Source organism: Gopherus evgoodei, unplaced genomic scaffold (genome assembly GCF_007399415.2).
Source record: "Gopherus evgoodei ecotype Sinaloan lineage unplaced genomic scaffold, rGopEvg1_v1.p scaffold_43_arrow_ctg1, whole genome shotgun sequence".
Lineage (NCBI taxonomy): Eukaryota > Metazoa > Chordata > Testudines > Testudinidae > Gopherus > Gopherus evgoodei.
This window is the reverse complement of record NW_022060064.1, coordinates 596,938-664,704: the sequence shown is the minus strand read 5'-3', so window position 1 is coordinate 664,704 and position 67,767 is coordinate 596,938. Positions and strand designations below refer to the sequence as shown.

The following is a 67,767-nucleotide window of genomic DNA, read 5'->3' as shown; positions in this document are numbered from 1 at the left end:
CTGGTGGACAAATGTCTGTGTGTGTGTGCGCACGCGCCCTAAATGACATACACTAAACCAAAAGGGGTGGGAGATATTTATCCCCATTGCTATAACCAGATTTGGCTACATTCCCGCTGGCCGTTATCCGAGACTGCTTTCCCATGTAGACAAGGCCTCGGCGTCCACACAGCAGCTTGCACCGGTTTAACGAAACTGGTTTCAAAGAGGATTTAAGTCAAATGGCTGCATCTTGCCTGGGTATGTTTAAAATGTGGGCTGATTTAAGTACGCTGGAAAATTTCCTCCAGTTATACCGGGATGAAAGTGCTTATACTGGTGTAGGGATTCGCGCACTGGAAATGCTTTGCTTTGGGCCCCATAACTACAGCCACTCTGTACTGGACTGGTTCTATCAGGAAAAGATCCCACCCTTATTGAAGAACGGCAGAGGCTTCGCAGGAGAGATTAGCAAACATGGTTTAGAGAGGGAGAGTTTAGCAAAGAGAGGATTTGATCCCAGTCTGTAAGTGGAATCAGAGAAGATCAGGGTTGGAAGGGACCTCAGGAGGGATCTAGTCCAACCCCCCCTGCTCAAAGCAGGACCAATCCCCAACTAAATCACCCCAGCCAGGGCTTTGTCAAGCCTGACCTTAAAAACCTCCAAGGATGGAGATTCCACCACCTCCCTAGGGAACCCATTCCAGTGCTTCACCACCCTCCTAGTGAAATAGTGTTTCCTAATATCCAACCTAGACCTCCTCCACTGCAACTTGAGACCATCGCTCCTTGTTCTGTCATCTGCTACCACCGAGAACAGCCGAACTCCATTCTCTTTGGACCCCCCTTCAGGTAGTTGAAACCAGCTATCAAATCCCCCCCTCACTCTTCTCTTCTGCAGACTAAACAATCCCAGTTCCCTCAGCCTCTCCTCATAAGTCATGTGCTCCAGCCCCCTAATAATTTTTGTTGCCCTCTGCTGGACTTTCTCCAATTTGTCCACATCCCTTCTGTAGAGTGGGGCCCAAAACTGGACACAATACTCCAGGTGTGGCCTCACCAATGTTGAATAGAGGGGAATGATCACGTCCCCCGATCTGCTGGCAATGCCCCTACTTATACAGCCCAAAATGCCGTTAGCCTTCTTGGCAACAAGGACACTGTGGACTCGTATCCAACTTCTCGTCCACTGTAACCCCAGATCCTTTTCTGCAGAACTGCTGCCCAGCAATTCAGACCCTAGTCTGTAACAGTGAATGGGATTCTTCTATCCGAAGTGCAGGACTCTGCACTTGTCCTTGTTGAACCTCATCAGATTTCTTTTGGCCCGATCCGCTAATTTGTCTAGGTCACTCTGGACCCAAACCCTGCCCTCCAGCGTATCTACCTCTGCCCCCAGCTTAGTGTCATCTGCCAACTTGCTGAGGGGGCAATCCATCCCATCATCCAGATCATTAATAAGGGGGGTTAAGGGGGTATTTGATCCCAGTCTATAAGTACACACATAGGGAGCAAATAGTTAATAACAGCCTCTTTGATCCAGCAGACAAAGGTCTACCAAGATCCACCGGGCTGAAAGCTGAACCAGTTCAGGCTGGAGACACATAACTAGCTTCCCAAGGCCCTGGTGGGTTCTCTCCCCATCAGGGGAATTTTCCAATCAAGACAGGAGGGGGTGGAGAGCCACAACACCAAATGATCACGGGGGTCACCCGCTGGCCTTTGACTCTAGGAATCCAGGAATCTAACCAACAACCGTGTTCCTGAGCCGTTTTGCTTGGGTGTGTTTGCAATTTTTTCGTAGTTCAATCAGTAAAACTCCTAGTGAGGGGGCAGGAGACCTGCGAAGCATCTTCATGCCTGTGTAACTGGGTCTGCATTAGGGCCGGTCGTGTTGTGAAAATTAGCAAGACTGTTGGTTTGTGTGTGAGGTTAAACTGGTCTGGTTTTGCAAACGGCCCTCGGGGTTATGGAGATAAACGCCAGCCCAAAAGCGGCCCAGTTGGGCGGCTGCAGCCTTGGCTAGAGCGAGAGGTGCCTGCTGGCTGCTCAGCCTCAGCAAGGGGTTTCCAGCGACTGGAATACGTGGGGCTGCGCACGGGTCTGTCTTTTGTGCACCTCATGCTAAGGGTCTCCCCACCTTCATCGCTGGCATATAATAAAGGTCTTATGCAATAGCCAGTGCACTTAGGGTATTAAATCCATCTATCTGTGTGTCACACAGATCTACCTGTCCATGTCACCCAGATCTACCCATCACCCAGCTCTGCCTGTACCTGTCACCCGGCTCGGCCTGTCCCTCTCACCCAGCTCTACTAATCTATTCCACTCACTTCTGCCTCTGTCACTCAGATCTACCTGTCCATGTCCCCTAGCTCTGCCTGTCCCTGTCATCCAGCTCTACCTGTCCCTGTTACCCAGATGTACCTGTGCATCTCACCCAGCTCTGCCTCTCCCTGTCACCCAGATCTACCTGCTCACGTTACCTGGCTCTGCTTGTCCCTGTTCCCATAACCCAGATCTACCTTTCCTGTCACCCAGTTCCACCTGTCCATTCCACACACCTCTGCCTGTCCCTGTCCCCCAGATATACCTGTCCCTGTCCCCCAGATCTGTCTGTTCCCTGTGCCTGTCCCTGTCCCCCAGCTCTGCCTGTCCTCTGTGCCTGTCCCCCAGCTCTGCCTGTCCCCTGTGCCTGTCCCTGTCCCCCAGCTCTGCCTGTCCTCTGTGACTGTCCCCCAGCTCTGTCTGTCCCCTGTGATTGTGCCTGTCCCCCAGCTCTGCCTGTCCCTGTCCCCCAGCTCTGCCTGTCCCCTCTGGCTGTCCCTGTCCCCCAGCTCTGCCTGTCCCTGTCCCCCAGATATACCTGTCCCTGTCCCCCAGCTCTGTCTGTCCCCTGTGCCTGTCCCTGTCCCCCAGCTCTGCCTGTCCCCTGTGATTGTGCCTGTCCCCCAGCTCTGCCTGTCCCTGTCCCCCAAATATACCTGTCTCTGTCCCTCAGCTCTGCCTGTCCCTTCTGCCTGTCCCTGTCCCCCAGCTCTGCCTGTCCTCTGTGCCTGTCCCACAGCTCTGCCTGTCCCTGTCCCCCAGATACACCTGTTCATGTCCCCCAGCTCTGCCTGTCCCCTCTGCCTGTCCCTGTCCCTCAGCTCTGCCTGTCCCCTGTGATTGTGCCTGTCCCCCAGCTCTGCCTGTCCCTGTCCCCCAAATATACCTGTCTCTGTCCCTCAGCTCTGCCTGTCCCTTCTGCCTGTCCCTGTCCCCCAGCTCTGCCTGTCCTCTGTGCCTGTCCCCCAGCTCTGCCTGTCCCTGTCCCCTAGATATACCTATCCATGTCCCCCAGCTCTGCCTGTCCCTGTCCCCCAGATATACTGTCCATGACCCCCAGCTCTGCCTGTCCCTTCTGCCTGTCCCTGTCCCCCAGATACACCTATCCATGTCCCCTGGCTCTGCCTGTCCCCTCTGCCTGTCCCTGTCCCTCAGCTCTGCCTGTCCCTGTCCCCTAGATATACCTATCCATGTCCCCCAGCTCTGCCTGTCCCTGTCCCCCAGATATACTGTCCATGACCCCCAGCTCTACCTGTCCCTTCTGCCTGTCCCTGTCTCCCAGATACACCTATCCATGTCCCCCAGCTCTGCCTGTCCCTGTCCCCCAGATATACTCCCCATGTCCCCCAGCTCTGCCTGTCCCCTCTGCCTGTCCCTGTCCCCCAGATACCCCTATCCATGTCCCCCAGCTCTGCCTGTCCCCTCTGCCTGTCCCTGTCCCCCAGCTCTGCCTGTCCCTGCCCCCAGATACACCTGTCCCTGTCCCCCAGATACCCCTATCCCTGCCCCCCAGCTCTGCCTGTCCCTGTCCCCCAGATACACCTATCCATGTCCCCCAGCTCTGCCTGTCCCTGTCCCCCAGATATACTCCCCATGTCCCCCAGCTCTGCCTGTCCCTTCTGCCTGTCCCTGTCCCCCAGATACACCTATCCATGTCCCCCAGGTCTGCCTGTCCCTGTCCCCCAGATATACTCCCCATGTCCCCCAGCTCTGCCTGTCCCCTCTGCCTGTCCCTGTCCCCCAGATATCTCTATCCATGTCCCCCAGCTCTGCCTGTCCCTGTCCCCCAGCTCTGCCTGTCCCTGCCCCCCAGATACACCTGTCCATGTCCTCCAGATATACTCCCCATGTCCCCCAGCTCTGCCTGTCCCCTCTGCCTGTCCCTGTCTCCCAGATACCCCTATCCATGTCCCCCAGCTCTGCCTGTCCGCTCTGCCTGTCCCTGCCCCCCAGCTCTGCCTATCCCTGCCCCCCAGCTCCGCCGGTAGCAGTCTCTGCGCTCAGCCCCAGGGCTGCGCTGCCCCCCGCCGCGCCGCACGCGTTTGAAGTGCGGAGGGCGGCGCGGGGCGCTGTGATGTGGGGCCGGGCGCGGGCCCAGGTGCCAGGGCGCGTGGGGAGCCGGAGGGGGGCCCGGGGCCCGGCTCCCACCACGGGGCGCGGCGCTGGGCCGGGATCAAGGGCGGCCGCGTTCCCACGGGCGGAACCTGCGGCGCCGGCGGCCTCCCAAGTGCCCAGGGGAACCGCTGGGGGCCGGGTCCCTGCGCCAATCGCCCCCACCCCGGGTCCCCAAACACCCCCTGGGTACCCCGCTAAACCTCTCCTAGATCCCCCGGATCCCCTGAGTCCTAGATCCCCCGTTACACTCCTAATCCCCTCCTAGATCCCCCTTACACCCCGGACCCCCTCCTAGATCCCCCCTCCGCACCCCAGATCCCCTCCTAGATCCCCCCTTACACCCCGGATCCTCCTAGATCCCCCCTTACACCCCGGATCCCCTGAGTCCTAGATCCCCCTTACACCCCGGACCCCCTCCTAGATCCCCCCTCCGCACCCCAGATCCCCTCCTAGATCCCCCCTCCGCACCCCGGACTCCCTCCTAGATCATCCTCCGCACCCCAGATCCCCTCCTAGATCCCCCGTTACACCCCAGATACCCTGAGTCCTAGATCCCCCCTTACACCCCAGATCCCCTCCTAGATCCCTCCTGACACCCCAGATCCACCCTCTGCACCCCGGATCCTCTCCTAGATCCCCCTCCACACCCTGGTTCCCCTCCTAGATCCACAGTTACACCCCAGATCCCCTCCTAGATCCCCCTCTGCACCTGAGATCCCCTCCTAGATCCTCTGCTGCACCGAGATCCCCTCCTAGATCCCCCATTACACCCTGGATCCCCTCCTAGATGCCCCCTTACACCCCAGATCCTCTCCTAGATCCCCCCTTACACCCTGGATCCCCTCCTAGATCCTCTGCTGCACCCTGGATCCCTTCCTAGATCCCCCACTGCACCCCAGAGCCCTGTGTTAAACACCCCTCCTTGATCCCCAAACATCCCTTCTAGGTTCCCTGCTGCACCCTGGGTGCCTGCATTAACCCCCTCTCCTAGAACCCCAAACACTGAGTCCTAGATCCCCCATTGCACCCCAGGTCCCTGCATGAATTCCCCCCCCGGTCCCCAAACACCCCCCAGGTCCCCTGCTACACCCTGGATCCCCTCCTAGATCCCCCTCTGCAACTGGGGTCCCTGCATTAAAGACCCCTCCTAGATCCCCAAACACCCCTCCTAGGTCTCCTGCTGCACCCCAGATCCCTGGCTAGTCCTTCCCCAGCCCCATCCATTTTATCAGATGGGGCTAGTGGTCCATGAAAGGAAGGGTTGAGGGTTGGGACTGGCCTGGGGGAGTGTTGTGGACCCTTCTGGTCAAGTGGCTGAGAGAGAGGATTTGTTCCCTTCTGGGCAGGGCCCATTCACACTGCCCGGGCCTTGGCCTTGCCTGCAGGGAGGGGGGGTTGCTAGGACAAAGCCAGGCAGGGCAGCCTAACTGCAGAGAGGGCCAAGGGCGGGACTCGGCTCCCAGCAGCCTGGAGTCGGGTCCTGGAGCTCTCTGGGGTCGGTCTGTATTGAGCACTGGGAGGCCGTATAGGTCAGTCCCTTCTCCAGAGCAGGGCTCCCACCCCCGCGAATGGGCTCTCTGAATACCTCCCAGCAGGGCTTCCTACTCTTGGATTTCAAGGCTAGAAGGGGGCTCGTGGGCATCCTGGATAACACAGACCTTTGCCACTACAGAGGTACCCAGGTGATGGCACGGCAGCTGCCCCCCCAAGTCAGGAGCTGTCCTGAAATGAGTATGGAACTGTTCTGGTCTACTAGCCCCCACTCCCCTCCCAGAGCCGGGGAGAGAACCCAGGAGTCCTGGCTCCCAGACCCCCCTGCTCTAACCCACCAGCCCTCACTGCCTTCCCAGAGCCGGGGAAAGAACCCAGGAGTCCTGGCTCCCAGCCCCCCCCTGCTCTGACCCACCGCCCTTGCTCCCCAGAGTCAGGGAAAGAACCCAGGAGTCCTGGCTCCCAGCCCCCCTGCTGTAATCCACCACCCCCACTCCCCTCCCAGAGGCAGGGGAAGAGAACCCAGGAGTCCTGGCTCCCAGCCCCCCTTGCTATGACCACGAGGCCCCACTCCTCTCCCATAGCTGGGGAGAGAACCCAGGAGTCCTGGCTCCCAGCCGCCCCTGCTATGACCACTAGGCACCACTCCCCTCCCAGAGCTGGGAGAGAACCCAGGAGTCCTGGCTCCCAGCCCCCCCTGCTATGACCACTAGGCACCACTCCCCTCCCAGAGCTGGGAGAGAACCCAGAAGTCCTGGCTCTAATTCTTGGCTTTACTCACTACCCCACCAACAGGCCGGCTCCCCCTTCTCCAGCAGCACCGAGAAGCAGGGTTGGGTGTGTGGGGGGGGGGCGGTATCTCTAGGGTGGAGGCGGGTGGGGGTCCGAGGAGAGGGGCGGGGTGGGGGGCAGGGGGCTGTGAAGGCCAGGCCCCCCCGGAACCAGAGCTTAGGGGATTTGGGAAAGGCAATCCCCTAAGCCCCATTGTTCCCTTACTGCCTCCCCCGGATGCGGGTGGGGGGAAGCCAGGCGGGGGATTAGCCACGTCCATCCCACTGCCCCTGTATCCCGGCTACAAGCACGGCCCTGGGGGGGATTGGCCAGAGGGAGTGGGTTGCATGGGAGGGGAAACACGCCAAAAGGAACCCGAAGGAGCCCAGGAAGAAGGTGCATCACCCTCACCAGGCAGCTTTTGTGTGTGAACTTCCCCCCAAAGGAACCCCCCAAACACACCCCACAGCTCAGGGGCCCGCTGGCCCCTCTGCTCTACACTCTTAGGGCAGCTGGTAGCGATTGCAGGGTGGCTTTGGTGGTTAGAGCAGGGGGGGCTGGGAGCCAGGACTCCTGGGTTCTCTTCGCGGCTCTGGGAGGGGAGTGGGGGCTAGTGGGTCAGAGCAGGGGGGAGGGTGGGAGCCAGGACTCCTGGGTTCTCTCTCCAGCTCTGGGAGGGGAGTGGGGGCTGGTGGGTCAGAGCAGGGGGGGCTGGGAGCCAGGACTCCTGGGTTCTCTCTCCGGCTCTGGGAGGGGAGTGGGGGCTGGTGGGTTAGAGCAGGGGGGGCTGGAAGCCAGGACTCCTGAATTCTCTCCCCGGCTCTGGGAGGGGACTGGGGGCTGGTGGGTCAGAGCAGGGGGGGGCAGGGAGCCAGGACTCCTGGGTTCTCTCCCCAGCTCTGGGAGGAGAGTGGGGGCTGGTGGGTCAGAGCAGTGGGGCTGGGAGCCAGGACTCCTGGGTTCACAACCCCTTTTACTGTTGTCAATAGGAACAGCAGCACACAGTCAGCTGCCCCGAAATCTAGGCAAAGCCCTTCTCGGTGCGGGGTGCCTGCCCCCCACCAGCCCTCTGTCGGGATCAGGGCAGTTACCTGTGCTATGGTATCACCTACAGGTCTTAAGAGAGATCAGGGCCCCATAGCACCAGGTGCTGCCCAGACCCACAGGGCTAGGCGGCCCATCCCCTAGAGAGCGTAGCCAGAGGGTGGGAAGGGAAACAGAGGCACATCACAGGTCTGAGACCCCTCGGCAGGCCCTAGCTCTCCCCTAGTCTCCAGCCCTGGATCCAGCCCTTGGCAGCATCCGTTCCCCTGGGTGAGCGGCCCGGGGGCCGGCTGTGCAGCCTCTTGGCCTGAGCCCCCCACCCCCACCCCATTTGTCCCCGGCCCCCTGGGATTCCCGGCAGCAGAAGGCTCATAAAAGGGGATCACAGCTCCGTCCCAAGAGGGGAGGTGAGGAAGGAGACGCCCGGGGCGGGGAAGGGCCTGGCCTTTCCCACAGCCGGACCCCAGGCCCGGTTCCCAGGCCCACACCTTCCTGCAGCCAAGCGCCAGCCACCAGGGCCTGCCCACGGGGCCATAATGTGCCCTGCAGACCCCGGGGCCCTGGGGGAGTCGGGGAGAACAGCAGCTGCTTGGAAGGCAGAGATAGATAGATAGATAGATAGATAGATAGATAGATAGATAGATAGATAGATAGGGTGTATGGGGATAGATGGGGTGTACGGGGTTATACTGACAGATGGATGATGGGTGTGAACGGGGACAGGTATATAGGGTGTATGGGGATAGATGGGGGTGAACAGGGTTATACTGATGGACGAGGGGGATGAACGGGGACAGGTAGATGGGGTGTATGGGGTAGATTGGGGTGAACAGGGTTATACTGACAGATGGACGAGGGGGGTGAACGGGGACAGGTAGATGGGGTGTATGGGGTAGATGGGGTGAACAGAGTTACACTGACAGATGGACAATGGAGGTGAATGGGGACAGGTAGATGGGGTGTCTGGGGATAGATGGGGGTGTATGGGGTTATACTGACAGATGGACGATGGGGGTGAACGGGGACAGGTAGATGGGGTGTATGGGGATAGATGGGGGTGTTGGGGATTATACTGACAGATGGACAATGGGGGTGAATGGGGACAGGTAGATGGGGTGTATGGGAATAGCTGGGGGTGTCGGGGATTATACAGACAGATGGACGATGGGGGTGAACGGGGACAGGTAGATGGGGTGTATGGGGTAGATGGGGTGAACAGAGTTACACTGACAGATGGACAATGGAGGTGAATGGGGACAGGCAGATGGGGTGTATGGGGATAGATGGGTGTGTTGGGGATTATACTGACAGATGGACAATGGGGGTGAATGGGGACAGGTAGATGGAGTGTATGGGAATAGCTGGGGATGTCGGGCATTATACAGACAGATGGACGATGGGTGTGAATGGGGACAGGTAGATGTGGTGTATGGGGATAGATGGGAGTGTAGGGGATTGTATTGACAGATGGATGATGGGTGTGAATGGGGACAGGTAGATGGGGTGTATGGGGATAGATGGGGGTGTATGGGGTTATATTGACAGATAGACGATGGGTGTGAATGGGGACAGGTAGATGGGGTGTATGGGGATAGATGGAGATGTACGGGGTTATACTGGCAGATGGACGATAGGGGTGAATGGGGACAGGTAGATGGGTTGTATGGTGATAGATGGGGGTGTACAGGGTTATACTAACAGATGGACAATAGGGGTGAACGGGGACAGGTAGATGGGTTGTATGGGGATAGATGGGGTGTATGGGGATAGTTGGGGGTGTACAGGGTTATATTGACAGATGGACAATAGGAGTGAATGGGGACAGGTAGATGGGGTGTATGGGGATAGATGGGGTGTACGGGGTTATACTAACAGATGGACAATGGGGGTGAACGGGGACAGGTAGATGGGGTGTATGGGGATAGATGGGGTGTATGGGGATAGTTGGGGGTGTACAGGGTTATATTGACAGATGGACAATAGGAGTGAATGGGGACAGGTAGATGGGGTGTATGGGGATAGATGGGGTGTACGGGGTTATACTAACAGATGGACAATGGGGGTGAACGGGGACAGGTAGATGGGGTGTATGGGGATAGATGGGGTGTATGGGGATAGTTGGGGGTGTACAGGGTTATATTGACAGATGGACAATAGGAGTGAATGGGGACAGGTAGATGGGGTGTATGGGGATAGATGGGGTGTACGGGGTTACACTGACGGATGATGGGGGTGAACAGGGACAGGTAGATGGGGTGTATGGGGATGGATATCTAGAGGGGGCTGTTGTGGGGGGGGGTCCATTTCAGTAATGCCCAGTGGGAATTGCTGTAACTGTCCAGTCCACTTGTGAATCTGGCTGAATTCTTTGTCTCGGTGAGTTCCAGTGGCAAAGAGTCCCGCAGGTTCGCTGGTCCAGGGGGCAAAGATCAGCTTTCAACGTGGCACCTTCCTGCGACCCTGAACATCCCTGAGCTCTGGCGAACAAACGGTGGGAAGGAAGCAACTTGTAAGACACAGCAAGATCTCATAGATCAAACAGAGACGAAGGCCAGTTGGGCTCAGGATAGGCCAGAGAACAGCTCCGAAGCAATTCCTGGCTGAACCAGAGCAGATCTTTCAGGAAACGCCCCCATCCCATCTTGATAGAAAAGTTGTCAGTGATGGAGAATCCACCCAGCCCTTGGGATGTTGTCCCTTAATTCCCTGCACGTTTAAAAACGTGTCCAGTTTGAATTTGTCTGGCGCCAGCGTCCAGCCACTGGAGGGTGTTACACGTTGGTCTGCCCGGCTGACGAGCCCCCTGTCAAATTTCTGTACCCTAGGCGGGTCACAAAGTCCTGCCTCCCAGCCATCCCTACTCTAAGCACAACGTCCCAGCTCTAACCACTAGACCCTACTGCACAGCAAGGGAGAGAACCCAGGAGTCCTGGGTCTTATCTTCCCCGCTCTAACCACTAGACCCCAGTTCCCTCCCAGAGCTGGGGCCAGAATCCGGAAGTCCCATGCTGTCTCTCCATAGGCTTGCTTAGCTATGAATCCCTGACCTATGAACGAGGGGGACAGCTAGGAGAACAGGCTACCAGGCTTCCCAACAGGTTACAAGTCTCAGCAGCTGGCCTGACGGATTCAAGCCAGCTTGGCGGATCAGGGGAACATCAGGAATTTTGAAGGCACGGGCCAGCTGGACTGGTCGTGGGAGGTGGGCAAACTGCTTCATGCATGGTGTCGCATTCCTGCCCACCTTGGCTAATAGCCACTGATGGACCTGTCCTCCAGGAACTTCTCAGGTCTTTTCTGAACCCTGTTCTAGCCTCAATCTTTGCAACATCCCCTGGCAAGGGGTTCCCCAGGGTGACTGTGCGTTGTGTGAAGAAATATTTCCTTTTGTTCCTTCCAAACCTGCTGCCTGTTCATTTCATTGGGTGACCCCTAGTGCTTGTGTTATGAGAAGGGGTAAATAACACTTCCTTATCTACTTTCTCCACACCAGCCATGATTTTATCGACTTCTATCATATCCACCCTTTGTCGTCTCTTTTCCAGGCTGAAAAGTCCCAGTCTTTTTAATCTCTCCTCATACGGAAGCCGTTCCAGACCCCCGAATCATTTTTGTGGCCCTTTTCTGAACCTTTTCCAATTCCAATATCTCTTTTTTTGACATGGGGCGACCACCCCTGCTCGCAGTGTTCAAGGTGTGGGCGCACCATGGGTTTATATCGAGGCAATAGGATATTTTCTGTCTCATCTATCCCTTTCTTAATGGTTTCTAATATTGTTCAGGTTTTTTTTGACTGCCGCTGCACCCTGAGCGGATGATTTCAGAGAACTATCCACAGTGACTCCAAGATCTCTTTCCTGGGTGGTAACCGCTAATTCAGACTCCATCATTTTATAGGGATAGCTGGGATTATGTTTTCCAATGTGCATTATTTTGCATTGCTGAACAGTGAATTTAATCGGCCATTCATTTGCCCAGTCCCCCAGTTTGGGGAGATCCCTTTGGTCTGCTTTGGACTTGACCTGTGAGCCATTTACGCCTTGTCGGGGAACAAAGCTCTCCAAGGCAGTGGCTGGAAGAATTTATTCAGTGGTTGAATGCCGGGGTTCAGGCCTGGTTAGCTACTAGTCCGGGTATGTACTCGTGTATCTGTGAATGGGGGGATATGGCAGTGCACGACGCGCCGGGCTTTCCTCCCGGCCGGGCCCCCATGAGAAACTTCTCGTCTTGCTAGTCTTTGAGCTGGGGGCCCTCCCCCACCGGGCCTCACACCTCGGTTTTACGACACTGGGAAGTCCAGCCCGCGGCAGGTTCCCACGAGACACAAGCCGCCCTGGGCTGCAACAAAGGGTAATAAATAGCTCAGACCTGCCGACAACCCTCTCCACACACACACTCGAGTCAGCGGGGGGCATTGCTCTGACCCCACAGCAAAGAGGCCCCATTGGCCGGAGTTGCTCCTGATTTTCACTGGGGTGAGTGAGGGGGAATTGGCCCCCTTGACCCCAAAGGACCACGGTGACTCTTAATGTGATGGGATAAGATATTGGCCATACCATGGGCAACACATACCAGCCCGACCTACAATCCAGCAGGGCCAGATCCCAGCTGGTGTCAATGGGCGTCTCTCCATTGGAGTCAATGGGGCCAGATTCCAGCTACAGTCAATGGGCATCTCTCCATTGGAATCAGTGGGGCCAGATCCCAGCTGGTGTCAATGGGCGTCTCTCCATTGGAGTCAATGGGGCCAGAGCCCAGCTAGAGTCAATGGGCTTCTCTCTATTGGAGTCAATGGGGCCAGATCCCAGCTAGAGTCAATGAGTGTCTCTACATTGGAGTCAATGGGGCCAGAAACCAGCTGGTGTCAATGGGCATCTCTCCATTGGAGTCAATGGGGCCAGATCCCGGCTGGTGTCAATGGGCGTCTCTCCATTGGAGTCAATGGGGCCAGATCCCAGCTAGAGTCAATGAGTGTCTCTACATTGGAGTCAATGGGGCCAGAAACCAGCTGGTGTCAATGGGCATCTCGCCATTGGAGTCAATGGGGCCAGATCCCAGCTAGAGTCAATGAGTGTCTCTGCATTGGAGTCAATGGGGCCAGATCCCAGCTGGTGTCAATGGGCATCTCGCCATTGGAGTCAATGGGGCCAGATCCCGGCTGGTGTCAATGGGCGTCTCTCCATTGGAGTCAATGGGGCCAGATCCCAGCTAGAGCCAATGAGTGTCTCTACATTGGAGTAAATGGGGCCAGAAACCAGCTGGTGTCAACGGGCATCTCTCCATTGGAGTCAGTGGGGCCAGATCCCGGCTGGTGTCAATGGGCATCTCTCCATTGGAATCAATGGGGCCAGATCCCGGCTGGTGTCAATGGGCATCTCTCTATTGGAGTCAGCGGGGCCAGATCCCAGCCAATGTCAATGGGCATCTCGCCATTGGAGTCAATGGGGCCAGATCCCAGCGAGTGTCAATCAGCCATAGCTCCAGTGAGGCCAGATTTACACCAGCCACGGGGTTGCCCCAAGCTTTCCAAGGTTAATTCCAGCCTCCCCGTGGAGACTTCCTGACCCATTAGCTTGACAATGGCCTCCCCACCCCCCTCCCCTGCACCACCCTCTTGCATATTCGCTGCATCTTCTGTCATGCGTGAGAGGCCCCTGGCACCTCGTCTAATGCCCACAGCTGGTGCTCAGGGCCACAACATATCCCAGGCAGGGAATTTTCCCTCCATTGCGAAGTGGGGCCCTGGGGATAGGTTGGGGCTCAGAGGACCAGGGTGGGGGGATTTGGACCAACAAAGAGCTTTCCCACAGTAGCCAGTTCGCGTGCTTGATTTCAACCCCCTAGTGTGGTAAAATCCAGCTTAGTTTTAAAAAAAAATCTACTGTCCAGTGAAAGCAGCTGCAAGGTTTGTATGTGATCTGTGTCTACACTCCTGCGCTCCTGGTGTGAATCAGGAGTCACTCCACTGGAATTGCTCGGGCCGTTTCACTCCCCGCTCACCCCTGGTGTAAATCAGGAGTCACATCACTGGGGCCGTTTCACCCCTCGCTCACCCCTGGTGTAAATCAGGAGTCACATCACTGGGGCCGTTTCACCCCTCGCTCACCCCTGGTGTAAATCAGGAGTCACATCACTGGGGCCGTTTCACCGCTCGCTCACCCCTGGTGTAAATCAGGAGTCACTCCACTGGAATCGCTGGGGCCGTTTCACTCCCCGCTCACCCCTGGTGTAAATCAGGAGTCACATCACTGGGGCCGTTTCACCGCTCGCTCACCCCTGGTGTAAATCAGGAGTCACATCACTGGGGCCGTTTCACTGCTTGCTCACCCCTGGTGTAAATCAGGAGTCACATCATTGGGGCCCTTTCACCCCTCGCTCACCCCTGGTGTAAATCAGGAGTCACATCACTGGGACCATTTCACCCCTCGCTCACCCCTGGTGTAAATCAGGAGTCACTCCACTGGAATCGCTGGGGCTGTTTCACTCCCCGCTCACCCCTGGTGTAAATCAGGAGTCACATCACTGGGGCCGTTTCACTCCCCGCTCACCCCTGGTGTAAATCAGGAGTCACATCACTGGGGCCATTTCACCGCTCGCTCACCCCTGGTGTAAATCAGGAGTCACATCACTGGGGCTGTTTCACCCCGCGCTCACCCCTGGTGTAAATCAGGAGTCACATCACTGGGGCTGTTTCACCCCGCGCTCACCCCTGGTGTAAATCAGGAGTCACATCACTGGGGCCGTTTCACCCCTCGCTCACCGCTGGTGTAAATCAGGAGTCACTCCACTGGAATCGCTGGGGCTGTTTCACTCCCCGCTCACCCCTGGTGTAAATCAGGAGTCACATCACTGGGGCCATTTCACCCCTCGCTCACCCCTGGTGTAAATCAGGAGTCACATCACTGGGGCCGTTTCACCCCTCGCTCACCGCTGGTGTAAATCAGGAGTCACATCACTGGGGCCGTTTCACCCCTCGCTCACCGCTGGTGTAAATCAGGAGTCACTCCACTGGAATCGCTGGGGCCGTTTCACTTCTCGGTCACCCCTGGTGTAAATCAGGAGTCACATCACTGGGGCCATTTCACCCCTCACTCACCCCTGGTGTAAATCAGGAGTCACTCCACTGGAATCGCTGGGGCTGTTTCACTCCCCGCTCACCCCTGGTGTAAATCAGGAGTCACATCATTGGGGCCCTTTCACCCCTCGCTCACCCCTGGTGTAAATCAGGAGTCATTCCACTGGAATCGCTGGGGTTGTTTCACTCCCCGCTCACCCCTGGTGTAAATCAGGAGTCACATCACTGGGGCCATTTCATCCCTCGCTCACCCCTGGTGTAAATCAGGAGTCACTCCACTGGAATCGCTGGGGCCGTTTCACTTCTCGGTCACCCCTGGTGTAAATCAGGAGTCACATCACTGGGGCCATTTCACCCCTCACTCACCCCTGGTGTAAATCAGGAGTCACTCCACTGGAATCGCTGGGGCCGTTTCACCCCTCACTCACCCCTGGTGTAAATCAGGAGTCACATCATTGAGGCCGTTTCACCCCTGATGTAAATCAGGAGTCACTCCACTGGAATCACTGGGGCCGTTTAAACCCCGCTCACCCCTGGTGTGAATCAGGAGTCACTCCACTGGGGCCGTTTTAACCCTCGCTCACCCCTGGTGTCACTCTAGTGGGGGCAAATTCACCCCTCACTCCTGCTGGTGTAAATCAGGAGTGACACTTTGTCAGTGGTTTGCAGGCCTGTTCATGAGAGTCACCCCACTGGTTTCGGGGGGAGGATACCCAGGAGGGATGGCTGCCTGGATGGGGAGGAGAGGCTGGGCTGTGGGGTGGCCGTGGAAGTTGGGCAGTGGAGTCCGGGGTGACAGGAATTTGGGGCTGGGAACTGCTGGGTTGTAGGGATGGATGGGGTGAGGGAGATGGGCATAGGTGTGGGGCAACAGGGGGCTGAGGAGAGATGAACATGGGGTGGGGCAATGGGGGGGTTGAGGAGAAGTGGGGGTCGGGGCAAGGACGGGTCTGGATTGGGGGTCAGGGTTGTAGCAACGTTCTTGGGGAAGGCTTTATGGAAGTTGGGGGTCAGGACTGTAGGGAAGTGGGGGGAGGGGTATGAAAGTTGGGGGTCAGAGCTATATGGATTGGGAGAGGGGTTGGAAAGTTGGGGTCAGGGCTATAAAGAAGTGGGGGAGGGAAGTTGGGGGCCAGGGCTGCGGGGAAGCGGGTGCAGGGACAGGCTGGGGGTCAGGGCTGTGGAGAAGGGGAGGGGGAGGGAAGTTGGGGGTCAGGGCTATGGGGAAGGGGTGCAGGGGCAGGTTGGGGGTCAGGGATGTGGGGAAGGGGAGGGAAATTGGGGGCCAGGGCTGCGGGGAAGGGGGATCAGGGGCAGGTTGGGGGTCAGGGCTGTGGGGAAGGGGAGGGAAGTTGGGGCCAGGGCTGTGGGGAACGGGTGCAGGAGCAGACTGGGGGTCAGGGCTGTGGGGAAGGGGAGGGGGAGGGAAGTTGGGGGTCAGGGTTGTGGGGAAGGGGAGGGAAGTTGGGGGTCAGAACTGCGGGGAAGGGGGATCTGGGGCAGGTTGGGGGTCAGGGCTGTGGCGAAGGGGAGGGAAGTTGGGGGTCAGGGCTGCGGGAAGGGGGATCAGGGGCAGGTTGGGAGCCAGGGCTGTGGGGAAGGGGAGGGAAGTTGGGGGTCAGGGCTGCAGGAAGGGGAGGCGGGGACAGGTTGGGGGTCAGGGCTGTGGGGAAGGGGGATCAGGGGCAGGTTGGGGGTCAGGGTTGTGGGGAAGGGGATCAGGGGCAGGTTGGGGGTCAGGGCTGTGGGGAAGGGGGATCAGGGACAGGTTGGGGACCAGGGCTGTAGGGAAGGGGAGATGGGGGCAGGTTGGGGGCCAGGGCTGTGGGGAAGGGGAGGGAAGTTGGGGGTCAGGGCTGTGGGGAAGGGGGATCAGGGGCAGGTTGGGGGTCAGGGTTGTGGGGAAGGGGATCAGGGGCAGGTTGGGGGCCAGGGCTGTGGGGAAGGGGAGGGAAGTTGGGGGTCAGGGCTGCGGGAAGGGGGATCAGAGGCAGGTTGGGGGTCAGGGCTGTGGGGAAAGGGAGGGAAGTTGGGGGGTCAGGGCTGCGGGAAGGGGAGGGGGAGGGAAGCTGGGGGTCAGGGCTGCGGGGAAGGGGAGGCAGGGGCGGGTTGGGGGTCAGGGCCGCGGGAAGGGGAGGGGGAGGAAAGTTGGGGTCAGGGCTGTGCGGAAGGGGAGGCACGGGCAGGTCGGGGGTCAGGGCTGCGGGAAGGGGTGCAGGGGCAGGTTGGGGGTCAGGGCTGCGGGGAAGGGGTGCGAGGGCACGTTGGGGGGCAGGGATGCGGGAAGGGGTGCAGGGGCATGTTGGGGGTCAGGGCTGCGGGGAAGGGGTGCGAGGGCACGTTGGGGGTCAGGGCTGCGGGAAGGGGTGCAGGGGCAGGTTGGGGGTCAGGGCCGCGGGAAGGGGAGGGGGAGGGAAGTTGGGGTCAGGGCTGCGGGGAAGGGGAGGCAGGGGAAGGTTGGGGGTCAGGGCCGCGGGAAGGGGTGCAAGGGCAGGTTGAGGGTCAGGGCTGCAGGGAAGGGGTGCGAGGGCACGTTGGGGGGCAGGGATGCGGGAAGGGGTGCAGGGGCAGATTGGGGGTCAGGGCTATGGGGAAGGAGAGGGAAGTTGGGGGTCAGGGCTGCGGGAAGGGGTGCAGGGGCAGGTTGAGGGTCAGGGCTGCAGGGAAGGGGTGCAGGGGCAGGTTGGGGGTCAGGGCTGCGGGAAGGGGTGCAGGGGCAGGTTGGGGGTCAGGCCTAAGGGGAAGGGGTGCGAGGGCAGGTTGAGGGTCAGGGCTATGGGGAAGGAGAGGGAAGTTGGGGGTCAGGGCTGTGGAAAAGGGGGATCAGGGGCAGGTTAGGGGTCAGGGCTGCGGGGAAGGGGTCCAGGGGCAGGTTGGGGGTCAGGGCTGCGGGAAGGGGTGCAAGGGCACGTTGGGGGTCAGGGCTGCGGGGAAGGGGTGCGAGGGCAGGTTGGGGGTCAGGGCTGTGGGAAAGGGGGATCAGGGGCAGGTTAGGGGTCAGGGCTGCGGGAAGGGGTGCAGGGGCAGGTTGGGGGTCAGGCCTAAGGGGAAGAGGGACCGGGGCGGGGGGCCGCTCTCCCCCCGCGGGCCTGCCCCACTCGTGTGCCGCGCCGCGGGGGGGCCGGGGGCCCGCCACGCTCCGGCGGCGGATCAAAGGCCGGGGGGCGGCGCTGGTGGGGCCGGGCCTGGGGCGGGGGCCGGCTCATAAAGGGGCCGCCGGGGCCCAGCCGCCCCCCCAGCCCGGCCGCCGCCACCATGAGCAGCAGCGCCCAGTGGGACAGCAAACAGGACAGGAAGGTAAGTCCGGAGTCCGCTCGCTTCGGGTCTCACTCCGGATCCGGGGGCTCCCTCCCCGGAGCTCCCCGCTCTTCCGGGGTGTCTCGTTCAAAAAGCTGCCCCCCTCCCTTCCCTGTCCCCATCCAGCTCCTGAAACCTTTGCTGGAGAAGCGGCGCCGGGACCGTATGAACCGGAGCCTGGAGCGACTCCGGCTCCTGCTGTTAGAAGCCACCCAGGACGAGGTAAGCCAATTCGGATTTCCTCCTCCCAGCCCCCCGCCGCTGCCCCAAACCGAATGATCCAACGCATATTTCTCTTTCTCTCTTTCCCTCCTTCCCCCCCGCTTTCTCCTTCCCTCCCTCTCTCTTCCGTATTGGTGTTTTTCTTGCAGAGACTTAAAAACCCCAAAGTAGAAAAAGCCGAAATTTTACAAAAAACAGTTCACTTTGTGAGGACCCAGCCTCCTGCAGGTATCCCCTTCGGCGCGGCCGGCTACTCCTCTTCCTTGCCTCTAGCCCGGGGGGGCCCGTTGGCCAACCCAAGTTGGGCCCGGACCAGATACGACTACGGTGACCGGCCAGCAAGTGTGAAAACCGGGGTCCCTTTTCCGGGGCGGGCGGGGGGAACAGCTGCGGATACAAGGCCGAGGCCTGAGGTGGGGATGTTTGGTCACCCTAGACTTCCCTTGACCCCGGGGCGGCGGGTTTCCTGAGCCGGGACCCGGCCTGGGGCTCCCGTGTCCTCGCACCTCTTTGGATGGAGCTCCGGGGCGGCCTGGACCTGGCAGATGCTCAGCTGGGGCAAGTTGGCGTCGCTCCGCTGGGGTCCTCACTGGCTTTGGTGTAAATCTGGAGCTTGTCCGTTGGGCATGTGGGTTTGTACACCCGGGCGAGCGAGGGGGGAGTCAGACCCATGGGCGCCCGTGGCATTACTCCGGATTTACACTGGGTCTAGAGGAGAGAGCCTCATTGGAATCCAGGGGGCTCATTCTGCTTGGCCTTAATCCGGATTTGCACCGGTTGGAGGTTCTCCTCTCTCTCTGGTGTAAATCGGGAGCACCCAGTGTTTAGATGCTGTGGGGACTGGCTCACTTGGGAAGGGAAGGGGGGTTTGGCCCAAGAGTTTTGCCATGGACTCCTTAGGGGGTAGGTGTGTGTGTGTCCCTGCTGCCCCCTACTGGGCAGGATGAGTGCTGGTGTGTGCGTGTGTGTGTGTGTGTGTACACACAACTCCATCCCACAGCACCCATCACTCACCCCGCTCAGGCTTTTAAAGTCTCACACTCCTGTGTGGAGTCGGCCCGGCCGCAGGGCCAGATCCTGATCTCAGGCCTGGTCCTGCACTCGGAAATCAGGTGGGTAGAACTACGTTGCTCAGCGGTGTAAACAGTCCACCCCGTGACTCCCGCAGTGACGCTGGTACCCTGGGTGTAGACAGAGCTACAGATTTCTCCCCTCCACCTAGTTGCCATCCTTAAGGGTAGACCTGCCTCAGTTTCTCTGCAGGAAATTAAGTCCCCCGCTCTGGACTCAGCTCCCACTCCACCAGGCCCAGCACTCTTCCAGCAGGAGCTTTCACTTCCCCCAGCCCCAACCAGCCAGATCCACCTTATGCGATTTCTGGCTTTCGAATCCCGCCTCCAGGGTTTTGCACGGGGGGCCAGGGAGAGGGTCAGCGGCTCCGAGCAGAAATACATTGCTTGGCCACAAGACCTGCTTCAGCGTTGGCATCCAGGGCAGTTTTGCTGTTGATTTTCAGCTGGGTCACACCCAGCTGGTGGGGCCTGGTTCTGATTTTAATCACACACGCAGTTAGTCCACTTGAATCGTGGAGGGATTCCCCTCTTGCTTACCCTGGTGTAAATCTGGAGTCAGTCCGCTTTAGTCATGGGGGCTGATTCCCCTCTCGCTTACCCCGGTAAATCTGGAGTCAGTCCACTTAAATCACAGGAGCTGATTCTTGTTTCGCTTACTCCGGTGTAAATCTGGAGTCAGTCCACTTGAGTCACGGGGGCTGGTTTCCCTTTCGCTTACCCCGGTAAATCTGGAGTCAATTTGCTCAGATCACAGGGGCTGATTCTCCTCTCGCTTAACCCAGTAAATCGGGAGTCAGTCCACTTAAATCACAGGGGCTGATTCTTGTTTCGCTTACTCCTGTGTAAATCTGGAGTCAGTCCACTTGAGTCACGGGGGCTGGTTTCCCTCTCACTTACCCTAGTGTAAATCTGGAGTCAGTCCACTTGACTCATGGGGGCTGGAATCAATTTGCTCAAATCACAGGGGCTGATTCTCCTCTTGCTTAACCTGGTGTAAATCTGGAGTCAGTCCACTTAAATCACAGGGGGCGATTCCCCTCTCACTTACCCCGGTAAATCTGGAGTCAGTCCACTTAAATCACAGGAGTTGATTCTTGTTTCGCTTACTCCGGTGTAAATCTGGAGTCAGTCCACTTGAGTCACAGGGGCTGGTTCCCCTTTCACTTACTCCGGTGTAAATCTGGAGTCAGTCTGCTTGAGTCATGGGGGCTGGAGTCAATTTGCTCAAATCACAGGGGCTGATTCTCCTCTTGCTTAACCTGGTGTAAATCTGGAGTCAGTCCACTTAAATCACAGGGGGCGATTCCCCTCTCACTTACCCCGGTAAATCTGGAGTCAGTCCACTTAAATCACAGGAGTTGATTCTTGTTTCGCTTACTCCGGTGTAAATCTGGAGTCAGTCCACTTGAGTCACAGGGGCTGGTTCCCCTTTCACTTACTCCGGTGTAAATCTGGAGTCAGTCTGCTTGAGTCATGGGGGCTGGCTCCCCTCTCACTCACCCACTGGGGCCGGCTGGTTTCCATGAGTCGAAAACCGTCATAAGCAAGATCGCAGTGAGTGTATTTCCCTGAGGCCAGTTCGCCGGGAGGTGCAACTCATCCAAGCTTTGCTGAGAAATTGGCATCTCCAGTGTTCCCATGTGACATTAACGTCGGGGAGTCTGTAGAGCAGGCGGACCCAATTTACACCAGCTGAGGATCTGGCCCTGTGCACGTTCCCCATTTCAAACTGGCTTCGGCCCAGGGCGTCAAACGCCACTTATTTCTGGGCCACGCCCCTGCAAAGCCCCCGCCTTAGCAGACCCGGAGGTGTGGGGTTCTCAGTCTGCAGGGCCTTGGGTGTCCCGTCCCCAGTGGTTTGGGGATCAGAGGCCGCTCCGGGGCACGTGCCCCGCTGCCCCCCTTTGCATGATCCCTTGCTAATCAGCCCCCCTTTGTCGTTGGCGGTTTTTGCAACGCCCCACAGAGCCGGCGAGGCGAGAGGACACCTTTCTGCAGAGGTACCACAGCGGCTATCGGGAATGCCTGAGCCAGGCCACGCGTTTCCTCCACTCCAGCCCGGGCATCTGCGCGGGCAAGAAGGCCTACCTGATGGAGCGCATCTGCCACTGCATGGAAAAAATCACCGCCCGGGAGCCGCCGACGGGCAGCCCCTTCCCCAACCCGGCCTACGGCAGGTACGCCCGCGACGCCTGGCCCAGCTGCAGCCCGCCGCTCGGGGACCCCGCCTGCGTCCTGCACCCGGCTCCGGCCTTCCCCACCGGCCACAGACTGCAAAGCCTCGCGGCCGGCCGGGCCCAGCCGGGGAACTCCGCCAAAGGCACTCGGGGCAAGCTGAGCGGTTCACAGAACTCTGCTGGCCAGCCCCCGGAGCTCAATGTCTGGAGACCATGGCCCTAGGGGCCAGGGACCCCCTTGTAAATCCATAGAGTGTATATTAAATTCTCTATATATTGTATATTAGGAGGTTTATGGGGGGTGGGGTGTTTGGGGAGGGTTTTTTTGGGGGAGGGGGAAGGGGGGGTGCGTGGTTACTGCAACTTGTTTTCCTTAAAGACCCAGCTAGGACGGGTTTTCCTTTCAAAGAGAAAAATCGCTTGCTCCCGGCATGGGAAGAAACGCCGGGGGAATCCCAAAGCCGCCGGCAAATCGAGATGCTGATTTTCTTCCCGTCCCACCGTGATTTTTTGTTAAAATTCTGTTATGGGCCGGTTGATTTAGTTGGGGATTGGGCCTGCTTTGAGCAGGGGGTTTAGGGTGACCAGATGTCCTGATTTTATAGGGACAGTCCCGATTTTTGGAGTTTTTTCCTGTTATCCCCCACCCTCGTCCCGATTTTTCACACTTATCTGGTCACCCTAAGGGGGTTGGACTAGATCCCTCCTGAGGTCCCTTCCAACCCTGAGATTCTGGGATTCTATGAAACGGGGGGAGGGGGTCACGTCCCTTTTTTGTCCACCGCAGGACAAACCCTTAGTGTCCAGCAGCTTAGCCAGCTAACCCTAGACATTAAATAATATTCAGGAACAAGATAATAGCTCGAGTGCCAAAGCTGGGGGGCAGGGCTACCCGGGGGGGGGGGACAAGTAGGGCAATTTGCCCCAGGCCCCATAGGGGCCCCCATGAGAATATAGTATTCTATAGTAGCGCAACTTTTTTTATGGAAGGGGCCCCCAAAATTGCTTTGCCCCAGGCCCCCTGAATCCTCTGGGTGGCCCTGCTGGGGGGGAGGGGGGAAGGGGAGAGGAGGGGGGGTATTTTTCCCCCTTCTTGTATATATAGATTTCCCGTCCCCCCCGCTCCCCGCCCTCTTCCCCATCTGTGTATTTCTGAAAAATAAAAATTCGAATATGGACTGACAGATCTCGGCTCTGCGTGTGAGTTTGGTGTCAAAACTGGGTGTGGGGGCATGGAAGGGCGGCAAAAAGGGGGGTTGTGTTGCCCACTGAGTGGGCGTGGTGGCTCTTTGTGTGGGTCACGCATGGAATACTCTGCCCCCCAAGTTCCTGGCATGGAATCTACTCCCCCCACCCCACTGCCGGGTTTACAATGGTGCCAGTGGAGCCAGGCCCATGCTCAGAAGGGGCCCCAGCCTGCCCCGAGACCCCCTGCCCCCCCCCGCTCCTGCTCGTCTCAGCCCCTGGCCCCACTCCGTTGCTCCTCTCTGCCCCCTGGCCAGACCCCAGTGCACCTCCGGCTCTGGACAGTCTCTGCTTCCCACCAGCTGGGGGGCCCCATCTGTCTCCCCGGAGCTGAGCCCCCTGGGACTGATGCAGAAGCCTGTCCGGTCTCAGCCAGTGGGGGTGGACAGGACAGCGTGGGGGGCTTGGCTGGGCCCCTCCAGGCAAGGGGGTCTCTTGGGAGGTCTGTGGTGGGTGCTGGGCTGCGAGGGGTGGGGAAGATCTGTGTGTTGGGCCACTAGGGAGTGGGGGTTCTGTGTGGGGTGCCGGGCAATTGTGGTGGGGCTGTGGGCAGGGGTGGTGTTGTGCAAGGCGCTGGGCATTTGTATGGGGGGGGTCTGGGCATGGCCAGTCATGCAGTTCGAATGCAGTAGCTTGTTGAGGGGATGGGGAGGGATCTCTCTAGCAGAGGGCTGGTGAATTCAGCACCATGAGGCGAAACCAGCTGCAGTCTCTGGACGCTGAAGGGCGACAAATGCCCTAATAATATTGATCCCGGGCTCTTTTCCACCCAGTGATCTCCAAGTCCTTCACGAAAGAGCCGGAGGATCGTTGCCTCCCCTGTCACAAATGGGGAAACTGAGGCGCGGGAGACGTGAAATACTTTCCCCGCTTGAAATGTCAGGCTTTCAACCCAGATCACGTGAGTTTATGGGACCGTGCGCTGCCTGCCAAGCCACACTCGCCGGGTCATTTTTGGCAGCCAAGGAGACCCTCCCGCCAGTGAGCCGAAGGGGTGAATTTTCTGCCTCTCCGCCCATTCCATTTTACACACACATCCGTGTATCCCGGCCTTTCTACCACCTCCCCCTACACCATATGGATTTAAAAACTCCTTGCAACGGAGAAGCCTCCCCAGTCCTTGCTAAATTGTTCCACTCATTACTGACGCTCCCTGTTCAAAACACCCGTCTCATTTCCATCCTCCATTTCTCTAGCTTCAGCTTCTAGCCCATGTTCTTTGCTAGATATTAAATATTTGCTCCCTGGGTACTTACATTTCCGTTCTCTGTGTGACGGCAATGCAAGAAAAGCTAGCTCGATTTTTTCAGCGGGCAAAGGGGACATTGGAGAGGCAACCGCAAGAAATCAGGGAGGTGTGAGAGACAGCACTGGATGGCAGCCGTGAATTCTGCTGCAGCTGGCTATCCCAGGCCGTGTTAACTCCGGCCCTTCGTTTTCAGTTTAAACTGATCTTGACCGGAAAAAATCCTGGGTTTTACCAGAACTATTATTCAGGATTTTCCCCATTTTCACCCTACTTTTGTACCATTCAAATCTATCCCCCCCAAAAAAGTAACTTGCTTTGCTAGGAAAATGCAACACACGGCATGAGACAGGTGTGGTTACGGTAACACATCTCTGGCCACGTCTACACTACAGCATAAAATCGAAATTATTAAAACCGGTTTTATAAAACTGGTTTTATAAAATTGATTTTACACGTCCACACTAGGGCACATTGGTCCATGGTCCTGGGCTACCATCGATTTCCGGAGCGGTGCACTCTGGGTAGCTCAGTAAAAGAATGAGACCAATAACTTCGATTTCCGTCCACACTAACCCTAAATCGATATAGCAATATTGATTTTAGGGTTACTCCTCTCGCTGGGGACGAGTACAGAAATCGATTTTAAGAGCCCTTAAAATCGATTTAAAGTGCCTTGTAGTGTGGACGGGTACAGCGTTAAATCGATTTAACGCTGTTTAAATCGATTTAACGCCGTAGTGTGGACCAGGCCTCTGTGTGTAGATGAAACGCTGCCTGCTGTAGCAAGCAAGCCTGGATATTAGTCACAGAATCACAGCCGATCAGGGTTGGAAAGGGTCTCTGGAAGTTTAGATTTGAAATTAGACGAAGGTTTCTAACCATCAGAGGAGTGAAGTTCTGGAACAGCCTTCCAAGGGGAGCACTGGGGGCAAAAGACATATCTGGCTTTAAGACTAAGCTTGATAAGTTTATGGAAGGGATGGTATGATGGGATAGCCTAATTTTGGCAATTAATTCGTCTTTGATTACCAGCTGGTAAGTATGCCCAGTGGTCTGTGATTTGATGTTAGATGTGGTGGGATCTGAATTCTTTCCTGAGTGCTGGCTGGTGAGTCTTGCCCACATGCTCAGGGTTTAGCCGATCGCCATATTTGCGGTTGGGAAGGAATTTTCCTCCAGGGCAGATTGGCAGAGGCCCTGGAGGGTTTTCACCTTCCTCTGCAGCGTGGGGCATGGGTCACTTGCTGGAGGATTCTCTGCAGTTTGAGGTCTTCAAACCACGATGTGAGGACTTCAATAATTCAGACATAGGTTAGGGGTTTGTTACAGGAGTGGGTGGGTGAGGCTCTGTGGCCTGCGTTGTGCAGGGGGTCAGACTAGATGATCATAATGGTCCCTTCTGACCTTAAAGTCTCTGAATCTATGAGGTCATCTAGTGATCCAACCCCCTGCTCAAAGCAGGACCAACCCCAACTAAATCATCGCATCCAGGGCTTTCATAGAATCAGAGAAGATCAGGGTTGGAAGGGACCTCAGGAGGGATCTAGTCCAACCCCCTGCTCAAAGCAGGACCAATCCCCAACTAAATCATCCCAGCCAGGGCTTTGTCAAGCCTGACCTTAAAAACCTCCGCGTCTAGGAGGTACACACAGTAAGCAAAAGGGCGGGGACAGGCTCTGAGGTGGCATTGTGTTTTGAGTTCTGGTTTAGTTCGGCAGGAAACCTCAATGAGCTCCCATCATCGAAGTATTAATCTACTGGAGGCTCTTCAACCACCCAAAACCATCATTTTTAGCACTGATTTTTTTGGCCAGGAGGCTTAATGAACCCTGATAAATCCCTGGAAAAAAGTAAATACAATAAAACCCGAAAACGAAGGGCCCTAATCGTATCACTGCAGCTCAGCTGCGTGCACAGAAGATCTCTTCTTCCTGATGAGGCCACCAGCACGGCCTACAGGAATTCCCGCTACAGCTTGGCAAGCCCAGGGATCCAGGCACCAGAGAAAGGATCTGGGAGGCCCAGTGGATTGGGGAGCATGGTGTTACTCGTGCGTGGTGCATGAACCCTGCAGTTTGGGAAAGCGAGCCCCTGGCCCCGCTTTCCACCGGAGGCCCCTCCCGTCCCTCACCCCTTCCATACACCTCCTCATCTGCCAGATCCCTGAGCGCCCCTCCGCCCCAATGCATCTGGAAGAGCCCCAAGCACCAGCCTGCTGGCTTTGGGGGAGAGAGGCAGCGTGGGTGGGGCCACGGGCTGGGTTTGGGGAGGCCTAGCCTCCCCTCCCCTATAATACCTGCTGCCCACGGGGGTTACTGGGGTTGACTGGGCTGGTATTAGGGCCACCTGGGGAATGAGCAAAGAACAATCCGCTCACACTCCCGCCTGCTTCTGCTAACCGTGTAGGTTAGCGATTTCATCCCTGCTCGAGCTATAGGCGATCCTCTCACCCTCTAAGCGATCGCAGGGTCTGAGCAAGGGTCCCCCTAACACGGAGAAAGAGACAAGGCCCGTGGAACAAAGTGGGAGTCAATTTCAGACCCTTTAACAGGGAGGCAGGGTGAGAGACATGCGGCCCACCAGGCCACATCTAGTGCCAGGACAGCAGGTCCAGCTCCTAGGCGGAGGGGAGATGGGGGCTCCGTGCGCTGCCCCCACCCTGAGCGCCGGCTCTCCCCTACCATTGGCCGGGAGCCGTGGCCAATGGGAGCTGGTGGAGCAGTGCCTGTGGGTGAGTGCAATGCACAGAGCCTCCTGGTGCCCCCGCCTAGGAGCCGGACCTGCTGGCTGCTTCCGGGGGGCAATGTGGACTCAGGACAGGCAGGGAACCTGCCTTAGCCCTGCTGTGCCAGTGACCGGGAGCCACCCAAAGTAAGCCCACCATCCATCCTTGAGCCCCCCCGAACCCAGACCCCCCCCTACATCCCTCATCCTTGGCCCCATCCCAGAGCCTGCACCCCCAGCCAGATCCCTCACCCCCTCCCACACCCTGACTCCCTGCCCCAGCTTGGAGCCCCCTCCCACACCGTGAACCCCTCTGCCTCACCCCCCAGCCTGGAACCCCCTCCTGCACCCCAAACCCTTCATCCTCAGCCCCACCCCAGAGCCTGCATCCCCAGATGGAGCCCTCACCCCCTCCCACATCCCAACTCCCTGCCCCAGGTTGGAGCCCCCTCCCACACCCTGAACCCCTCTGCCTCACCCCCCAGCCTGGAGACCCCTCCTGCACCCCAAACCCCTCATCCTCAGCCCCACCCCAGAGCCTGCATCCCCAGATGGAGCCCTCACCCCCTCCCACATCCCAAATCCCTGCCCCAGGTTGGAGCCCCCTCCCACACCCTGAACCCCTCTGCCCCATCTCCCAGCCTGGAGTCCCCTCCTGCACCCCAAACCCCTCATCCTCAGCCCCTCCCCAGAGCCTGCATCCCCAGATGGAGCCCTCACCCCCTCCCACATCCCAACTCCCTGCCCCAGGTTGGAGCCCCCTCCCACACCCTGAACCCCTCTGCCCCACCCCTCAGCCTGGAGTCTCCTCCTGCACCCCAAACTGCTCATCCCCAGCTCCACCCCAGATCCTGCACCCCCAGCCAGGTCCCTCACCCCCGCCCACATTCCAACTCCCTGCCCCAGCCTGGAGCCCCCTCCCACACCCTGAACCCCTCTGCCCCATCCCCCAGCCTGGAGTCCCCTCCTGCACCCCAAACCCCTCATCCCAGGCCCATCCCAGAGCCTGCACTCCCAGATGGAGCCCTCACTCCATCCTGGACCCCACTCCCCTGCCTCAACCCACAGCCCCCTCCCACACCCTGAACCCCTCTGCCCCACCCCTCAGCCTGGAGTCTCCTCCTGCACCCCAAACTGCTCATCCCCAGCTCCACCCCAGATCCTGCACCCCCAGCCAGGTCCCTCACCCCCTCCCACATTCCAACTCCCTGCCCCAGCCTGGAGCCCCCTCCCACACCCTGAACCCCTCTGCCCCATCCCCCAGCCTGGAGTCCCCTCCTGCACCCCAAACCCCTCATCCCAGGCCCATCCCAGAGCCTGCATCCCCAGCCAGATCCCTCACCCCCTCCCACATCCCAACTCCCTGCCCCAGCCTGGAGCCCCCCTCCCACACCCTGAACCCCTCTGCCCCATCCCCCAGCCTGGAGCCCCCCCTGCACCCCAAACCCCTCATCCGAGGCCCATCCCAGAGCCTGCACCCCCAGCCAGGTCCCTCACCCCCTCCCACATTCCAACTCCCTGCCCCAGCCTGGAGCCCCCTCCCACACCCTGAACCCCTCTGCCCCACCCCCCAGCCTGGAGCCCCCTCCTGCACCATTCCCGGCCCCACCCCAGAGCCTGCACTCCCAGATGGAGCCCTCACTCCATCCTGGACCCCACTCCCCTGCCTCAACCCACAGCCCCCTCCCGCACTCTGAATCCCCCATCCCCACTTCCTAGCCTGGGCCTCCCCCCCGCACTCCAAACCCATCATCCCTGGCACCACCCCAGAGCCTGCACCCCCAGCCAGAGCCTTACCCCCCCCACACATCCCAACTGCCTGCTCCAGTCTGGAGCCCCCCTCCCACACTCTGAACCCCTCATTTCTGGCCCACCCGGGAGCCCGCACCCCTAGTTAGAGCCCACGCCCCCTCCCACACCCCAACCCCCTGCCCCAGCCTGGTGATAGTGAGTGAGTGTGGGGGAGAGAGAGCCACTGAGGGAGGGGGGAAGTAGTGAGTGGGGGGGGGCTTCAGGGAAGGGGCGGGGCCAGGGTATTTGATTTTGTGTGATTAGAAAGTTAGCAACCTGTGTGTGTGTGTATAAAAGAGTGTCTGTTTCAAGTTAATGTGGTTCTGGTATGTGAGCGTAAGGATGTGTGTGTTTATGAGTGTTTGAAGGTAGGGTGTGTGAGGGGAAGTGTGTGTTTTGCGTTGGCATGCATCTGAGGGGATGTGGGAGTGTTTTGTGTTAGTGTGTGTCTGAGGGGACGTGGGTGTGTTTTGTGTTAGCCTGGGTCTGAGGGGACGTGGGTGTGTTTTGTGTTAGTGTGTGTCTGAGGGGACGTGGGTGTGTTTTGTATTAAGTGTATGTCTGAGGGGACGTGGGTGTTTTTTGTGTTAGCGTGGGTCTGAGGGGACGTGGGTGTGTTTTGTGTTAGTGTGTGTCTGAGGGGACGTGGGTGTGTTTTGTATTAAGTATATGTCTGAGGGGACGTGGGTGTTTTTTGTGTTAGCGTGGGTCTGAGGGGACGTGGGTGTGTTTTATATTAAGTGTATGTCTGAGGGGACATGGGTGTTTTTTGTGTTAGCGTGGGTCTGAGGGGACGTGGGTGTGTTTTGGGTTAGCATGTGTCTGAGGGGACATGGCTGTGTTTTGTGTTAAGTGTGTCTGAGGGGACATGGCTGTGTTTTGTGTTAAGTGTGTCTGAGGGGACGTGGGTGTGTTTTGTGTTAGCGTGGGTCTGAGGGGACGTGGGTGTGTTTTGTGTGTGTTTGAGGGATGTGGGTGTGTTAGTGTGTGTCTGAGGGGAGGTGGGTGTGTTGTGTTAGTGTGTGTCTGAGGGGACGTGGATGTGTTTTGTGTTAGTGTGGGTCTGAAGGGACATGAGTGTGTTTTGTGTTAGCATGTGTCTGAGGGGACGTGGGTGTGTTTTGTGTTAGTGTGTGTCTGAGGGAACGTGGGTGTGTTAGTGTGTGTCTGAGGGTGCGTGGGTGTGTTTTGTGTTAGCGTGGGTCTGAGGGGAAGTGGGTGTGTTACCATGTGTCTGAGGGGACGTGGGTGTGTTTTGGGTTAGCATGTGTCTGAGGGGACATGGGTGTGTTTTGTGTTAGGTGTGTCTGAGGGGACATGGCTGTGTTTTGTGTTAAATGTGTCTGAGGGGACGTGGGTGTGTTTTGTGTTAGTGTGTGTCTGAGGGGACGTGGGTGTGTTAGTATGTGTCTGAGGGGACGTGTCTGTGTTTTGTGTTAGCGTGGATCTGAGAGGACGTGGCTGTGTTTTGTGTTAGGTGTGTCTGAGGGGACATGGCTGTGTTTTGTGTTAAATGTGTCTGAGGGGACGTGGGTGTGTTTTGTGTTAGTGTGAGTCTGAGGAGATGTGGGTGTGTTAGTGTGAGTCTGAGGGGATGTGGGTGTGTTAGTGTGTGTCTGAGGGGACGTGGCTGTGTTTTGTGTTAGCGTGGATCTGAGGGGACGTGGCTGTGTTTTGTGTTAGTGTGTGTCTGAGGGGACGTGGATGTGTTTTGGGTTAGCATGTGTCTGAGGGGACATGGGTGTGTTTTGTGTTAGGTGTGTCTGAGGGGACATGGCTGTGTTTTGTGTTAAATGTGTCTGAGGGGACGTGGGTGTGTTTTGTGTTAGTGTGTGTCTGAGGGGATGTGGGTGTGTTAGTATGTGTCTGAGGGGACGTGTCTGTGTTTTGTGTTAGCGTGGATCTGAGAGGACGTGGCTGTGTTTTGTGTTAGGTGTGTCTGAGGGGACATGGCTGTGTTTTGTGTTAAATGTGTCTGAGGGGACGTGGGTGTGTTTTGTGTTAGTGTGAGTCTGAGGAGATGTGGGTGTGTTAGTGTGAGTCTGAGGGGATGTGGGTGTGTTAGTGTGTGTCTGAGGGGACGTGGCTGTGTTTTGTGTTAGTGTGGATCTGAGGGGACGTGGCTGTGTTTTGTGTTAGCCTGGATCTGAGGGGACGTGGCTGTGTTTTGTGTTAGCGTGGATCTGAGAGGACGTGGCTGTGTTTTGTGTTAGCGTGGATCTGAGAGGACGTGGCTGTGTTTTGTGTTAGCCTGGATCTGAGGGCACGTGGCTGTGTTTTGTGTTAGCGTGTGTCTCAGGGGCAATAGTGCTGGGGGTTGGTGTGTTCACTCTGTGTCTGGTACAGAACAGGTCTGACTCCAGATTTTCCCTTCGCTCCCTGGAGCAGCTGCTGCCTGACCCTGAGACAAGCTGCAGCCCAGCCCCTTAGGGGCCATGTGGCCCAGACCCCCCCTGGGACTGGGAGTGTGTGGGGAGCTGCCCCCCTTCCTGGACAGGGGCTTCTCTTCCCCACCCCGGGGGCTCCAGGTGTCAAGCCTCTTGGGCTCCCTTTGGAGCAACCTTGTCACTTGTAGAGGTTGGATCAAAGGGGGGGGGGTTGACACGCAAGTTGGGGTGGCCTTTCCCAGGCTCCCAGCGCTAGGCCTGGGGGGAGCGGGAGACTTATGCATGTGTGTGTATGTGTGTGGAACGACACACACTGCACGGATATATCCAAAGGTGGTGTGAAGGTGTCTATTTGCAGGGCACCTCACCCCATGGGACCAGAGCCCTGCCCTGCAGGGGTATCCCCACACAGAGGAACCCCTCCCAAGGGCTGGCTGTAGCTCCCCTTGGATCTTCTGCCCTGGTGGAAGCTGGCATCTTCTGGCGCAGGAAACGCAGAATCATAGGACTGGAAGGGACCTTGATCCGGTTCCCCTACACTCAAGGTGAGACTAAGTATTTAGAAACCAGGGCTAAGGTTTTTAAGGCCAGGCTTGACAAAGCCCTGGCTGGGATGATTTAGTTGGGGTTGGTCCTGCTTTGGGCAGAAGGTTGGACTAGATCCCTCCTGAGGTCCCCTCCAACCCTGATCTTCTATGATCTATAGACCATCCTGGACAGGTGTTTGTCCAACCTGCTCTTAAAAATCCCCGATGATGGAGATTCCACAACCTCCCTAGGCAATTTATTCCAGTGCTTCACCCCCCTGACAGGAAGTTTTTCCTAAGGTCCCACCTAAACCACCCTTGCTTCTCATCCTGTCCTCAGCGGGGATTGAGGAGAACAATTTAGCTCCCTCCTCCTTTTCTGGAGCTGAATGGGGTGGCCAAGTTTGGGGAGAGAAAACCCAAGTAAGGGGGAGTGAAAAATAAGAAATATTAGGAAAGGAAGAGAAAATAGGAAAGCAAAAACCTGGGGAAGATGGAAAGACAGAGGAAACCCCCTCAAGGAAACGTGAGAAAGAAAGAGGAAAATGAGAAAGACAGAAGTGAGGGAAGCAAGAGAATAAAAGGAAAATCAAGGGGGAGGGAAAGCAGAAGAAAAATACAGAAAGAAGGGGAAGCCATTGGGGTTGCCCCAAAAATTGGGCCCTTGCACTGGCCGGGAATCGAACCCGGGTCTCCCGCGTGGCAGGCGAGAATTCTACCACTGAACCACCAATGCTGCAGCTGTTGGATCCCTCAGCCCTGCAGCTTCCACACCTATTGTGACAACTCTGCTTCCTTTGCACACGTGTGGGGCAAACTCTTTCCCCGCTGACTCTGCAAAGCTTCCTGCATTTGGGTTTTGTTTTCTCCCCAGGCATCGGTGCCCCGGCGGAAAACATTCTGCCCTCCCCACTGGGCTGGGGGATGCTGGTGTTACTGGGCTCAGACGCAGCTGGGTAAGGGATTTGCTGCATCAGAGCATTTGAGGGGGGTAGAAGGAAGAATCAGCCCCCCCTTGCCCAGCTTTCTTGGAATCACGTTTTCCTTGGGCGGGGAGATTTTTGGCCCCTCGCATCTCCCAGTCACTTGTTGGGGGTCTTTTTCTTTCTCCCCCCAACCCCCTGTCCCCACAACGCCAGAGGATCGCACCAGCTTTCACCCCCCACAGAGGATCCCTGAGGGAGCCCCTGGCCCACACAAAGTTTCTACAGCCAGACCCTGGGGCCCAAGCTGGAGGGGGTGTCTTAAAGGGGGGGGGTTCTTGTAGGGCAGGGCTCTGTGCCCATGGGGGGGAGCCTGGGGACCCTACACATAGACACCCTCAGGGAATCATTGCAGCCCCCCATGCCGGGAGCTTCCCCTGCGGTTTCCCTCCCGCCCCCCCCCCCCAGCGCAGCGGGGGGAGCCTGGGAACGCCTGCCAGGCGTGTGCGTGTCAATTTCCCCCCTTTGATCCGGCCGCCGAAAGTGACACGATTGCTCCAAAGCGCCCCAGGCTTCACACCCGGAGCCATCAAGGGGGGCAGGGAAGGGATCATTTGCTGGGGGTCCAAGGGGACAATTCACCCCCCCTCAGTCCTTGGTTCTCCTCCCCACTTTTCATAGGTCTGTCTGGTCCCCCCCTCCACCTCCCCAAGTCTTTACAGGCCGCGATATAATCACCGGTAAAATCTATAGCCTGACACAACTTCCCCCCCCCCCCCACCGCCCAGGAAGTTTTCTGAATTAATGCCAAGGGCCCTTTGGGGCAACCCTGTCCCTGGGAGTGAGACAGAGAGAGAAAGCAAGAAAGAAATAAACCCAAGGAAGGAAGAGAAAATCTGAAAGAAAGAAAGAAAGAAAGAAAGAAAGAAAGAAAGAAGGAAAGAGCCGAAGCAGACTGCTAGGCAGACAGAGGGGGCCTGAGTTTCTACTTTTCCCAAGATCAGGCACCCTGCACAGCCAGTTAAAAACAGTCTCCACCCTCCGCCCTCAGCCTTCTTCTGTCCTAGGGGCCATGGGGCAAGTGTGGAAAATCCGGGCATGGGGGAGGGTTTCATTGTCTAGATAAGGCAAAGCCCCTAATATTGGGACGGTCCCGTTAATATCGGGGTGTCTGCTCACCCTACAACAGCAAAGCAGACGGCGGGATGCTGATCGGCTTTTTACGTTCCCACACCCTCTACCTATCCACCCCCACATCCCTCTATCCATCCATCCATGCACCCATTCCCATAAACAGCCTCCATCTATCCATCCCCGTTCCCCCCTCCATCCATCTATGCACCCATTCCCATAAACACCCCCATTCCCCCCCACTCTATCTATCCATCCATCCATCCATGTACCCATTCCCATAAACACCCCTGTTCCCCCCCATCCATCCATCCACCCATTCCCATAAACACCTCTGTCCCCCCCATCCATCCATCCAAGCACCCATTCCCATAAACACCCTCCATCTATCCATCCCCGTCCCCCCCATCCATCCATGCACCCATTCCCATAAACAGCTCTGTTCCCCCCCTCTATCCATCCATCCACCCATTCCCATAAACACCCCTGTTCCCTCCTCTATCCATCCATCCATGCACCCATTCCCATAAACACCCTTCATCTAACCATCCCCGTTCCGCCCCATCCATCCATCCATCCATGCACCCATTCCCATAAACACCCTCCATCTATCCATCCCCATTCCCCCATCCATCCATCCATCCATTCCCATAAACACCCTCCATCTATCCTTCCCCATTCCCTCCTCTATCCATCCATCCATCCCTATATACACCCTCCATCTATCCATCCCCGTTCCCACCTCTATCCATCCATCCAACCATCCCTATAAACACCTTCCATCTATCCATCCCCATTCCCACCCATTCCTATAATCACCCTCCATCCATCCAATCCCTTTCCCACCCCCAAGGGGAAGAGGAAGGAAAAGGGGAAAGAGAAGAGCCAGACACTGAAACAGCCCGTGAGATTCAAACCCTTTTCTTGCAGCCCGGGCGCCGCTTTCCCCTGCTCTGCAAAATGAGCCCCCAGTGCCCAAAAAGTGAGTCTGTGCATTGGCCGGGAATCGAACCCGGGCCTCCCGCGTGGCAGGCGAGAATTCTACCACTGAACCACCAATGCCACATCTGGAAGAGCTTTCCATTGTCTTCCCTTTACAGCTGTTCTCACATCTGGCCCCTCTCCAGCTGGTCCACATCTCTGGCTTTCAGGGCACACGTGTCACTGCATTCTCCCATGCTGCTCTGCTCCTCTGAGTAATTCATCCTCTGTTGCCCATTCGCAGCTGCTGGCAAACAAAGACTAGGGACACCATCCCTGCCCATCCTGGCTAATAGCCATCGATGGACCTATCCTCTATGAATTTATCTTAATTCTTTTTTGAGCCCTGTTATAGTCGTGGCCTTCACAGCAGCCTCTGGCAAGGAGTTCCACAGGTTGACTGTGCATGGCGTGAAGAAGTACTGCCTTTTGTTTGTTTTAAATCTGCTGCCTATTGATTTCATTTGGTAACCCCTAGTTCTTGTGTTATGAGAAGGAGTAAGTAACACTTCCTTATTTACTTTCTCCCCACCAGTCATGATTTTATAGACCTCTCTCATATCCCTCCTTAGTCACCTCTTTTCCAAGCTGAAAAGTCCCAGTCTTATTAATCTCTCCTTATACAGAAGCCGTTCCAGGCCCCTCATAATTTTTGTTGCCCTTTTCTGAACCTTTTCCAATTCCAATATCTCTTTTTTGAGATGGGGCGACCACACCTGCTCGCAGTATTCAAGGTGTGGACGCACCGTGGGTTTATATAGAGGCAACAGGATATTTGCTGCCTTATTATCTATCCCTGTCTTAATGAGTCCCACATTCTGAGAGACGTGGAGGGCCAGGAGGCAAGTAGCTTTGACTGAACTCACTCAAAACGATAATTATCACTGTAACTCATGCCCAGAAGCCCTAGGAATGAGAGGATCACATGTGTTGGAAGGGACGTGTATGAAAAGAAGGGCGTGTTTGCAATTGGGGTTGAGGGCGTTGCAAATTTTGCATGGATCTGACTTTCAGAGAACTCTCCACAATGACGCCGAGATCTCTTTCGTGAGCAGGAAAGTCAAAAGCGAGAACATCTAAGCGATGAATTATGTACTGACTAATAACCTTCCCCCATAACACATCTCAGCACGACAGCATTATACCGAACCCAACAACTGAGACACATCGGGACTCCGGAGTCTACAATGTTCCTGGGAGGACAGCCCAGAGGAGCAGAGCAGCATGGGAGAATGAGGTGACACATGTGCCAGAAGGCCAGAGATGTGGACCAGCTGGAGGGGGGCCAGATGTGAGAACAGCTGTAAAAGGAATACAGTGGAAAAGTCTTCCAGATGTGACAACAGCTGTAAATGGAAGACAATGGAAAGGTCTTCCAGATGTGGTATTGGTGGTTCAGTGGTAGAATTCTCGCCTGCCACGCGGGAGGTCCGGGTTCAATTCCCGGCCAATGCACAGACCCACTTTTTGGGCACTGGGGGGCTCATTTTGCAAAGCAGGGAAAGCGGCACCCGGGCTGCAAGAAAAGAGTTTGAATCTCACGGGCTCTTTCAGTGTCTGACTCTTCATTTTGGTTTTTTTCTTTCTTGGGTTTTTTTCTTTCTTTCTTAGATTTTCTCTCTCTCTCCCACTCCCAGGGACAGGGTTGCCCCAAAGGACCCTTGGTATTAATTCCGAAAACTTCCTGGGCGGTGGGGGTGGGGGGCAAGTTGTGTCAGGCTATAGATATTACCGGTGATTATATCGCGGCCTGTAAAGACTTGGGGAGGTGGAGGGGGGGACCAGACAGACCTATGAAAAGTGGGGAGGAGAACCAAGGACTGAGGGGGGGTGAATTGTCCCCTTTGACCCCCAGCAAATGATCCCCTCCCTGCCCCCCTTGATGGCTCCGGGTGTGAAGCCTGGGGCGCTTTGGAGCAATCGTGTCACTTTCGGCGGCCGGATCAAAGGGGGGAAATTGACACGCACACGCCTGGCAGGCGTTCCCAGGCTCCCCCCGCTGGGCTGGGGCTGGGGCTGGGGGGGGGGGCGGGAAACCGCCGGGGGAGCTCCCGGCATTGGGGGCTGCAATGATTCCCTGACGGTGTCTATGTGTAGGGTCCCCAGGCTCCCCCCATGGGCACAGAGCCCTGCCCTACAAGAACCCCTCCCCCCCGAGACACCCCCTCCAGCTTGGGCCCCAGGGTCTGGCTGTAGAAACTTCATGTGGGACAGGGGCTTCCCTGTGGGGGTGAAAGCTGGTGCGATCCTCTGGCGTGTTAGCTGGAGGAATGAGGGGGACAGGGGGTTGGGAGGAGAAAGAAAAAGACCAAAAAAAGGGGAAATTGGGAAAGAGAAAAAGGAAAAAAATGGGGAAAAGTTTAGAAAGGAAGAGAAGAAGAAAGCAAAATATGAAGAAAGATAGAAAAGGGAAAGAATGTGAAAGAAGGAAGGAAAAGTATGAGGGAAAATAGGAAAAAGAGAGAGAGCAAATAATAAAAAAAAACTGGAAAGAAAGCAAGAAAGAGGAAATGGAAAGGAAAGAAAGAGGAAAACTGAGAAGGAAAGAAAGAAAACGAAGAAAAAGGAACAGTAGGATAAGTGGAACCAGCCGGGGTGATTTAAACCCCCTTTTTAACTAATAAAACGCATCGCCTGTAATTTGGCGTTGCCATGGTTTTTGACTGTCTCCCAGGAACAGCTGACGTTACAGGGTGTGCACACTGGAAATCAGGAGGGAATGTGAACGCAACCACCCTACTTATGCGCTGGGGAAGAATTGAATTTGCAGGTGCAGGAATTCTCCCACCAATTCTCCCTTTGCAAAGCCGGCCCACCCCATCTGCAGACGAACACAGCTCAGATGCATTCATTGCAAACCACCTTCTTTGTAAACCTTCAACACCATCCCAGCATCCATCTGAGCTCCCTTCTGCTGGGAGTAAGCCCAAAACTACCGGCCCAGGTGTTCCCTTCTTCGCCCAAAGGAGACCAGGGCTTCCCTGCTCCAGAGAAAAGATATTTTGGGGATTCCCACTGGATTGGGGACACTGGTGTCGCTGGTATCATCTGGGCTGAGGTTGGGTGAACCGCAGGGAGGTGGATGGTCACCCATGTGGCCTACCTATGGGGGAAGGCGGAAGAAACATTAGGCCTGTTAGATCTTTCTCTGTGTTTCTCGCTGGTTGGGGGTGGTGAGGGAGAGAAACAGGGGCCAGGGAGGCAAGGAGCCTTGACAGAAATCACCCAGATCCCCCCCCTCAAAATGATGATGAGAATAATAAAAGAACATGGCTGTAGCAGCCAGTTGAGAAGCCCAGAGAAATGGGAGCCTTGCGGGTACGTGGGAGGCCCCAGGCCTGCCTCACGCAGAAAGACAGCGAGAAGGGAAACCAGGCCAGGATGAGACAGACAGACTTAGCCTCCCTGTGTAATGAAAATCAGGACGCATGGCACAAAGTTGGCTGCATCATGGATGATTGCCGAATGTACGGTCATCCCAGAGGTGGGTGACCGCCATTCCTATGGCTAGCCCCTGGGCTCTGGGCTGGATAGATTGAGAGTGTTTATGGGAATGGGTGCACAGATGGATGGATGGATAGAGGAGGGGAACAGGGATGGATAGATGGAAGATGTTTATGAGAATGGGTGCATGGATGGATGGATGGATAGATAGAGGGGGGAACGGGGATGGACAGATGGAGAGTGTTTATGGGAATGGGTGGATGGATGAATGGGGGGGAACGGGGATGGATAGATAGAGGGTGTTTCTGGGAACAGCTGCACGGATGGATGGATAGAGGGGGTTAAGGGAATGGATAGATGGAGGGTGTTTATGGGAATGGGTGCATGCATGGATGGATGGATGGATGGATGGAGGGGGGAACGGGGATGGATAGATGGAGGGTGTTTATGGGAATGGGTGCATGGATGGATGGATGAATGGGTGGGGTGGAATAGGTAGAGGGTGTGGGAAAGTAAAGAGCCAATCAGCATCCCTCCGTCTGCTTTGCTGTTATAGGGTGAGCAGACACCCCGATATTAGGGGCTTTGCCTTATCTAGACAATGAAACCCTCCCCCATGCCCGGATTTTCCACACTTGCCCCATGGCCGTAGGACAGAAAAAGGCTGAGAGCGGAGGGTGGAGACTGTTTTTAACTGGCTGTGGAGGGTGCCTGATCTTGGGGAAAGTAGAAACTCAGGAAAACAAAACATTCCTCTGTTGCATTGGCCGGGAATCGAACCCGGGCCTCCCGCGTGGCAAGCGAGAATTCTACCACTGAACCACCAATTCAGATGTTAGCAGCTTTCTCTACCTCCCTATCCCCCCTTACAGCTGTTTCAACCTCTGGCTCTTCACAGCTGTGCCAGCTCTCAGGGCACAGGGCTGTGTTACCAGCTCCGCTGCCCCCCTACCCGAACATCTGCTACAGCCAGAGAGCGGGCACAGGGTGAGGGAGACACATCCCCCAGAGCAGGGTTAGCGAGTAAGGGGATTGTTATGCGGGGTTATAACCTAGATCCATTTCGTTAGCTCACAACAGTTTCGATCTTGATCTCTTTCGGTATCTTCTTTATAATCTATCGGCTAATTTCTGTGGCATAATCATTGATGGGATCCATAGACACCCTGTACCTATCTACCCACACAGCCTCAGGCCCCCTCTATCCAGCCAGCCAAGCTCACTTCCCCATATACATGCTCTATCCACCCATCCTCCTACGCATCCTCTATATATCCATCCCCATACCCCCCCTATCCATCCATCCATGTACCTATTCCCATAAACATCCTCTCTCTGTCCATCCACCCCCCTACACACCCTCTATCTATCCTCTATCTATCCATCCCCGTACCCCCTCTATCCATCCATCCATGTACCTAGTCCCATAAACACTCTCTATCTATTCATCCACCCCCCTACACACCGTCTATCCATCCACCCTGTACTCATTCCCATAAACACCCTCTATCCATCCATCCATTCCCGTAAACACCCTCTATCTATCCTCTATCCATCCCCGTACCCCCTCTATCCATCCATCCATGTAACTATTCCCATAAACACCCTCTCTTTGTCCATCCACCATTCCCCGTACACACCCTCTATCCATCCATCCATTCCCATAAACACCCTCTATCTATCCTCTATCTATCCATCCCTGTACCCCCTCTATCCATGTACCTATTCCCATAAACATCCTCTCTCTGTCCATCCACCCATCTACACACCCTCTATCCATCCACCCTGTACCCATTCCCATAAACACCCTCTATCCATCCATCCATTCCCATAAACACCCTCTATCCATCCACCCATCCCTACACACCCTCTATCCATCCATCCATTCCCATAAACACCCTCTATCTATCCATCCCCGTACCCCTCTATCCATCCATCCATGCATCCATTCCCATAAACACCCTCTATCTATCCATCCCCGTATCCTGCTCTATCTATCCATCCATCCATCCATGCGCCCATTCCCATAAACACACTCTATCTATCCATCCTCGTACCCGGCTCTATCCAGCCAGCCAGCCAGCCAGCCATGCATCCATTCCCATAAACACTCCCTATCTATCCATCCCCGTACCCCGCTCTATCCAGCCAGCCAGCCAGCCATGCATCCATTCCCATAAACACCCCCTATCTATCCATCCCCGTACCCCGCTCTATCCAGCCATCCATGTACCTATTCCCATAAACACCTTTATCCACGCATCCCCCTACAAACCTTCTATCTATCCCCTTATATCTATCCCCACACACCTCCCTCTCTCTGTCTATCCATCCCATACACATCATCTCCCCAGCCCTGGCATTCCCAGACTCTCCATGCTCCCGTCTGTTCTCCCGGTGTCAGAGCTGGGGCAGAACCCCCCATCCCTCCTCTCCCGCCTGCACCTAGCAAATGGATCCCGCGTTTCAGGCACGTTAGTTCCGGGCAGCTGGGATTTCTCAAGCCATAAAAACCCAAATGGCATCTGCAGCTTTGAGCTGAAGTGTGAGAACTTCCCCCGACACCTCCATGGGCCGGGACACCGGCTGTCCCAGCCCCAGCAGTGCCCCAGGTGAGAAAGAAAAGGGATTTTCCCAGGGGAGGCTTAATGCTTCTGACTGTCACACCCATCCATCCCCATATAGACCCTCTATCGATCAATACAGCCCCCATACACCCCATCTATTCACCCATCCACATCCCCATATAGCCCCTCTATTCATCAATACAGCCCCCATACACCCCATCTATCCACCCATCCACATCCCCATATAGCCCCTCTATCCATCAATACAGCCCCCATACACCCCATCTATCCACCCATCCACATGCCCATATAGCCCCTCTATTCATCAATACAGCCCCCATACACCCCATCTATCCACCCATCCACATCCCCATATAGCCCCTCTATTCATCAATACAGCCCCCATACACCCCATCTATCCACCCATCCACATCCCCATATGGCCCCTCTATTCATCAATACAGCCCCCATACACCCCATTTATCCACCCATCCACATCCCCATATAGCCCCTCTATCCATCAATACAGCCCCCATACACCCCATCTATCCACCCATCCACATCCCCATATAGCCCCTCTATCCATCAATACAGCCCCCATACACCCCATCTATTCACCCATCCACATCCCCATATAGCCCCTTTATTCATCAATACAGCCCCATACACCCCATCTATCCACCCATCCATCCATCCCCATATAGCTCCTGTATCCATCAATACAGTCTCCATCCACCGCATCTATCCACCCATCCACATCCCCATATAGCCCCTCTATCCATCAATACAGCCCCCATACACCCCATCTATCCACCCATCCACATCCCCATACACCCCTCTATCCACCCATCCATCCCCATATACCCTTCTGTCTACATAGCCCCATACACCCCCTCTATCTATACAGCCCCTTACACCCCCTCTATCCATCCATCCATCACATACACCCCCTGTGTCTACACCCCCCATACACCCCCTCTATCCATCCATCCATCCATCCACCCCCATATACCCGCTCTGTCTACACATCCCCATACACCCCCTCTATCTATACATGCCCATAAACCCCTTCTATCCATCCATTCTCATCCCCCCATCTAGCTATCCCCACGCACCTATCTATCTATCTACCCCCAGACACCTCCTCTATATACTATCTATACCTGTACCCCCCCCCGCCCCATCTCATTGCTGTCTGATCTAAGGATAACATCTCCCTGTCGGTTTAACCCCTGCGTGCCCAGCCTCTCCAGCGTTGCTTTTGAAGAACAAGGAACCAAAGGCTGGACCGCTCCCCACGCCCAGACTCGCGCTCTCCAGCCGCGCGCAAGAACAGGCGCACGCACGGGTTTCCCCGGGCCCAAAGCTCGCCCCCTGGTGGCCGGGGCTGAACCCAGCCGGGAGGCCCAATCTGCCCAGCCTCCACAGGGATGAGCTCCTGGCCTGGGCTAGGGGCGGGGGCAGAAACCAATTTTGCTTGACCCTCACCGCTTCGTTCCTACCTCCACGCACCCAATCCTGCCCACCTTCCCCCCCCGCCCCTCTTTCCACTCCCCTCCTCCGTTTGGCTACCTCCTGGCAGGGGGGATCCTTGGTGCCCGCCCCTCCCCTGCCCATTTTGGACGGGCATTCTCCCCCTCCCCCCTTCCCGTGTGTCCCTTCCCTACTCACACCCCTTCCCCTTCATCTCCTCCTGTTTCCTAAAGGCTCCAGCTGTGCACCCCTCCCAGCGCAGCTACATCTGTCGCGTGCGCCCTGGGCTGCGCCCTCTGCTCCAGGCGCTTGGCACCGCACGCCCCCTGCCAGGGGTCCCCGCCAGGTGCTTGGCACCGTGCGCCCCCTGCCAGGGGTCCCCGCCAGGTGCTTGGCACCGTGCGCCCCCTGCCAGGCATCCGCCCCAGGCGCTTGGCACCGCGCCCCCACTGCCAGGGGTCTCCGCCAGGTGCTTGGCACCACGCACCCCCTGCCAGGCATCCGCCCCAGGCGCTTGGCACCGTGCGCCCCCTGCCAGGCATCCGCCCCAGGCGCTTGGCACCGTGCCCCCACTGCCAGGAGTCCCCGCCAGGCGCTTGGCACCGTGCGCCCCCTGCCAGGCATCCACCCCAGGCGCTTGGCACCGCGCCCCCATTGCCAGGGGTCTCCGCCAGGTGCTTGGCACCACGCGCCCCCTGCCAGGGGTCCCCGCCAGGCGCTTGGCACCGTGCGCCCCCTGCCAGGCATCCGCTCCAGGCGCTTGGCACCGCGCCCCCACTGCCAGGGGTCTCCGCCAGGCGCTTGGCACCGTGCGCCCCCTGCCAGGCATCCGCCCCAGGCGCTTGGCACCGCGCCCCCACTGCCAGGGATCCCCCCCAGGTGCTTGGCACCACGCGCCCCCTGCCAGGGGTCCCCGCCAGGTGCTTGGCACCAAGTGCCCACTGCCAGGGGTCCCCGCCAGGCGCTTGGCACCAAGCGCCCGCTGCCAGGGGTCCACGCCAGGCGCTTGGCACCAAGTGCCCACTGTCAGGGGTCCTCGCCATGCGCGTAGGTGACAATGCGCCCTCGCCTCTCCTCCAGGCCCCAGTCCCGAGCCCGAGAGGGAAGGGGGCGGAAGGGGAAGGGGGCGCCCGGCCCGTGCCAGACTCGGGGTCAATTTGCTCTTCACACGCCGGGGGATTTTAGCAGGTTGGAGACAGGGCTGGCGGTGGTGGGTGGAGGGGAGGGGGCAGGTGTCTGGGGCGGTCGGTGCGGTGGGGAAGGAGGGGCCTGGCCTGCTCGCTGGGCCCCTGGGGGCGGAGGGGGGGGTATAAAAGAGGGGCTGGCTGCGCGGCAGCGCCTTTGTTTCGGCCGGACAAGGAGCAGGGCGCAGGGCCACCATGGTGACCAAAGGCGTCTCGGAACCCGCCGCGCTGAGGAAGGTGCGCTGGGGCCCCCGCGGGATGGAGGGGCCGGGCAGGAGGGTGGGTGCCCGGGGGCGCACGCCGGAGGCGGGTGGGTGGGTGCCCGGGGGCGCACGTGGGGTACTGAGGGAGGCGGGGGGGAGTGCCCAGGGGCGCACGCGGGAGGCGGGTGGGTGGGTGCCCGGGGGCGCACGTGGGGTACTGAGGGAGGCGGGGGGGAGTGCCCAGGGGCGCACGCGGGAGGCGGGTGGGTGGGTGCCCGGGGGCGCACGCTGGGTACTGCGGGGGGCGGGCAGGCGGGTGGGTGGGTGCCCGGGGGCGCACGCTGGGTACTGCGGGGGGCGGGCAGGCGGGTGGGTGGGTGCCCGGGGGCGCACGCGGGGTACTGCGGGGGGCTGGGAGGAGGCTCGTAGCCGGAGCAGGGGTTGAGGGAGCCGGGGGCAGCTCCGGGGGTATTTGGAGGATGGGGGGGTGAATCTTTCTGGTGGGATATTTGTGGGTCAGCGTTGACGGCAGGTCTCGAGTGGGGTATTTTGGGGGCAGCTGGGGGGCAGGTCTTGGGTGGGGTATTGGGGGTGCAGCTCCAGGCTGGGGTATTTGGGGGTCATCGGGGGCAGGTCTCGGGTGGAGTATTTGGGGAGCGAGGGGGGCAGGTCTCAGGCAGGGTCTTTGGGGGTCGGGGGCAGGTCTCGGACTGGGTATTTGGGGAGCGGAGGGAAGGTTTCGGGCCGGGATTTTGAGGGTCCGGGGCAGGTCTCGGGTGGAGTATTTGGGGAGCGGGGGGGGCAGATCTCGGACGGGGTTTTTGGGGGGCAGGGGACAGGTCTCGGGCGGGGTATTTGGGTAGCGGGGGGCAGGTCTTGGGCGAGGTATTTGGGGTTCAGTGAGGGCAGGTCTTGGCGGGGTGTTTGGGGAGCGGGGGGTCAGGTCTCGGGGGGGTATTTGGGGATCGGGGACAGGTCTCGGGCAGGGTGTTCGGGGAGCTGGGGGGCAGGTCTCGGGTGAGATATTTGGGGAGCGGGGGGCAGGTCTCGGGGGGATATTTGGGGAGCGGAGGGTGCAGGTCTCGGCCAGGGTTTTGGGGAGCGGGAGCAGGTATCGGGGGTATTTGGGGGTCGGGGGGCAGGTCTCGGGCGGGGTTTTGGGCGTCGCGGGGGCAGGTCTCGGGCAGGATATTTGGGGAGAGGGGGGCAGGTCTCGGGGGGGTATTTGAAGAGCGGAGGGGCAGGTCTGGGGTAGAAGTTTAGGGAGCGGGGGCAGGTCTCGAGGGGGTATTTGGGGAGCAGGGGGCAGATCTCGGGGGGATATTTGGGGAGCAGAGGGACAGGTCTCGGGAGGGGTTTTAGGGAGCGGGGGAGCAGGTCTCGAGGGGGTGTTTGGGGAGAGGAGGAGCAGGTCTGGAGCGGGGTGTTTGGGGAGCGAGGGGGGGAGGTCTCGGGCGGGTTGTTTGGGGAGCGGGGTGGGGGCAGGTCTCGGGGGTTATTTGAGGGTCAGGGGCAGGTCTCGGGCGAGGTTTTGGGGAGCAGGGGGACAGATCTCGGCTGGGGTTTTGGGGAGCGGGAGCAGGTCTCGGGGGGGGGTTTCGGGGTCGGGGGGCAGGTCTCGGGCGGGGTTTTGGGGAGCGGGGACAGATCTCGGGCGGGGTTTTGGGGAGCCGGGAGGCAAATCTCGGGCGGGGTTTAGGGGAGCGGGGGGGCAGGTCTCGGGCGGGGTGTTCGGGGAGCGGGGGAGGCAGGTCTCGGGCGTGGTTTTGGGGAGCGGGGGTGCAGGTCTCGGGCGGGGTGTTCGGGGAGCGGGGGAGGCAGGTCTCGGGCGGGGTTTTGGGGAGCGGGGGGGCAGGTCTCGGGCGGGGTTTCGGGGAGCAGGGGCAGATCTCGGGCGGGGTTTTGGGGAGCGGGGGGGCAGGTCTTGGGGGGGTATTTGAGGGTCGGGAGGCAGGTCTCGGGAGGAATTTTGGGGAGCAGGGGGGCAGGTCTCGGGCGGGGGTTTGAGGAGCGGGGGGGGCAGATCTCGGGCGGGGTTTTGGGGAGCGGGAGGGCAGGTCTCGGGAGGGATTTTGGGGAGCAGGGGGGCAGGTCTCGGGCGGGGTTTTGAGGAGCGGGGGGGGCGGGTCTCGGGGGGGGGTTTGGGGAGTGGGGGAGGCAGATCTCGGGCGGGGTTTTGGGGAGCAGGGGGGCAGATCTCGGGCGGGGTTTCGGGGAGCAGGGGCAGATCTCGGGGGGGTTTGGGGAGCGGGGGGGCAGGTCTCGGGCGGGGTTTTGGGGAGCGGGGGGGCAGGTCTCGGGCGGGGTTTTGGGGAGCGGGGGGGGGCAGGTCTCGGGCGGGGTTGGGGAGCGGGGGAAGCAGGTCTCGGGCGGGGTTTTGGGGAGCGGGGGGCAGGTCTCGGGGGTGTGTTCGGGGAGCAGGGGCAGATCTCGGGGGGGTTTGGGGAGCGGGGGGGCAGGTCTCGGGCGGAGTTTTGGGGAGCGGGGGGGCAGGTCTCGGGCGGGGTTTTGAGGAGCGGGGGGGGCAGGTCTCGGGGGGGGTTTGAGGAGCGGGGGGGGCAGGTCTCGGGAGGGTTTTGAGGAGCGGGGGGGGGCAGGTCTCGGGCGGGGTTTTGGGGAGCGGGGGGGCAGGTCTCGGGCGGGGTTTTGGGGAGCGGGGGGGGCAGGTCTCGGGCGGGGTTGGGGAGCGGGGGAGGCAGATCTCGGGAGGGTTTTGGGGAGCGGGGGGGCAGATCTCGGGCGGGGTTTTGGGGAGCGGGGGAGGCAGATCTCGGGAGGGTTTTGGGGAGCGGGGGGGCAGGTCTCGGGCGGGGTTTTGGGGAGCGGGGGGACAGGTCTCGGGGGGGTGTTCGGGGAGCGCGCGGTGCACAGAGGGGGCCCAGGGGTCCGGGGGCCCCACCGCCGCGGGGGGCTGAGCGGCCTGGCGCCTCCCTTGCGCTCTCCCGGCCAGATGCTGAAGCCGCTGGCGGAGAAGCGCAGGCGGGAGCGGATCAACCGGAGCCTGGAGGAGCTGCGGGTGCTGCTGCTGGACCGGACCCGGCACCAGGTCAGTGCGCCCTGGGGTGCCCCCTGCCCTGCCCTGCCCCCACCCAGAGCCCCCTGCCCCCCACCTACCCCCGCCCACCCAGCGCCCCCTGCCCTGCCCTGCCCCCACCCAGAGCCCCCTGCCCTGCCCTGCCCCCACCCAGAGCCCCCTGCCCTCCACCTACCCCCGCCCACCCAGCGCCCCCTGCCCTGCCCTGCCCCCACCCAGAGCCCCCTGCCCCCCACCTACCCCCGCCCACCCAGCGCGCCCTGCCCTGCCCTGCCCCCACTCAGAGCCCCCTGCCATGCCCTGCCCCCACTCAGAGCCCCCTGCCCCCCTCCTACCCCCGCCCACCCAGCGCCCCCTGCCCTGCCCCCACTCAGAGCCCCCTGCCATGCCCTGCCCCCACCCAGAGCCCCCTGCCCCCCACCTACGCCCGCCCACCCAGCGCCCCCTGCCCTGCACCCACCCAGAGTCCCCTGCCCTGCCTTGTCCCCCACTCAGAGCCCCCTGCCCCCCACCTACCCCCTGCCCACCCAGCGCGCCCTGCCCTGCCCTGCCCCCACCCAGAGTCCCCTGCCCTGCCTTGTCCCCCACTCAGAGCCCCTTGCCCCCCACCTACCCCCTGCCCACCCAGCGCCCCCTGCCCTGCCCCCATTCAGAGCCCCCTGCCCCCCACCTACCCCCGCCCACCCAGCGCGCCCTGCCCTGCCCCCACCCAGAGCCCCCTGCCCTGCCCTGCCCCCACTCAGAGCCCCCTGCCCTGCCCCCACGCATCCCATGCTCTCCCCATCCAGCACGCCCTGCCCTGCCCCCACTCAAAGCCCCCTGCCCACCCAGCACACCCTGCCCTGCCCCCCATCAGAGCCCCCTGCCTTGCCCCCACCCACCCCGTGCCCTCCCCATCCAGCGTGCCCTGCTCCCCACCCACCCCCTATGTCCAGCCCTCCCCACCCAGAGCGCCCTGCCCTGTCCCCCATCTGCCCCCTGCCCTGCCCCTCATCCACCCCCTGCCCTCCCCACCCAGCGTGCCCTGCCCCCCATCCACCCCCTGCGTCCTGCCCTCCCCACCCAGTGCACCCTGCCCTGCCCTCATCCGCCTCCTGCCCTCCCCACCCAGCGTGTCCTGCCCCCCATCCACCCCCTATGTCCAGCCCTCCCCACCCAGAGCGCCCTGCCCTGCCCTCATCCGCCTCCTGCCTCCTGCCTTGCCCGCCCAGACTGCCTCCTTCCCCCTAGCACCTGCCCCGAGCCCCCCAACCTCCCCCCAGACACAACCTGCTCCGAGCCCCCTACTCCACCCAGACACCCTCTACCTCCCCCAGTGCCAACGCAGGGTCCCCCCAGGGCCCAGACACCCCCTCTCAGAGCCCACTACCCCCTCCCAGACAGCCCCACCCAGAGCCTTCTCCCCCTGCAGGCAGCCCCCACCCAGAGCTCCCACCTCCTCCCAGACAGCCCCGCCCTGAGACCCCTGCCCCACCCAGACACGTGCTACTCCCCAGTGCCTACTCAGAGGTCCCCCAGCCCCCCGGACACCCCACCCAGACAGCCCAGCCTATCCCAGTGCCCCCAGCTGCTCTCCGCCCTGAGCCCCCGCGCAGACACTCCCTGTGACTCCCCAGCGCCCACCCCGAGTTCCCCGAATCTCCACCCAGACACCCCCCGAGACCCCCTACCCCCTCCAGAGAGCCCCCACCCTGAGCACCTTGCCCCACCCAGACAGCCCCGCCCAGAGCCCCCAGCCCCCATCCAGAGCCCCCCGGCCTCACCCAGACAGCCACTGCCCAGAGCCCCCAACCCACACCCTGATGGCCCCCACCCAGAGATCCTCCCACCCTGAGCACCTTGCCTCACCCAGACAGCCCCGCCCAGAGCCCCCAGCCCCCATCCAGAGCCCCCCAGCCCCAACCCACACCCTGATGGCCCCCACCCAGAGATCCTCCCACCCTGAGCACCTTGCCTCACCCAGACAGCCCCGCCCAGAGCCCCCAGCCCCCATCCAGAGCCCCCCAGCCCCAACCCACACCCTGATGGCCCCCACCCAGAGATCCTCCCACCCTGAGCACCTTGCCTCACCCAGACAGCCCCGTCCAGAGCCCCCAGCCCCCATCCAGAGCCCCCCGGCCTCACCCAGACAGCCACTGCCCAGAGCCCCCAATCCACACCCTGATGGCCCCCACCCAGAGATCCTCCCACTCTGAGCGCCTTGCCCTGCCCAGAGCCCCCAGCCCCCATCCAGAGCCCCCCGGCCTCACCTAGACAGCCCCCACCACCAGCCCCCACCCAGACAGCCGTTGGGCCCAGAGCCCCCAACCCACACCCTGAGGGCCCCCAACACCCATCCAGAGCCCCCAGCCCGCACCCAGACAGCCGCTGCCGAGAGTCCCCCAACCCCTGCCCTGACAGCCCCCACCCAGACAGCCCCACCCAGAGCCCCCCAGTCCCCACCCCCAACACCCATCCAGAGCCCCCAGCCTCACCCAGACATCTCCCACCACCAGCCCCCACCCAGACAACTGCTGCCCAGAACCCCCAACCCACACCCTGATGGCCCCCACCCAGAGTCCTCCAACACCCATCCAGACAGTCCCTCCCCATAGCCCCTAACCCCCACCCAGAGCCCCCAGCCTGCACCACCAGCCCCCACCCAGATGACCACCATGCAGAGCCCCCCAACACCCACACAGACAGCCCCCACTCAGAGCCCCTCAGTCCTCATCCAGAGGCCCCAGGCCCCACCACCAGCCCCCACCCAGACAGCCATTGCCCAGAGCCCCCAACACCCACCCTCACAGCCCCCACCGAGAGCCCCCCAACACCCATCCAGACAGCCCCTGTCCAGAGCCCCCCAGCCCCCACCCAGAGCCCCCCAAACACCCATCTTGACAGCCCCCACCCAAAGCCCCCCAAAACCCATCCTGACAGCCTCCACCCAGAGCCCCCCAACATCCATCCAGACAGCCTCCACCCAGAGGCCCCAGCCCCCACCGAGAGCCCCCCAACACCCATCCAGACAGCCCCCCAGCCCCCACCCAGAGCCCCCCAACATCCATCCAGACAGCCTCCACCCAGAGGCCCCAGCTCCCACCCAGAAAGCTGCCACCCAGAGCCCCCCAGACACCCCCACTACCTCCCCAATGCCTGCCCAGTGTCCCTCAGCCCCTCTTTGCCACCAGCCCCTAGCCCCTCCCCCCTTGATGCTTTCCCATCTTCTCCAGCCCCCCATGCACCCCCCTCACCCCGGTCACCTCAGCCCCATCTGTGGCCGCTTGTGTTGCAGACCCTGCAGAACCGGAAAGTGGAGAAGGCCGAGATCCTGGAGCTGGCCGTGCGCTACCTGCGGGACTGGAGCGCCCCCGCCGGGCAGGGTAGGGTACTGCAGGCGGGCGGACACGTGTGTCTGTGTGTCTCATGTACAACATGACCCATCCCCTTGCCCCTGTGTGTGTCTCTCTGCCCCCCCCCATGCCTGGCACTGACCCCCCCCTCCCCCGTGTGTGTCTCTCTGCCCAACCCCCCCATGCCGGGCACTCACCCCCCCATGTGTGTATCTCTCGGTCCCCCCTCATGCCTGGCACTGACCCCCCCTCCCTCTGTATGTGTCTCTCTGCCCCCCCATGCCTGGCACTGAACCCCCCTTCCCTAGTGTGTGTTACTGTCCCCCCTCCATGCCTGGCACTGATCCCCCTCTCCCAGTGTGTGTCACTGTCCCCCCCATGCCTGGTACTGACCCTCCCTCCCCCAGTGTATGTCACTGTCCCCCCCATGCCTGGCACTGACCCGCCTCCTCCAATGTGTGTCATCGTCCTCCCTCCCCCAGTGTGTGTCACTGACCCCCCCCCCAGTGTGTGTCATTGTCCCCCCCATGCCTGGCACTGACCCCCTCCCCCAGTGTGTGTCACTGTCCCCCCATGCCTGGAACTGATTCCCCCTCCCCCAGTGTGTGTCACTGTCCCCCCCATGTACAGCACTGACCCCTTCCCCCAGTGTGTGTCATTGTCCCCCCCTCCATGCCTGGCACTGACCCCCTCCCCCAGTGTGTGTCACTGTCCCCCCATGCCTGGAACTGACCCCCCCTCCCCCAGTGTGTGTCACTGTCCCCCCCATGCCTGGCACTGACCCCCCTCCTCCAATGTGTGTCATCGTCCTCCCTCCCCCAGTGTGTGTCACTGACCCCCCCCAGTGTGTGTCATTGTCCCCCCCATGCCTGGCACTGACCCCCCTCCCCCAGTGTGTGTCTCTGTCCCCCCCATGTACAGCACTGACCCCTTCCCCCAGTGTGTGTCATTGTCCCCCCCTCCATGCCTGGCACTGACCCCCTCCCCCAGTGTGTGTCTCTGTCCCCCCCATGTATGGCACTGACCCCCCCCCTCCCCTGCTGCCCCCCCAGGAGCCGATCCGGCGGGGGAGGCCGACCCTCTGCAGCGCTGCTACCTGCTGGGCTTCCGGGAATGCCTGCTGCGGCTCTCCGCCTTCGTCCGCGACGCCCAGCCCTGCGTGCAGGGCCAGCTGCTCGACACCCTGCACCTCTACCTGGCCGCCAAGTGCCGCCAGGTGCCACCGGAGCCCAGCCCGCCAGAGCCGGCCTGCAGGCTCCGGCCGGGCCTCCCACCCCCACCCACCTGCCCGGTCTCCCCCAGCCCTTCCTCGCCCGCGCAGCCACGCCACCGACCCTTTCACCGCCCCGGGGCCCCGGAGACACACGCCACCGACCCTTTCACCGCCCCGGGGCCCCGGAGAGACACAGATGAGGCAGCAGCTTCGAAAGGGGAGCCCCCACAGCCGGCCGTCTGGAGACCATGGCCCTAGGCCTAGCAATGCAGACATTGTACAGAGTTCCATGTATAGCACTCACCCCTCCCTTCAGGCCGTGTATATAATGTAAAGTTTATCTATATTGCCCACTCCTTGCCGATCCTCTGCCCCCGCAGGTCCCGTTTCCTGGCCTGAGCCAGGAACACGTCTTTTCGGTAGAGCTAGGGGGTGGAATTTTTATCATCCGCAATGGGTTTTCTGGTGAAAAATGCAGATTGGGTGACACCGAAACGGCTGGTGAATCCGTGGCAGTTTGGCCAAAGTCTTCGCTTCGGGGAAGGGGTACGGTTTGTGGAGGGGGGGTTGGATCTGAAATGAGGCATTTTGATTTGTCAGGGAGAGCCAACTTTTCGTTTGGAAATTCCCATTCTATTTGCTTAAAAATATCACCATTCATAGGGCGAAATGTTTAATTCTGATGGTTTTGAAATGAAAGCATTTGATTCTTCATCGACAACTGACTTGTCAGTTGGAAAATTTCTTTGGATTTAAAAAAAAATCCCCCCCACCGCTCAATTTTTAAACGGGAAGCAGAGAAATGGCCTTATTTAAACCAGAGCAAATTTGTTTACAGACCCTATCCCGGCAGTTGAAACCTGTCCGCCAGCAATTGGTGTGTGCGCAACACGGTGAACTCAACTTTTTTTGCCCAGATCTAGTCGAAGTAGACAGGAAGGAATTATCATTTTAGCTGTACAGTGGGTGAACTGTGGAAGCAACTTAGGCCTGCTCTACACTCAAACGTTAGGTCAACACAGCTCCGGTGCACTGGTGTAGACGCGGCAAGCTTGACGGAAGAATTCTTCCATCGATCTAGCTGCCACGGTAGGAAGTGTCTACACCATCACACTACAATGGCATAGCGACCGTGTTGTACCTGGGCCCCCATGGTGTAGACATGCCAAGAAGGCCTTGGTAGACCCAGGAACTGAATGCAGATTTTCGGAGAACCTATTATGTGAGGAGCCAGAGAAACATGGAACAAAAAGACGCTTCTGCTAAAAGCCCGTCAATTTACCTAGCCCACATGCCCTGCCATCTGCACAATCCTAGGTTCACAGGCGAAGATTTGCAAAAGTAAGTCATGATCGCAGCTAACTGACCTTAACAGGACCAGATTTTCAGAAGGCACTTTCTGATTTAGTTGGGGGTTTGGTCCTGCTCTGAGCCGGCGGTTGGACCTGAGGTCCCTTCCAATCCTGAGATTCTAGGTTTCTATTTCATGAGACTCTTTGGGTGGTGAATCAAGGTGGACACCCAAAACTCAGAATGAAGATGCCAAAAATCACCAGCTGCTTTTGAAAATCTCAAGCCTGGATTTTAAGGTGGTTCTGTCTGGAGCTGGTTCACTTTACGGATTTTTCTGTTAGCTGGCCAAACGCAAAGCTTGGGGCAAATAATAATTTGTTGAGTTGCCCGCCAACTGATTTAAAAAAAAATAAAAAAATTTCAGCAAACCGAAAGCAGAAATAAACCAACCCCCCCAAATTGTTTCAGGTCAATCGAAACTTTTCGTTTGACTTGGTTCATTTCGGAGCTTTAAAAAAACACATTATAACTGAATAAAAGAGAAGGGAAATGCAAAATGAAAAGTGGTTTTGAATGGAAATGTTTTGTTTTCACACGTTTTGAATCCCTGCCCCCTCCCCGAACGGAAACAATTAATTGAATTCAACACAAATTTGCCAAAATATTTCGGTCGACCCCAAGCTGCATTTTTTTGGTGGAAAAAAGTGTCATCCGAAGAATTTCGCCTTGCCCGAATTCTGATTATGTAGCTCTATTCCCCGCTTGATGCTTACCAAAAAGTTCCAGCTCCTAGCATCCACAAAAAAAACACCCTTTAGCCTGGTATCCTTAAAGCTAAGAAATAACTCCTGGAAAGTCTTGATTTCTGTAGAGATTGCAAGAATTTTTTTGACAGGTAAGTAGCAAAAGTTAGGCGTGAAATCTGGTTGGATTTGAACCCACAATCTTTGAATGGGTATTTTGTATTCTAGATGGCTAATATACAAGCCATTGCACCACAGAGGCAGCTAACTTGCTATTAAAGTTTCCTTTTAATGGATACAGGCCTTTGGTGTCTGCAGTGGCGTTTTTCTATCAGACTCTATTAAAAGCTCTGTGTTTGATAAACTATAATCTTGAATTCCAAGTGTGTGAACCACTCACAAGTTGCATGCTTTGTCGCGGGATGCCGAAGCGTGACGGAAATTGTCATGTTCCAAGAGAAGAGGACTATTTCCCCCAAATATTCTCCCGTCCCTGCACGCAGGGAAAGGTGTGGAGGTGTATTTTTGTTCCATTGTGTGCATTTGTGCCTGTTGTCCGTTTGTAATGCGGTAGCCAGAATTTCTGTTTTGTTAGAAATTCTGCAATTTCGGGGAGGAGGATTCATTCCAAATCGGAACACCGACAACGAATGGAAATTCCCCAGAACGTGAAATGTTCAAGGAAAAATAAAACCCTTTTGGCCCAATCAGAATGTTTCATTCTGGTTTCACTGCTTCCGACATAGCCCTGGAAACGAAATTTAAAGTACAAGTGCATTTTGAAACGCCAAGTCGCTTCAGATTGAAAAATCAAAACTTTTCCAGGCAGATGGTTGGCGACACGCCCCCTTTTGATTGTGTTGCCCACGCAAAAGGTCACTGAAGTGGACATGTTCCCATGAAATGTTCATTTCTGATGAGCTGGCCAATTTTCCAGTGGCAAACTGGTAGGTTGACATTTTTCTGACTTGCTTTCTATGTGTCTGTGTCCTTTGGGTGTGTTTCAGTATAGCTTTGGGTGTGTCCTTTGGTCCTTTGGGTGTGTCTTGGTATAGCTATATTGGAGTTGTGTTTCCCTCTGTGTATTTGTTTGTGTGTGCACCTCTCTATAGCTGTGTGTGTGTTTTTAACCCGCTCTGAGCCCGGTGTGGGCTGTACTTGGAAAGTGCATCCCACTGCTGACACCAGCAGTGCTGAATTCTTAATGCTCATCTGACTTTACACAGGCTTCTAAGATTTGTTGGGCTCCTGCTTCACCCTGACAGCTCTGCCCAGTGAGATCAATTCTTGGTCAAAGTCTCTTCAGGGACCCATGGACCTCAGCAGGTATCTGCAGTGATGCCCGGACGTACAGAGTTGGGTTTATTAGTTAGCTGGAATCGGGAAGTCCTTAGGTTAGCATGGAGGGGCCAAGCTTAAGACATCAAGTCAGCCAAGCTGCCTTGGCTGTCTCTTCATCTGTGCCAGGTGAGAGCCAGATCTTATCCCCCCTCCTCTCCCTTCTTGGCCCACCACTGTCCTTTCTTCACTGAGCTCACGTCTTCTACCTGACCAAGTTTCCCATCCTTAGACGTTAATTGATCTGTACTTGGGGTGCCCAACGTCTGTCCAGATCCTCCACTGGTTAGTTACGGCCCATTTATTCACTCCAGCCAGTTCCGATACTCCAACACCTCATGTCTCCTGCAAGAGCAGGTCCATGGGTAACCAGCCCTAGGTCTGGTCTACACTAGAAAATTAGGTGGCATAACTACGTTGCTCAGCGGGGTGAAAAAATTGAGCCTCCCCGTCAGCGACGTAGTTAAGCCGACCTAAATCCCTGTGTAGACAGCAATAGAAAATCTTCCCTAGGTGGGTTACCCAGGCAAATGCGCCATTGTAATGTTTTAAGTGTAAACAACTCTTAATCAAATAAGTCCCTGGTAGGCCTAATGTTCACAAAAGCCCTACAGAAAAATCCCGCTTCAGAGTAAGGAGGATCCCTGAACTTTGTGAACGCTGGACTGGGTGAAAATTTTTCAGCTGAAACTTTTTGGGGGAGGGTATGTGTGAAAAATATCATGAACTCGTGTTGATTTCACCCACTTGGTCATTCAAGGGGCAAAGCAAAAGAACATTGGAAACAGTCGAAAAGAAACATTTGGACATTTTTAAATCAAAATGTTTCCGTTTTTCCCAGTGCGAGGGCTTTTTGATTGGCCAATTCCCTTTCCTTCCATTTTTTGCTCAAACACCAACAAAAAAAACCATGGAAAAACATTAATGCTGAAAATCGAAATGAAACGTTTCGTTGCAGGCTGAAAAAAGCATTTAGTCCATCCCGAATCAACTTGGGTTTTTGTTGCTTGGATTTGCCGGCAAAGTAAAAACAAAAATTGGTTTAACTCGAAAGAAATTTTTTGACCCTAAACAAATTTTTTCCAGTTTTTCGGAATCAAAATAGCCATTATTCACCATTATTCAGCCGTTATATCCATTGGTATAGGAACCGTGAAAACTCTGTGTGTTGTCCATGACTGTAGGAGCCATGAAAACTCTGTGTGTGTGTGTGTGTGTGTGTGTGTGACTGTCCATCACTGTAGGAGCCATGAAAACTCTACGTGTGTGTGTGATTGTCCATCATGTAGTTTGTACAATTAATGCTTCATTTCCTAATAAAAATAACTGGTAAAAAGTTGACAGAAGTGAATCACATTTTTTCCATGCCAACCTGTCTTTTCGGAGGCAGAGTGGGAAAAAGGCTGTGAAATTTCAGCCCCAAACGTGGTTTGTGAGGGTGCCATTGCGTGTCTGTGTTCACACATGACGTGCATGCATTGAACAGGCATATTCCTGTGTGTACATGCATGGTTTGGGGAGTTTTTTAAAGGGGCCGTGGGGCGGGGGGAGATCTGAGATGGCTTGAGTCACACTTCCCAGCCCCACTGCTGTTGTATGGGTCACACCGGGCTTCCTGTCTGTTGATGAGGCCACGCCAGGGGTCTACAAGCCCCCAGCCTCACGTGTGGCTGTCACGGGTCTCGTGGTCCTTGGCTCCCTGGGAGGACCCCTCCTTCAGCTTGACGTCCCCCCCCCGTGAAGGTTGCCCTCTCAATGTGGGCCCCTGGGCCTCACCCCCAGAGGGACCAATGCCCCACTCCCATCTCTACCCTACATCCTATATCATCTCCCCGAACAGCTCCCACCCTGTCCTTTGTCTTCCATCCCAGGTAAACAGGTCGCTGGGCCCTCTCTCTTCCATCCTTTGTTCCCCTCTGATGGGAACTGGCTGGTCAGGTCACTGGGGTCCTCTCTTCTCAGTCCATTGTCCTCCGACTGGCCAGAACTGGCCCCCACCAGTGACTAGGGTCCCCCATCTCCAGGCCAACATCCGGGGTCCTGGCTGCTAGGTGAGGTCACACCCGGTCCTCTGCACCAACAAACCGACTTGCCCACCACCCTGTTAAACATGCAGCACAGGGGGAAACTGAGGCACACACAGCGCTCACCCAAAACACTAAGCAAAGCCCCTCCCCGCTTTGTCACTCTGGCCCTCTCCCACCGTGGCACCAAATGGAAAAATGCTTTTTGGGGTGCCCTGGCAAGGCAGAGCTCAAGGCTCAGCGCCCCAGGCCCCAGGCATCACAGCAGCTGGGCCAAGCCGGAGCCCCGGGGTGCTTGTCATAGAAAGACCACGTGTGTCCCTGCCCTCACTGGGATGAAATCTGCAACTCAGCCCCCGGTGTGTGTGTGTGAGGTGGGGAGCTCCCGGACTCTCAGGGCTAGATTTGAGGCCCGCTGCTTTCGATAGCAGCGAGAGAGTGCGGGGAGCCTGCCTGGCCCCCGATGCAGCACAGACACTGGCTAACGACCTCTGCAAACAGGGACCCCTGGCTCACATGCCCTCCGGGTACAGTCCCTGGGGTGCCAGCTCTCTCCCCCTCCCTCTCTCTGTACCCAGTCCTCTGCCCGTCCATCTCCATACAGACCCTTCGATCTATCCCTCCCACGCCGTACACCCCATTTCCCTCCGGACCCCCACCGCCATAATCCTCCTATCTATCCCAACCCCCACCACCCACTTCCCAATTCACCCCCGCCTGCCCCATACGCCCCACCTACCTCTTGATCCCCATCCCTCCCTCCCTCTGCCCAGCTGCCATCCCACACACCCCTCTGTCTAGCCATCTATCCCACCATAGACACACCCCTCTATCACCAATCGATCCTGCTGTTCCTCTATAACCCCCTCTCAATTCGTCCATCAATCCCCACACCCCAGCCACACCCCCATCTATGTACACCCTCTATCTATCTATCCCCATCCACCCCCTCTATCTATCTATCTACGCCCCTCTATCTATGTGTATATCCCCATCCACCCCCTCTATCTATCTATCCCCATCTACCCCCTCTATCTATCTATCTCTCCCCATCCATCTATCTATCCATCCCCATCAACCCCCTCTATCTATCTATCTATCTATCTATCCCCATCCACCCCCTCTATCTATCTATCTATGCCCCTCTATCTATCTGTATGTCCCCATCCACCCCCTCTACCTATCTATCTATCCCCATCCACCCCCTCTACCTATCTATCTATCCCCATCCATCTATCTATCTATCTATCGATCTACCCCCATCCACCCCCTCTTATCTATCTATCTATGCCGCTCTGTCTATCTGTATATCCCCATTCACCCCCTCTATCTATCTATCTATCTCCATCCATCTATCTATCCAGCCCCATCAACCCCCTCTATCTATCTATCTATCTATCTATCTATCTATCTATCTATCTATCTATCTATCTATCTATCTATCTGTATATCCCCATCCACCCCTTCTATCTATCTATCTATCTATCTATCTATCTATCTATCTATCTATCTATCTATCTATCTATCTATCCCCATCCACCCCTCTATCTATCTATCCCCATCCACCCCCTCTATCTATCTATGCCCCTCTATCTATCTGTATGTCCCCATCCACCCCCTCTATCTATCTATCTATCTATCTATCTATCTATCTATCTATCTATCTATCCATCCCCATCAACCCCCTCTATCTATCTATCTATGCCCCTCTATCTATCTATCTATCCCCATCCACCCCCTCTATCTATCTATCTATGCCCCTCTATCTGTATATCCCCATCCACCCCCTCTATCTATCTATCCCCATCTACCCCCTCTATCTATCTATCTGTCTATCTCCATCCATCTATCTATCCAGCCCCATCAACCCCCTCTATCTATCTATCTATCTATCTATCTATCTATCTATCTATCTATCTATGCCCCTCTAGCTATCTGTATATCCCCATCCACCCCTTCTATCTATCTATCTATCTATCTATCTATCTATCTATCCCCAGACACCCCCTCTATCTATCTATCTATCCCCATCCACCTCCTCTATCTATCCCCGTACCCCCCTCTATTTATCTATCTACCTAGTCTCATACACTCCCCTCTATCTATCCCCATACCCCCATCAGCAGGAAGCTCTTTCTTACTCTCCTGTGTGTTACCAGTTCTCCTGTATGGACTGTCGGCTCAGAGGTCGGTAGGGGCAATGAAAGTTTTGTGTCGCTGTCCCATTCAGGGTATCGGGGTAGGGGTACCCAGGGGGAAAAAAGACTGAGCTCTTCCCTGAAGACACTTTGTTCTACTTGAGAGCTGACTTCAAGAATCAACTTCCAGAGTTGACTTCAACTGAGAGTTGACTTCAAAGTCCAGCGTGCTAACCATTACACCACAGCACCCCGCAAACTGCAGCAGCCTACAAGGGTGAGGAAGCCCCAGCTGGTGTTGGGTTTTGGCACTAGGAACACTCTCCCGTACCATGAATACTGCTGCCGTTCAGGGTTGCCCCATCTCCAAAGAGATCCGTTAGAACTGGGAAAGGTCCAGAGAACAGGGGTCGGCAACCTTTCAGCAGTGCTGTGCCAGGTCTTCATTTATTCACTCTGATTTAAGGTTTCGCCTGCCAATAATACATATGAATGTTTTTAGAAGGTCTCTTTCAAAAGTCTATAATATAGAACTAAACTATTGTTGTATGTAAAGTAAATAAGGTTTTTAAAATGTTTAAGAAGCGTCATTGAAAATGGAATTAAAATGCAGAGCCCACCGGACCAGTGGCCAGGACCCGGGCAGTGTGAGTGCCACTGAAAATCAGCTCGTGTGCTGCCTTCAGCACCCTTGCCGTAGGTTGCCTACCCCTGGCCCATGTGATAGACCCAGGCCAGATGGGAACAGCAGAGTAGTAGAAGGCAGATATACTGGCCACTGGATAAGCAGTTTTCTGTTCCCTGAGTGACCAGAACAGGGGCTGCTCCAGGCTAATGAGAACACCTGACTCCAATTAACCTGCTAAGGGTCAGGTGAGGCTGTTAAGCACCTGACTCTAATTAAGGCCCCTCGGATGCTATAAAAGGGCTCACTCCAGTCAGGCTAAAGGGAGCCAGAGGAGAGGAAGTGTGTGCGAGGAATTGAGAGTGAGTAGGCATACTGCTCAAGGACAAGTGTTATCAGACATCAGGAGGAAGGTCCGGTGGTGAGGACAAAGAAGGTATTTGGAGGAGGCCATGGGGAAGTAGCCCAAGGAGTCATAGCTGTCACAGAACTGTACCAGGAGGCACTCTAGACAGCTGCAGTCCACAGGGCCCTGGGCTGGAATAGAGGGTGGGCCCAGGTTCCCCCCAACTTCTGATCGAACACAGGAGGAGTTGACCTGGCCTGTGGCTTCTACCAGAAGGGAAGGTCTCTGGGCTGTTTCCTGACCCACAGGGTGAAGCTGTGGGATGAGCAAATCCGCCAATAAGCAGCACAGGACCCACCAAGGTAGCGGAGGAACTTTTGTCACACCTAGAGCAATGATTCAGAGCATGGAGCAGCTGTGTAAGGAGAGATTAAAAAGACTGGGACTCTTCATCTTAGAAAAGAGACGACTGAGGCAGGATAGGCTAGAGGTCTAGGGGTGGAGAAAGTGAATAAGGAAGTGTTACTCACTCCTTCCCGTAACACACCCGCCAGGGATCACCCAATGAAATCACTAGGCAGCAGGTTTAAAACAATTTTTATTTGTTTTATATGTGTATTTCTTCACAGTTAACCTGTGGAACTCATTGCCAGAGGCTGTTGTGACGGCCAGCAGTATAACAGAGTTCAAAAAAAGAACTAGATATGTTCCTGGAAGATGGGTCGATGAATGGCTATTAGCCAAGAGGACCAGGGCCACAGCCCCATGCTCTGGGTGTACCTATGCCTCTGATTGCCCCAGCTGGCACAGATCCACAGGGTCTGGTCTATGCCCCAGGCCCTTGGGAGTGACCTTTTTAGTGCATCAGGCTTCAAGGACCCACAAGGGGAAACTGAGGCACAGACCGGCTTCACCAGAACACTACCAAAAATTCCCACTTCATCACACCAGGATCCACAGGTTCGGTCCTGTCGGGGGTGCCATCAGGGCTTAATTTGTGCTGGGGCCAAGCCCCCAATCCTCTCGGCTTGGCAGGTCACAGCCCCAGCACCTCTGGGCTCCTGACCAGCAGCTGCCGCACTCCGGCCGCCCAGTTCTGAAGGCAAAGTGCAAAGCCGCAGAGGCAAGTGGTTTGATCGGATAAGCACTTGGGGCACACGGTGTCTGAGCAGCACCCACTGGGTAGTGCTTTGTTAAGATCATTTTCCTTTGTTGTCTTCAGTGCCAGGCTGGGGCCAACCCCTAGCCAAGCACCCCAGGGTGCATAGCACCCTGGCAGAGCAGTCATGGCCAGTGCTCTGGAAGGGCCATCAGTCAGCTGGTTCCATGGTGTAATGGTTAGCACTCTGGACTCTGAATCCAGCGATCCGAGTTCAAATCTCGGTGGAACCTGGGCAAGGTAACTTCTGGTTTTCATCCTTGGTGCAAACTTTTCTTTGCATCTCATGAAGCAGGGACTCAACCCTGAAAGCTCCTGCTCTAACAGATCTGTGAGTCTATTACGTCTACACTAGAGGATAAATTCGAATTAGCTTAAACCGATTTTATAGAACAGATATTATAAAGTCGATTGTGCCCGTCCACACTAGGCACATTAATTCGGTGGTGTGTGTCCGTGGTCCGAGGCTAGCGTCGATTTCTGGAGCGGTGCCCTGTGGGTAGCTACTGTAAGGCCAGGTCCACACTATAGCGTTAAATCGATTTAAACAGCGTTAAATCGATTTAACGCTGTAACCGTCCACACTGCAAGGCACTTAAAATCGATTTTAAGACCCCTTAAAATCGATTTCTGTACTCCAGCTAAACGAAAGGAGTAACCCTAAAATCGATATTACTAAATCGATTTAGGGTTAGTGTGGACGGATATCGAAGTTATTGGTCCTATTCTTTTACTGAGCTACCCAGAGTGCACCGCTCCGGAAATCGATGGTACCCTGGGACCATGGATGCACACCACCGAAGTAATGTGCCCTAGTGTGGATGCGTAAAATCGATTTTATAAAACCTGTTTTATAAAATCGATTTTACTAATATCGATTTAAAGCTGTAGTGTGGACGTAGGCTAAAAGAACGAGGCCAATAATGTCGATTTGCGTCCACGCTAACCCTAATCCGATATAGTAATATCGATTTTAGCATTACTCCTCTTGTAGGAGTTTTGTAGGAATACAGAAATCGATTTAAAGAGCCCTTTAAATCGATATAAAGAGCAGTGTAGTGTGGACGGCTGCAGCGTTAAATCGATTTAACGCTGTTAAAATCGGTTTAACAGCGTAGTGTACACCAGGCCTAAATAAAATCTGATCCTGAAGCCTTTCCCCTCAACCCCAGCTCATCACTGGCTGTCAGGGAGAGCTCATTCAGCCTTCGCTTACAAATCATCATTTGAAAGTATTAGGTTGGCCAACATCCCGGAAACGAATGCCCTGACCATTGTCATAAAAACAACAGCTGTATAAGGAAGCTAGTCCACGTTCATCCTTTTGCAGACACGCCTGTCTGATCAGACACTGTATATGCCTTTAAAGTGTGTATTAATGTTTCAGTTTCAATTCAGATTTCCAAACCCTCACTAAATTGGCATGTAACTAGTTCACAAAACTGGGGGGCAGGGGAGAATTTGGGGGGAGGTGTAGGGAAATCCCTGGAACAGATGCCATTAGAAGAGGTGACACATGGGGACGAACTGGCTAGATTAGCCGCGGCCAGGGAAGGAAGTGGGGGCTGGCTGGGGAAGCAAAAAGCCCCCCTGGATGGAGATGGGGGGTAATAGGAGCCTATATAAGAAAAAGACCCCCAAAATCAAGACTGTCTCTATAAAATTGGGACATCTGGTCACTCTACCCCCAGGTCTCTAGCTGGGCCGGATGGACAAGGGAGGAGCAGGGGGGGCTAGATGAAGCGCCCCTGCTCGTTCAGACACACACTAAGGACTTGGGGGGGGGGACCCCCAGCAGGAACAGCTGATGAGTGAATCCCCAGGGGCTGGGAAACAGGCGGTGTGATGCATGACCTGCCTGCTGCAGGCTGAGCCGCAGAGAGCCCGGATAGCTCAGTCGGCAGAGCATCAGACTTTTAATCTGAGGGTCCAGGGTTCAAGTCCCTGTTCGGGCGCGTCTCGCTTTTGGCAAACGAGTCACCTGCGGCCTTTTGAGCGGGTCACAAGCGGCTGTTTAGTTCCTAAAAATGGCTGCGAGTCCCTGTGTGTGTGTGTGTGTGTGTGTGTGTGTCCCAGGGACTGATCACAGGGGTGTGTGTGTGTGTGTGAGTCGCCGGGGCTGAACACAGGGGTGTGTGTGTGTGTGTGTGTGTGTCCCAGGGGCTGATCACAGGGGTGTGTGTGTGTGAGTCCCAGGGGCTGATCACAGGGGTGTGTGTGTGTGAGTCCCCGGGGCTGATCACAGGGGTGTGTGTGTGTGTGTGAGTCCCCGGGGCTGAACACAGGGGTGTGTGTGTGTGTGTGAGAGAGAGTCCCAGGGGCTGATCACAGGGGTGTGTGTGTGTGAGTCCCCGGGGCTGAACACAGGGGTGTGTGTGTGTGTGTGAGAGAGAGTCCCAGGGGCTGATCACAGGGGTGTGTGTGTGTGAGTCCCCGGGGCTGAACACAGGGGTGTGTGTGTGTGTGTGAGAGAGAGTCCCAGGGGCTGATCACAGGGGTGTGTGTGTGTGTGTGTGTGTGGTGTGTGTGTGTGTGTGTGTGTTGTGTGTGTGTGAGTCCCAGGGACTGATCACAGGGGTGTGTGTGTGTGAGTCCCAGGGACTGATCACAGGGGTGTGTGTGTGTGTGTGTGTGTGTGTGTGTGTGTGTGTGTGTGTGTCCCAGGGACTGATCACAGGGGTGTGTGTGTGGGTGTGTGTGAGTCCCCGGGGCTGAACACAGGGGTGTGTGTGTGTGTGTGTGTGTGTGTGTGTGTGTGTGTGTGTGTGTGAGAGAGAGAGAGAGTCCCAGGGGCTGATCACAGGGGTGTGTGTGTGTGTGTGTGTGTGTGTGTGTGTGTGTGTGTGTGTGAGTCCCAGGGACTGATCACAGGGGTGTGTGTGTGTGAGTCCCAGGGACTGATCACAGGAGTGTGTGTGTGTGTGTGTGTGTGTCCCAGAGACTGGTCACAGGGGTGTGTGTGTGGGTGTGTGTGAGTCCCCGGGGCTGAACACAGGGGTGTGTGTGTGTGTGTGTGTGAGAGAGAGAGAGTCCCAGGGGCTGATCACAGGGGTGTGTGTGTGTGTGTGTGTGTGAGTCCCCGGGGCTGATCACAGGGGTGTGTGTGTGAGTCCCAGGGACTGATCACGGGGGGGGGTGTGTGAGAGAGAGTCCCAGGAACTGATCAGAGGGGTGTGTGTGTGTGAGAGAGTCCCAGGGGCTGGTCACAGGGGTGTGTGTGTGTGAGTCCCCGGGGCTGATCACAGGGGTGTGTGTGTGTGAGTCCCCGGGGCTGAACACAGGGGGGTGTGTGTGTGTGAGTCCCCGGGGCTGAACACAGGGGTGTGTGTGTGTGTGTGAGAGAGTCCCAGGGGCTGATCACAGGGGTGTGTGTGTGTGTGTGTGTGTGTGTGTGTGTGTGTGTGTGTGTGTCCCAGGGGCTGATCATGGGGTGGAGGGGTGAGTCCCAGGGGCTGATCACAGGGGTGTGTGTGTGTGTGTGTGTCCCAGGGGCTGATCACGGGGTGGGAGGGTGAGTCCCAGGGGCTGATCACAGGGGTGTGTGTGTGTGTGTGTGTGTGTGTGTGTGTGTGTGTGTGTGTGTGTGTGTGTGAGTCCCAGGGGCTGATCACAGGGGTCTCTGTGTGTGAGAGAGTCCCAGGGACTGATCACAGGGGGGGGGGGGTGTGTGTGTCCCAGGGGCTGATCACAGGGGTGTGTGTGTGTGTGTGTGTGTGTGTGTGTGTGTCCCAGGGGCTGATCACGAGGGGGGGAGGTGAGAGTCCCAGGGGCTGATCACAGGGGTGTGTGTGTGTGAGTCCCACAGACTGGTCACGGGAGTGTGTGTCTGTGTGTGTGTGAGTCCCAGGGACTGATCACAGGTGTCTGTGTGTGTGTGCACGGACTGGTCACGGGAGTGTGTGAAATGGCTGCTTGCCCTAGTGACTGATTACAAGGGGGATGTGTGTGTGTTAAACGGCTGCTTGCCTCAGTGACTGGTCACAACGTGTGTGTGTGTGTGTGTGTGTGTGTGAAATGGCTGCTCACCCCACTGACTGATCACAAGTGTGTGTGTGTGTGTGTGTGAGTCCCACGGACTGGTCACGGGAGTGTGTGAAATGGTTGCTTGCCCCAGTGACTGATCGTGTGTGTGTGTGCGTATGTGTGTGTAATGCTTGCTTTCCCCAGTGACTGTTCACATGTGTGTGCGTGTGTGTGAAGTGGCTGCTCACCCCAGTGTCTGATCACAAGTGTGTGTGTGTGTCTAATGCTTGCTTTCCCCTGTAACTGGTCACAACGTGTATGTGAATGTTAAATGGCTGCTAGCCCCAGTGTGTGTGTGTGTGTGTGTGTGTGTGTGTGTGTGTGTGTGTGTGTGTGTGTGTGTGTGAAATGGCTGCTCTCCTCACTGACTGATTGTGTGTGTGTGTGTGTGTGTGTAATGCTTGCTTTCCCCTGTAGCTGGTCACAAGGTGTGTGTGTGTGTGTGTGTGTGTGTGTGTGTGTGTGTGTGAAATGCTTGCTTTCCCCTGTAACTGGTCACAACGTGTGTGTGTGTGTGTGTGTGTGTGTGTGTGTGTGTGTGTGTGTGTGTGTGTGTGAGAAATGGCTGCTCACCCTAGTGACTGATCACAAGTGTGTGTGTGTGTGTGTAATGCTTGCTTTCCCCTGTAGCTGGTCACAAGGTGTGTGTGTGTGTGTGTGAAATGCTTGCTTTCCCCTGTAGCTGGTCACAAGGTGTGTGTGTGTGTGTGTGTGTGTGTGTGTGTGTGTGTGTGTGTGTGTGTGTGTGTGTGTGAAATGCTTGCTTTCCCCTGTAACTGGTCACAACGTGTATGTGAATGTTAAATGGCTGCTAGCCCCAGTGACTGCTTGTGTGTGTGTGTGTGTTAAATGCTTGCTGTCCACTGTAACTGGTCACAAGGGGTGTGTGTGTGTGTGTGTGTGTGTGTGTGTGTGTGTGTGTGTGTGTGTGTGTGTGTTAAATGCTTGCTTTCCCCGTAACTGGTCACAAGGGGTGTGTGTGTTAAATGGCTGCTTTCCCCACTGACTGATCGAGTGTGTGTGTGTATGTATGTGAGAAATGGCTGCTCACCCCAGTGACTGGTCACAAGTTGTGTATGTGTGTGAGGGAAGAGGCAGGGGAAGTCATATCTTTTGTTGGACCAACTTCTGCTGGTGAGAGGCGTTGGAGCCGAGGGAGCTCCCGTGGGGTTAGCTAAGACCGAGACAAATCGCACACGTGATACCACCCAGGTCAGCGCCCACACACTCCCTGCAGTGCAGACAGCAAGTCAAGCTACAAGGTCACAGTCGCCTTAAAAGCTGTGAACTCACTAGGGGCTGTGAGGCGGGGTGGGGGATTAGGTTTGTGTCATCCTGAAGTATTAGGATTTTTTGTTGAACCCCCAAAGCTTGAAACCCCCCAAATCACGTTGTGCCAAACAAAATGTTGCGCTGTCTGTTTTTTTTTTTCAAGGTGTTTCTATTTCAACAAAAAAAAAAAGTTGGAGTAAATGTTGAACGCAACCGTCATTCTGAATAAAAACAAAAAATCCAAACATTTCATTCCGAAAACGGCGAAACAAAACGCCCCTCTCTTTTCTTTCCTTTTTCTGATTTTGTTAGCAACCGAAAGCAACGCAAAGTGGTGAAATATTTTGGCTGACCCGAATCTGCATTGTTCAGAGAAAACAACGGACGCAGCGGAACCGCGCTCTAATCCAAACAAACAGATTTCGGACTGTTTTGTTTTCTGCATTGCATTTCTATTAGAATTATATTCTATCGTTTTATATTAGAATATATAATGTATATTATATATTTTATAATATAGTATATTCTTATATATATTCTATATGTATATCTATACAATAGATATAGAATGTTTTGTATTAGAATAGTTTGACATTTCATTTCAATAATGCCAAAACATGAATAGAATAGAATAGAATAGAATAGAATAGAATAGAATAGAAAATTTGGACTGGAAGGGACCTCAGGAGGTCATCTACTCCAACCCCCTGCTGAAAGCAGGACCAACCCCAATTAAATCATCCCAGTGAGGGCTTTGTCAAGCCGGGCCTTAAAAACCTCTAAGGAAGGGGATTCCACCACCTCCTTAGGGAACCCATTCCCGTGCCTCACCACCCTCCTAGTGAAATAGTGTTTCCTAATATCCAACCCAGACCTCTCCCACTGCAACTTGAGACCATCGCTCCTTGTTCTGTCATCTGCCACCACCGAGAACAGTCTAGATCCATCCTCTTTGGAACCCCCTTTCAGGTAGTTGAAAGCAGCTATCAAATCCCCCCTCATTCTTCTCTTTTGCAGACTAAATAACCCAGTTCCCTCAGCCTCTGCTCATAAGTCATGTGCTCCAACCCCCTAATCATTTTTGTTGCCCCCCACTGGACTCTTTCCAGTTTTTCCACATCCTTCTTGTAGTGTGGGGCCCAAAACTGGACACAGGACTTCAGATGAGGCCTCACCAATGTTGAATAGAGGGGAATGATCACGTCCCTCGATCTGCTGGCAATGCCTCTACTTATACGGCCCAATATGTCGCTGGACTTCTTGGCAATAAGGGCACCCTGCTGACTCATATCCAGCTTCTCATCCACTGTAACCCCCAGGTCCTTTTGGTATAATATAATAGTCTAAACAAAAGAAAACAGGATTCTCCGGTTTGTTTAGTTTGCAGTTTTTTCCCATTTAAACTGATACATTCCCACTAAGTGTGGGTGGATCTAAAGGTTTCTAATTCAGTGCTGGCCGCGCACAGCACACTTGGACTTTCCCGATTTCTCTGCTTCCCCTGATCTACCACCAGCACCATTTAGGACACCCATGGTTTGCTGTTCTCCCCTTTGTGGCTGATGGTCACATCCCATCGCTAAACAGGGCTTGTGGGATGGGCCAACTCAGAGCATCTTGCTGGAGCCGCGTGGGCCTTTATTTCCCCCCTCCCGTTGATCAAAGCGTTTTGTTGCATAGCCCGTTTGCCGTGTCATTTCTTGCCCTACTTTTCAAAAAGTGAAGGATCTGCAGGATTCTCCCATAGAGGGGGCTTGAATTTCCACAGGGTTTCTTTGTGGACAGTTTCCTCCGTGTTTTTCCATCAGACAGAGCTTACTCTGCAC

At 56.8% G+C, this 67,767-nt stretch overlaps 2 protein-coding genes and 6 non-coding genes across 8 annotated transcripts; 5 read left to right on the top strand and 3 right to left on the bottom strand.

Moving 5' to 3' along the window:
- The first annotated feature begins 18,021 nt into the window (after positions 1-18,021).
- Positions 18,022-21,796, top strand: LOC115642596 (transcription factor HES-7.1-like). The gene is made up of 4 exons (XM_030546238.1): positions 18,022-18,100; positions 18,227-18,322; positions 18,472-18,550; positions 21,362-21,796. Exons 1-4 carry the CDS (start codon positions 18,059-18,061, stop codon positions 21,793-21,795), a joined length of 651 nt encoding a protein of 216 aa, XP_030402098.1. The 5' UTR covers positions 18,022-18,058; the 3' UTR covers position 21,796.
- Positions 21,797-32,160: 10,364 nt separating this feature from the next.
- TRNAG-GCC lies at positions 32,161-32,231 on the bottom strand. The gene has a single exon. It is a non-coding gene; the product is annotated as a tRNA-Gly (tRNA).
- A 2,309-nt stretch (positions 32,232-34,540) lies between these two features.
- Positions 34,541-34,611, bottom strand: TRNAG-GCC. Its single transcript has one exon. It is a non-coding gene; the product is annotated as a tRNA-Gly (tRNA).
- A 1,303-nt stretch (positions 34,612-35,914) lies between these two features.
- TRNAG-GCC lies at positions 35,915-35,985 on the top strand. The gene has a single exon. It is a non-coding gene; the product is annotated as a tRNA-Gly (tRNA).
- A 2,748-nt stretch (positions 35,986-38,733) lies between these two features.
- On the bottom strand, positions 38,734-38,804 carry TRNAG-GCC. Its single transcript has one exon. It is a non-coding gene; the product is annotated as a tRNA-Gly (tRNA).
- A 4,589-nt stretch (positions 38,805-43,393) lies between these two features.
- On the top strand, positions 43,394-51,238 carry LOC115642600 (transcription factor HES-7-like). The gene is made up of 4 exons (XM_030546242.1): positions 43,394-43,477; positions 46,352-46,447; positions 49,710-49,797; positions 50,820-51,238. The coding sequence occupies exons 1-4, from the start codon at positions 43,394-43,396 to the stop codon at positions 51,236-51,238; spliced, it is 687 nt and encodes a 228-aa protein (XP_030402102.1).
- Positions 51,239-60,807: 9,569 nt separating this feature from the next.
- On the top strand, positions 60,808-60,879 carry TRNAQ-CUG. Its single transcript has one exon. It is a non-coding gene; the product is annotated as a tRNA-Gln (tRNA).
- A 1,649-nt stretch (positions 60,880-62,528) lies between these two features.
- On the top strand, positions 62,529-62,601 carry TRNAK-UUU. Its single transcript has one exon. It is a non-coding gene; the product is annotated as a tRNA-Lys (tRNA).
- Positions 62,602-67,767: the final 5,166 nt, after the last annotated feature.

Excerpts from the sequence above, each read along its gene's own strand:
- LOC115642600 (XM_030546242.1), top strand. The coding sequence starts at position 43,394 with ATGGTGACCAAAGGCGTCTCGGAACCCGCCGCGCTGAGGAAGGTGCGC. Across the intron at positions 46,448-49,709 it reads TGGACCGGACCCGGCACCAG|ACCCTGCAGAACCGGAAAGT; the intron begins GTCAGTGCGCCC and ends CTTGTGTTGCAG. Across the intron at positions 49,798-50,819 it reads GAGCGCCCCCGCCGGGCAGG|GAGCCGATCCGGCGGGGGAG; the intron begins GTAGGGTACTGC and ends CTGCCCCCCCAG.
- LOC115642596 (XM_030546238.1), top strand. The coding sequence starts at position 18,059 with ATGAGCAGCAGCGCCCAGTGGGACAGCAAACAGGACAGGAAG. Across the intron at positions 18,101-18,226 it reads ACAGCAAACAGGACAGGAAG|CTCCTGAAACCTTTGCTGGA; the intron begins GTAAGTCCGGAG and ends GTCCCCATCCAG. Across the intron at positions 18,323-18,471 it reads TAGAAGCCACCCAGGACGAG|AGACTTAAAAACCCCAAAGT; the intron begins GTAAGCCAATTC and ends TTTTTCTTGCAG.